Source organism: Epinephelus lanceolatus, chromosome 4 (assembly GCF_041903045.1).
Source record: "Epinephelus lanceolatus isolate andai-2023 chromosome 4, ASM4190304v1, whole genome shotgun sequence".
Classification (NCBI taxonomy): Eukaryota; Metazoa; Chordata; class Actinopteri; order Perciformes; family Serranidae; genus Epinephelus; species Epinephelus lanceolatus.
This window is the reverse complement of record NC_135737.1, coordinates 36901953-36973068: the sequence shown is the minus strand read 5'-3', so window position 1 is coordinate 36973068 and position 71116 is coordinate 36901953. Positions and strand designations below refer to the sequence as shown.

At 39.9% G+C, this 71116-nt stretch overlaps 5 protein-coding genes across 7 annotated transcripts in view; 3 read left to right on the top strand and 2 right to left on the bottom strand.

Moving 5' to 3' along the window:
- slc37a4a (solute carrier family 37 member 4a) overlaps positions 1–5141 on the top strand; it is a 6355-nt gene extending 1214 nt beyond the window's left edge. Inside the window, exons 2-9 of the mRNA XM_078167219.1 lie at positions 1–108; positions 389–621; positions 1310–1553; positions 1949–2107; positions 2204–2289; positions 3961–4074; positions 4180–4318; positions 4464–5141. The exon at positions 1–108 is cut by the window's left edge and continues 556 nt beyond it. Of these exons, the coding sequence (XP_078023345.1) occupies positions 1–108; positions 389–621; positions 1310–1553; positions 1949–2107; positions 2204–2289; positions 3961–4074; positions 4180–4318; positions 4464–4630 (1250 nt within the window). The 3' untranslated portion in view covers positions 4631–5141. The remainder of the gene's footprint in view (positions 109–388; positions 622–1309; positions 1554–1948; positions 2108–2203; positions 2290–3960; positions 4075–4179; positions 4319–4463) is intronic.
- A 100-nt stretch (positions 5142–5241) lies between these two features.
- On the bottom strand, positions 5242–8045 carry trappc4 (trafficking protein particle complex subunit 4). Its single transcript, XM_033631760.2, has 5 exons — positions 7809–8045; positions 7285–7459; positions 6009–6112; positions 5640–5766; positions 5242–5512 (listed from the first exon to the last, which is right to left on the bottom strand). Exons 1-5 carry the CDS (start codon positions 7981–7983, stop codon positions 5434–5436), a joined length of 660 nt encoding a protein of 219 aa, XP_033487651.1. The 5' UTR covers positions 7984–8045; the 3' UTR covers positions 5242–5433.
- Positions 8046–8219: 174 nt separating this feature from the next.
- rps25 (ribosomal protein S25) lies at positions 8220–10849 on the top strand. Its single transcript, XM_033630742.1, has 5 exons — positions 8220–8297; positions 8901–8990; positions 9118–9301; positions 10596–10694; positions 10784–10849. The coding sequence occupies exons 1-4, from the start codon at positions 8295–8297 to the stop codon at positions 10688–10690; spliced, it is 372 nt and encodes a 123-aa protein (XP_033486633.1). The 5' UTR covers positions 8220–8294; the 3' UTR covers positions 10691–10694; positions 10784–10849.
- Positions 10850–16691: 5842 nt separating this feature from the next.
- sgcg (sarcoglycan, gamma) lies at positions 16692–32507 on the top strand. Of its 2 annotated transcripts, none has more exons than XM_033631952.2 (8): positions 16692–16937; positions 22679–22876; positions 23448–23552; positions 25891–25978; positions 26853–26972; positions 28651–28723; positions 29826–29949; positions 30993–32507. In XM_033631952.2, exons 2-8 carry the CDS (start codon positions 22682–22684, stop codon positions 31158–31160), a joined length of 873 nt encoding a protein of 290 aa, XP_033487843.1. In that variant the 5' UTR covers positions 16692–16937; positions 22679–22681; the 3' UTR covers positions 31161–32507. The 2 variants fall into 2 exon arrangements, with proteins under 2 accessions (XP_033487843.1, XP_033487842.1); XM_033631951.2 differs by having other exon boundaries at positions 16695–16937; positions 22675–22876.
- sacs (sacsin molecular chaperone) lies at positions 31726–69393 on the bottom strand. 2 transcript variants are annotated; one of them, XM_033631948.2, is made up of 12 exons: positions 69178–69393; positions 66323–66384; positions 65980–66088; positions 64591–64741; positions 53404–53494; positions 53240–53325; positions 52627–52738; positions 51581–51727; positions 48988–50473; positions 48375–48466; positions 47385–47411; positions 31726–46771 (listed from the first exon to the last, which is right to left on the bottom strand). In XM_033631948.2, the coding sequence occupies exons 3-12, from the start codon at positions 66000–66002 to the stop codon at positions 35220–35222; spliced, it is 13767 nt and encodes a 4588-aa protein (XP_033487839.2). In that variant the 5' UTR covers positions 66003–66088; positions 66323–66384; positions 69178–69393; the 3' UTR covers positions 31726–35219. The 2 variants fall into 2 exon arrangements, with proteins under 2 accessions (XP_033487839.2, XP_033487841.2); XM_033631950.2 differs by lacking the exon at positions 47385–47411.
- Positions 69394–71116: the final 1723 nt, after the last annotated feature.

The following is a 71116-nucleotide window of genomic DNA, read 5'->3' as shown; positions in this document are numbered from 1 at the left end:
TTTTGGCCATGTTCGTAGGCTACACACTGTACTACTTTAACAGAAAGACTTTCTCCTTCGTGATGCCTTCGCTCATGCAAGAAATTGAGCTGGATAAGGATGACTTGGGTATGACACTCTTGATTTTTTGCACATTTTATTAAAGATAAATCACAATTAATGCTGTTACCGTACATAGGTAGCATTTTGCATACTTTTTTAAACTTGAAAATTGTTGAAATACAAAGCTTGACGAATTATTTAACCCTGAAAATGTCTGCATCATAAGCATAACTGACTAACTCCCATACATGCTATGACATATTATACATGTCAGGAATATTTAGGTTCAGAAAAACCTTCCTAGAAGTTTCATCTGCTCCTCTTCTCTTGCCTCCCCTTTGATCAGGCATGATCACCAGCAGTCAGTCTTTGGCCTACGCTATCAGTAAGTTCATCAGTGGCGTGCTTTCGGACCAGATCAGTGCCCGCTGGCTCTTCTCCATTGGCCTGTGCATGGTGGGAGGCATCAACGTGGTCTTCTCCTGGTCCTCCACTGTTGCTGCCTTCTCCGTCCTGTGGTTTTTCAATGGCCTGGGCCAGGGCCTTGGCTGGCCTCCCTGCGGTAGGGTGCTGCGCAAGGTACCTGAGCCACAAGCCAGTATATCACATCACATTCATCACATGTTATAAAGAACAAATAGGCACCATATTACACCTGATAGTTAACTGAACTGGGTTCAGGTTTAGGTAGAAAGACAGTCCGAATCAGATGCATGTAACACACAAAAATAAGAAGTTAAATGTGTTATTTATTGGGAATTTAATGCTTAAAATATCAGACAATCTTCATCAGCACTGGGTGTGGTAAAACAACCCCTCCACTCTCAACCTATTTTTTAGAAATGTAAATAAATCCTGATTGGATTTTGCAGAAAATGGAGTGTTCATTTAGGACCCAGCTGCTCATAGTAAGAATGTAATGAAATAATACTTTGCTTTACCTCAATATTGTTTCACTGTTCCTCAGTAGATGTTTGCAATGCATGCAAGCTTAAGAGATGTAACCGGTGTTATAATGTATGTACAGCATGAGTGAAATGTTCCTCCTGTCTCTGTTTGACGTCACTGATTTGTGGCCTGTCACATCATCCAGTACTCCAGTTGTCAAATGACATTGTCATTTCATTCAGTTATTACCTGCTGTCAATTCAGAACGCTGCACCGGTTCAATTATTCCGTTGCTCCTGTACATCAAAGGCCAGATAATGACACTTCCTGTCTGCTCTGTCATGATTTCGTGTTATTATTTCCTCTCCTCCGCCGTCAGTGGTTTGAGCCCTCTCAGTTCGGGACATGGTGGGCCGTTCTCTCCTGCAGCATGAATCTGGCTGGCAGCTTGGGCCCCATTATTGCTACAGTGCTGACCCAGAGTTACAGTTGGAGGACGATACTGTCGGTATCTGGGATGATTTGTGTGGTGGCCTCCTTTTGCTGTCTGCTGCTCATCAAGAATGAGCCCAAGGAGGTGGGGCTGCCCAATATAGACACAGGAGCCAAGAAGAGCAAAGGAGGTGAGGCTGACTTTTACTGAATGATTTGTAATGAATCCTCAGTTTGATGACACTCACAGGTTTTTAGCCACTGCGTATACACACAGTATATTTGTTTAAACATGTGCAACACTCAGTTCACATATAGTTGTGCATGCTCCAGACGTGTGTGTGTGTGTGTGTGTGTGTGTGTGTGAAGCATGTGTCTCTCGTGTTGTGACTAAAGGTCACCAACATGGTGGACTCCGTACCCAGTGTGTCCTTCACATGTCATTTGTGTGGGCTGTGTCTAGCTCTTACAAAGGCAATGTCAGATAGAAGATATGTTTTATGCATTAATCTGATTAGAAGTAGAGATCCTTCCCATCCCCACCTCACAATAATAACACTCTGTCTTGTGACTGCTTCCTTTTCAGGAGCCTCCACTGATGAGAGCACCCTGTCGGAATTCCTGCTGTCACCCTATCTGTGGCTGCTTTCTGTGTCCTATCTGGTGGTGTTCGGGGTGAAGACAGTCTGCACAGACTGGGGCCAGCTGTTCCTCATTCAGGACAAGGGCCAGTCTGCACTTATGGGTATGGAAGAGTTGGTGGACACCTCCGATTTCTGTTAAGAAATAAGTTGAGAGTTCGCTTATAATTTCTTTTGAATCACTATGTTCTTCTTCATAGGTAGCTCATACATGAGTGCCCTGGAGGTTGGAGGCCTGTTGGGCAGTCTCGCTGCAGGTTACTTCTCTGACAAGGCGGTGGCCAAAGTGAGTTTATATCTGAATACATTCTAATACATTTTGTCATATGGCTTTGTCAGCGTGGGTTTTCTCCAGGTGCTCCAGCTTCCTCCCACAGTCCAAAGACATGCAGGTTAATTGATAACTCTAAATTGTCCATAGGTGTGAATGTGAGTGTGAATGGTTGTCTGTCTCTATGTGTCAGCCCTGTGATAGTTTGGTGACCTGTCCAGGGTATACCCTGCCTCTCGCCCAATGTCAGCTGAGATAGGCTCCAGTCCCCCCGCCACCCTCAAGAGGATAAGTGGTTATGAACATGAATGAATGAATGGTTGCCACACGATCCTGAAAGATTTTCATAGCAGAGAAGTACTAAGGAGGTGCAACTTTATGATCATTAACCAGCACAATGATTAGCCCTGAATTGCCTCTGTCCTTCCTCTTCTTTTTTTGCATGCAAGTTAAAGGTGCACTCTGCAGGATTTTTCTAAAAAATTACATATAGACAGAAGACAGACAGAAGTAATCCCTCTCAGTCATCACTTGCAACCGTCTAGAAGTGTGGTGTGGTGTATTTTTCGCAGGTCCCATTTCCTGTATTTTCTTTCATTCTTCCCATTTTATGTATTCATGTTAATGTGTTTATGCGTGTGTACCCCCACGGTGCTCAGGTGAGGTTGGGGCTTCATGGAAAGGTAGTGACCATGTGCCAGACCATAAGCAGCAGCCATCTAAGAGAGACAGTGCAGAAAAACGCAAATACACTGAGGCAAAACGCCAAATGAGTGAATCTGGGGTTGGCTTTTGAATTCACTTTCGATGGCTAGTGTGTTTTCAAACCGTACCTGAGAATCCTGCATTGTATACCTTTTAAGCATCAGCTGCTCTTAGTTACTCCTGAGCCTATATAATACACCAGTGGTTTACAAACTTTTTGTGCCCAGGGCACACCAAAGGGAAAGCCAAAATCTCAAGGCACACCTGTATTTATATCTGTGCACAATAGCTTCTATAACATGTGTTATCACTCTTATCAGGACATAAGACAATAAAAATAAGGAAAAATAAGACAGGTAGCTTTCGTGGTACTGTGTACTTTCGGAAGTAGGTTGTCTTCCCTGATGCTTTGTTGTAAGTTGCGCCGTACAATAAAGCGATCCATTGTCCCACTCATGACTTTCTCCTTTTAACTGTTATCATCCCTCACACTGGCTGCCAATCAGGGCTTTTGATGTGTCACACACTTAGAATTCCTAAGTGCAAACGGCGACAAATAGGTTTCCCATGAAGGGTTTTTAAATGCCTTTTTATTAGGAAATTGGTGCACACAACATACCGATACAGTCAATTAAAAATGAAATCATAACTTTTTGTATAGGCCCAGTTGAATATTGCAGTAATAATGTGTGGTTATTATAAAGTTCCACGGCACACCTGGATTGGCATCACAGCACACCATTTGAGAAACACTGCAACAAACCACAAAGTCGTATTTGTGTTAGTAATTTGCACAGAAGGGAAACTGCCTCTGTGAAAAGAGTGACATGTTCACTGTCAGTACACAGAGGCGAAATATGTTAGGACCAACTCTGTGCACATTCTAAGTCTCAGATGTCTCACAACCCTTAAAATGATAATAATCTTTGCTTTTTGGCCTCCATTTCATGACTTACATGTATATTTCCTTACTTTGTACAGCAAGGCATGAAACTCTACGGCAACCCTCGGCATTTCATCCTGATCTGCATGATGGCTGGGATGTTTGTGTCCATGTACCTGTTCAGAGTCACAGTTTCTCCTGACAGCTCAAAGGTATCCGCTCCTACACTGACACCCCATTGGACAAAAAAATGACTTACTCATAGTTGCCTTAATGCATGCTCACCTCATGACTGTACTTCTCATTTGTACGTTCAGGTGTGGATACTCAGTTTGGGTGCTGCTTTTGGTTTCTCCTCTTATGGACCAATAGCTTTATTTGGAGTTATAGCCAACGAGAGCGCCCCATCCAACTACTGTGGGACGTCACATGCTATTGTTGCCCTGATGGCCAACAGTAAGTTGATTGGTTTTCATTTTTCGAACTGCTGCACCAATAGTGTCTAAGTGATACAGTTTACTTGGTTTAGTTTATACATCAGACAATTCACTTTCTATAATCTCTAATCCTTGAAGTACTTATAATTTTGTGTCCTCCTCAGTTGGCGGCTTCCTGTCTGGACTACCCTTCAGCACCATTGCCAAGCACTACGGCTGGGAAACAGCCTTCTGGGTAGCAGAGGTCATCTGTGGCATCACCACTATTGGATACTTCCTGCTGCGCAACATCCGCACCAAGATGGGTCACGTGTCCAAGAAGACCGACTAAAACATCATCACACCTCATCCTCCGCACCCAGAGGAAAACTGGGTACTCTGAGCCATCATCGTATTGTCAGATATTTCTTGATTTTTTTTTTTTTTTGTATACAAAAGTATTTTCTCTCTTCGACCAGACATAAACAGAAATGAAGCTCTCTTGAGTTGAGGGCTTTTTCTTCAGAAGCCTGTTGTGAAGGTGCTTTTCTACAAACCGTATTTAGTCTGTAAACATGGCATCAATGACTCAACAAGGGAACGTGAATGACTGCACATTATGTCATATAATGAAGTGTCGCAAAACACAATTACAGGAAAGTTATTTCAATCATAGGAGCACAAAACTGGAACCTGGTTAGGAAACTGGTACGTTATACAGTATCTGTGTTAAAAAAAACAACTCTGTAATATGACTCGTGATGGAATTACAACACTTGCACATTTTTTTTGTAGAAAGCTAAAATATGGGGTCTTCCTTCTGAGAACAGTCAAAGGCTTGAATAAATGCTACTTTGTTGTTATGTTTTTTCAGTCACTTTCATTGTTTATTCTCAGTGCCCCTTAGACTACAGTTGAATGCCTCATTAATTCAACGTATTTGCAGCAAAAACAAACATGATGTGAAACTTTTGCAGCATTTAATCTTCAAGTATTTACAAAACAAAATGTATTTACAATGTGTCAACTGATACCAACTTGGAAAAAGACACAGAATCCACTTGTATTTCCCGCAAACTTAACGCAACTTTAAAATAAGTCAGGGGATCTGTTGTGGTTAGAAATGATAGCACGCTCTTTCTACTCCTCTCTGGTTCAAGATCCAGCTCCGAAGTTGCCAGCTTTCTCTGCGATCTCCAGCGAGCTCTTCAAATTTTGGTCAAAGAGTTCACACCTGAAAATCCGACAAATAAAGTGGCATCAAAGGACACGTGGGTGTTAGACAGTGGACACTTGGTTTGTAATATGAAATGTACCAAGTGCCAAATACTAATTTTCATCATCCTGAATCCCTCTGTTACCTGATTGGCATTTCCAAAGAATAAAACGGGTTCTTGAGGGCAAAATCTGAATAGATCTCATAAATCTTCCTCAGTAGTGCATCAATACCAGACTGTCGAGGGTCCGCGAGCACGATGAACTTTATCCCTGAAAGAACAGAGATGGAACAAGCATTGAGAAAGACGTCACTTTTAAAATTGCTACTGTCACACTTATAGTAAATAGATGTGTCATGTTGACGGCTCATTTATAAGGATGTTGCTGAGTGGGTGGATTTTTAGGGGGACTGGATTTCTCTGCTTTTTTCTGTCAGTGGCTTTATGACTGACAACAAAATTACTGCATGGGCCTTTTGTTCACCTGCATTAACACTCACTTACACTACTGACCTGTGAGAGTCTGGAAGCAGTGGAGTTTGAACATGTCCGTCTCTAGCATCTCAATCCCTGAGCTGCCAACCTCAGGAGACAGCTGTGAACCTATAGCAAACAAGCTAGAGAAACACAAAGACAGGCAATTTAATGTTTGAGACAGGGATCAACCGATACTGACTGTTGCCAAAATTTACTTTAGTGAGCAGATTCCGACATGACTATCTATAAGACAATACACTGTAGCCTTTACTGTGAAATCAGAAGTAGTTTTAAACATGGAGCCAAGCAACCAAACCTTTTTCCTTAATTTCCTCAATTTAAATTTGCACAAGCTGAAGAAGGGTGTTGATGTATGAACGTCTCTACTTATAGATATCAATTGATGTGTAGTTGCAGCCTCTACTGTGCACTACAGCCTGATCCATACCGGATTTTTGGAGCTGATTTTGATACTGATATTAGGGAGTAAAAAAAATCCAATATTGATATATCAGCCGATATTACTTACACATTATATACATATACAAAAACACATATTTTCTTGCAACTAAACACTTATGACAAAGACATATAATGGAGGCAGGAAATTTTACATTTTGACAATAAACTTTACAGTTAAAAATGACCTCAGAGCAATGAAACAGTAAACTTCATGGGTGATTTAATGATTATAAATTATCCCAAGCATCTTTTTCTGCATTGCGTTATGTAGAAATTTTCATATCGAGGCATATTGGATAACATGTACGTCAACACCGATATATCTGTGATAGGGGATGTATCGGTCAGGCTCTATTATGCACATAGAAGAATGACTTTAATTTGGTCCAGTTAGCAGGGAAATAGCACTGGTCTTGTGCTGGTACTCAGCGCAGACAAATACCCTGAGTTTGGGTATCAGAACTGGAATCAGGGTAGAAAAAGATGCTTCATAATATATGGTAACCTTTACTGTGAAATCACAAGTAGTTTTAAAGCGCCAAGAGCAGGGGATGTGGTTTGGTGAAGAGATGCAGAAGCATGTACTTAAACTGAGTGAAGCCTTTTCCTTAATTTCCTTGATTTAAATTTGCAAAAGTTAGACAGATATGAATCGACAGAATATGACCTGATGTGTAGTTAGAGCCTGTCATTACTGTACACATAGAGAAATGATCGTAATCAGTTCCAGTGAGGGGGGTTGGATAGAGAAATACCCTGAGATTAGGTATCGGAATTGGCATCAGGATAGAAAAAGTCATGTCAGACACATCAGGCCCTGAGCTCTCTGTGAGACACTGATACGACTTACGAATGGAACATAGATGCCAGCATCAGCTTCTCATTGGAGCTCAGGCGTGCTCGTCCAAAGCGAATAGACACTGGGTAATTTGAGGGATCCTTTAAGTATTCAATGATGTCCTTTCCTTCTGCTGTGTTCTTGCCAAGCACATCCACTCCATTGATGGACAGCACTGCATGGCCCACTGCAGAATGACAACACAGGTCATTCAGTTACAGAAAACACAGTTTAAAGTTAGACTTTATTGTGAAATACTTACACCACAGAACATTCAAAGGCATTTTCACAGCTGTAACATCATAGTAAGGCCACTTTAACTGCAACATGTATTACCATGCAGAGACAGACTGCAGAGTAGGAACATTTTAGCCAATGTTTAACCAGAGGAAGCAATCCAAAATAAATGCTATCTAGTTAAACACTTGGCATAGATGACTGGTCCATTTATTAGTACATTTACTTGATTGGTTTAGATCCCACTTCCCTCCCTAGCTAGCTAGGTTAGCTAGTGAAATGAGCTAACGATATGTTACCTCTGATTCCGTCCCGCTGTCCAAACGACACGACGACCTTTTCATCGTGATGTTTGAGCACTAAATCTAAAGGATAGCTAAATGTTTTCTCGGCCTCCGCTCTCGGGACATAGTTGTCATATTGATAAATTAAACCTCCAGCCTTGTTCACCACATACACACTGAAAATCACCATCTTTGCGACGTCCTGCTCAGCTGACACAACTGTCACGTGACGTCACAGTGTCAAACGACTACAACAAATCTATACGAGCTCATATTTAGCTAGTTTGTATTTTCTTTATTAATTTAAATCTTCGTTTTAATCTCAAACCTGTCGGTATAGCTGTTGCGCAGCAAACTGTTGAGCCAATAACAATAAGAACAGTTAAACACGGAAGAACTCAATTTCCCATAATTCCCTTTTCCGTTTCCGCATATACAGGTTGACTAAGGGGCGCTTGCACGGGTGAACTTCCTTTCGCTCCGACATCTTGACGAGGAAACATGGTGAGGATAGTTATTACGCGTTTTGTCGAAACAAATAAGACATTTCCCATGTTTCTGTAACTCATGCCGAGTTCTAATTACTCGGATTATCTGGCGGTGGCTTTATATTGTCCAACGATGTGATAAAAGTGTGTGACCGAAGCAAGAAATTTTTAAAATTTTACTCAATTAGCGGCTGGCTAGTTAGCTAGCTAGCTTGCTAATTCCACCACGCTTTCATGCAACACACATAGCCTAGCTAAGTTGTCAGTCACAATTCTGCTAAAATGAGGGCTATATTTATACATGTACACATGCCGCTAACAGTGAACGGTTAATACAATGTCCTCTTATTTTGACAATGACAATAATCAACGTAAAATGTGAGCCTTGTAACGCTTTTTGAGGACGCACACTAGGCCATCCCATGCCGGCCTGCCGAGTTACTCTCAGGCTGCTGGCTCTGGTCATGACCAGGGTTGTCTTTTTTGCCATCATTTAACTGCACAAGCATCCTTTACTCAAACACCCAGATGTTGAAGCGTGTGCACACAGGATCCATCTGTACCCGCAGTTGAAATGTGAGACACTGGAGGGTTATAACGTGTTGTCATCTGTTTTTAGCCTCCCAAGCAAGACAAGAAGAAGGACACTGGGAAGTCCAAGAAGGACAAGGACCCAGTCAACAAGTCTGGAGGCAAAGCCAAGAAGAAGGTATGCAGTGGTTAATGATAATTGAGAGGGGCCCTACACATTAGATGTGGTTGCAGAATATATTTTTGATCTGGTGCCCTGTAGCGCTCTCCTGATCGAGACTTTATTCCTGTGTGGTTCTGAGCAGAAGTGGTCCAAGGGAAAAGTGAGGGATAAGCTCAACAACCTGGTCCTGTTCGACAAGGCAACCTACGACAAGTTGTACAAAGAAGTCCCCAACTACAAACTCATCACCCCTGCCGTCGTGTCTGAGAGGCTGAAGATCCGTGGTTCCCTGGCCAGGAACGCCCTCCAGGAGCTGCTTGCCAAAGGTGAATTTGTCTGCCCCATAACCCCAAATAGTGCAGACTGGATCAGATACTAAACCTGCATCCAAATCACAGTCATATTACGAGATCATCTTGATGGGCTGTATGAGAGGGCTTGCGTCAAGGCAGAGTGGTACTACACGCCTCTTCTGGCTGTGTATTTACTCAATTCTGGTAAAATTTGTATTGACGGTTCAGTTGTTAAAGTAGTTATTTTGGATACATTTAGATTAGATTTTTTTTTTTTAAATCGTATTTCATCAGTCCAGTGATAAGGTAATGTAATCAGGCAAACTACAAATTGCTTGGCACAAAGAATTTAATGGCAGTATTTTAGCACTTCAGCTGCTCAAGTCTGATTGTTTCCAGGGTGTCCTGACCAACTTTGTTTGTTGGTTTATCTGTATGTTTGTATTCGTCTGCATGTGTTTGCAATCAATATTTTACTGAGAAGTTGAAAGTTAAAACTTGGCTGACTGTTTCCTTCAACCGTTTAAGATATTCCCTCTGCTATAATACATCTTTTGCATTAGAGGCTGATGTGGAGATGTTTCTAACAATAAAATTTCTCACCATCTACAGTGTTGTGATGCAACATTAAACTTGTCCCATCAGTAATCCCCACAGTCATCAGCAGTTCTCGTCAGCTGTGTCTAACGTTTGACTGCTCACACACTCTGTATCCACGTCAAAGTGTTTTTTGTAGCAGTGCCATTTGTGACAGTGAGTGATTTGCATGGTTGATGCGAAATCCCTGACTCTTCTCTTCTAATTAACAGCAAACAGTTATCTAATGGTCTTATCTAATGGTGAACTTGGCTCAGTGTCTATGTGAAACCTGCCACTTGTAAAAAAAAAACAGTTTGCTGTCCATCATATTTTTTTCAAATTGCAAAATGCATTGAGGTAAGAACTTGTAATGAATCTGTTCACCCATCACTTTTCAGTTACATTGTCTTCTAGACACTCAAATCCGCACAGCTTAAAAGATGTATTACCATAAGAGTTCAACTGCATTCATCCATGTAAAGCGTAAACAAGTTTTCAGACTGTGCAGATTTGTTGTGATAAATTAATCTATTGTCTCACACACAGGGCAGCTTCATTTGCAGTTCGACTGTTTACACTTAAACAGCACAGAAGATGGATCTGTAATCTGTATCTCAGGCATTTAGAAGCTTTCACTGAGACACTGGAAATGACCTGATGTACACATTGTCTGAAGTGAGATGCAGTGCAGGGAAACTAAAATAAGCTAATATACTGACAGAAAACATGGTGCTGTTTTGTCTTCCAGGCATGATCAAGCTGGTGTCCAAACACAGAGCACAGCTGATTTACACACGTAACACCAAGGGCGGAGATGAGGAGGCAGCAGCAGAGAAATCATAATCAGGTACAGTAACAATAAACTATATCTGCTTGAGTTTGGTCTTTTTTGTTTTTAGCTGCATCCACTAACCTGCAGTGTTTTTTGTCTTACAGGTTCTCCTGAGTTTCCTCTGATGAGCTGTTTGTAATAAAAGGTGAATAAAAACTGTAAAGACAAAATCACAGTTGTTTGTCACAATTCATTCATAGTTCTGTAGGTAGAAAATGACAGCCCTGAGTGAGAGTGTAATTAGGGTTGCACTAATAAAGCATGCACTACACTGGTGGCACAGTTTTACAGTTCACACTGTCTTCTGCTTTAGAACGGATCGTTCTGTGTAAAGTTGTGAACATACTCTTCATATTCATTTGGATTTCTTGTGGGTGCTTGTCTCCTCTCACCTGAAAAGCTCTATGTTTGGTATAAATAAGGTAATACTACATGTTTTTGCACTGGACCAAAGTGCTGGCCTTCATGGAGCTGGTCCCTGGTCTGCTTAATGCTCCTTAAAGCAGTGGTTCCCAACTGGGGGGGTCGTGGGCCCATTCTGAATGGACCGAAAAGTGACCTGCAAATGTGTGAAGTTTGTCCAAAAAAACCACAGTTCAGTAAATTTCTGTTAGGGAGCTTTTATAATGAAGTGCCGTTTTCTGCTGTAAAGTGAATGACTGACAGCTACTTGACGGAGACCACAAACTAGCTCGACGACGTGGCCAAACACAAGTATGACACTGAATGTATAAGATTAAGACCTCAAACTGATGACAAAGGAGAAAGCTGGACCCATGGTCGGACCAGTTGGGACCCGCTACCTTAAAGGAATGCTTCACCCACAAAATTACCTTTTTGTAAATTCCAGTTTTATTGTTATTCTCTATATACAGCAGCATACAGTGAACGAAATGTTATTCACAAATCCAGGTGTAGTCAAGTAAAGAACGTACAGCAAACGGCATTCCACATGGCCAGAACAACATTAGAGTGCAATAAAGTAAATTGTGAATACTCCTAAAAAATAGGTTAGTGCAGAGGGAGAAATTTTACATAGTAATGAACCGATACAACAATAAAATGATTTAAATTAGGTATATTAAAAATGTACACGAAACACAGGATAATAAATGATGAAAAGCAGTGGACAGGTTAAAATTAATAAGTCATACTGTGTTACCTTGAATACATGAACAAAAGACAAACCGATTCATTGGCTGGGGGCCGTGTTTAACAGCACTATGAAATAAAAGCATCCATTTACAAACTCTCACAGCACGTGCAATATAATCCAAGTCTCATTTATCCAGACGTATCCTCTACTTCCCAAACTATGAAAACCTTAGTGTTGGAGTGTTGCTGTCCCTTGTTTTAAAGGGACAGCACAGATAAGTTTCACTTTTAATTTTACATATTAAGGTTTTAGTGAAATGCATGTTTTTGGAAGCACTGAGTGTGAGACTGGATAAATGAGACTTGAATTATACTGCACGAGCTGTGTGAGAGTTCATGAATGGATGTTTTGATATGGTTCTGCTGTTAGACGTGGTCCCCAATCAATAAATCAATGTGTTTGCAGTTTTCTGTGGAGGCATACAAAAAAACCAAGGCTTTCTTCACACATACAAAGTAATATGGCGTGACTAATTGATTCACAGAAGGTCATTCTGTTGGTGTAGTATTACTTCAAAGTGAGGATGAGTTGATGGCGACAACAGTTGTCCCAATGGGTGGTCATAATCCTTGTGCTATGTTCAAAAATGCTCCTGGAATTCTGATATTGCAGGCGAAGTTGCAAAACCGGCCATAAAACCAAGAGTGGAGGCTACTTGGACCTGACTGTAGTGTAACACAAAGCAGGTGCTCCTGATGTAGGTGCAGGCCAACGTCCACAAGAAGGGGAATAGGTTCGTCTAAAAATAAAACCACATTGCTTCATGAATGTACAAAAGTTAAAGGCTTTGTAAGTGTAGCTAAATTTGGTCCTAAATTACCCAGCAATGATGAAGGCTTTTTAACCTTTGTGCATCAAAGGATGTGCTTTCACTCTTTTTTTTTATGTAGTTTGGAATCCATCTCTTTACTTGTGTACACTGAAAATGAAATATTCTAACTGATGGGTGCACGTTCTTTCACATTTTGTAGGTTCATTCAAAGCTCTCCAGTCGTGAGTGTGGTATCGACTCGGGCCTGTGCAGCTCAACACATTCATACCTTATTTAGTGTGTGTGTGTGTGTTGTGTTCAATCATTACCAGTGTCCTTGGTAATGAAAGTCCCCGGTTGTCCATGTACACAGCGTACCGAGTTGTCATCCAATAAATTCAAAGGGACACCTTGACTCGACTGATCTCGTTTTCAGTGTAAAATGGATCATTTCGTACTTGGTGCAAGAGATTTATCATTTATGTCTTCCATTTGTCTGTTAAAAGCCACAGGCAGCGAAAGCTTATGAGATATTGATAAGAAATGGCACGAAATGAAGCTATCCCCATTGTCAGATGTTTGCTCAGGGCACCAAAGACACAGGAGTCTCGTGATGGATGCTGTCAGACGTTCCCTTTGTCACCAGCTCAGCGCTACCTCGAGCAGCAGTGGCAAAACAAACTGCAGGATGCATGCCACTGACAGATGCACCACCCATCAGCTCCTCCAGCATCTGCCTGTGAGAACACAAAGACATTACCGCCTCTGTTTTAATGTGGGTGTCTTAAGATGTACCTCACTAGTGGCTTTATAACAGGCCAACTATCACACCTAATTTAATTCTTTGTACTTCTGTTTATTTTCTGGGGTCTGCTGCTGCTTCTGGGTCGTGGTATCTGTTGCATACTGAAGCAAAGAATGGACCTGTTAGTGGTGTTTGATTTATTAGACAATATCAAGTAAGCCTTGCACATAAATATTTTTTGCAAAATCAAATTTCAGTCATGTATTAGAACAGAGAGAATACTGCTTTCTTTCTCTCTGTAACTTTTTATGCTGTGTGTATCCATCAAAGGTGCCTGTGTGACTCCGAAAACACATCTTAACATGGACCTCACGTTCCCATAATTCTGGGTAATGCAATTAGTGTTTGTAATTATGTTTGACTCCTCTAAATATAATGTAGTAACAGTAATTAGTTAGCAATTTCCCTTCGCATCACTGGAAATTATTAGAGTACCAGCTCTGAGAAATCTTATATTTATTTTTGTATATTGATTGCACGCTTGTTGTTTTCATTTATTGCGACCGACTTGTCCTCTGCACAGGTTGAAGGTGGATGGACCTACGCTGGGTGTTTCGGGAGGTCACTAGACCCCACGTAAAATAGTGGTCACATTAGCCGCCAGTTTAATTGCTCCACACTCAGCTCTGAAAAAGGGAGTGAGAGTAATAAATAAATATTGAGCGGAGCAATCACAGCTGTAAACAGTATATTGTATTGGTCACAGTTGCTGGGAGAGGTAGTGAATATTCATACTGTAGGTCAGAGGTGTAATGTGTGGTGTGTACTTACCTTTAAGGTGTAATTTGTTCCGCTCTCACAGGTGCAACAAAGCTAACAGGAGAGTCAGGGGGATGTCAGTCAAGCTCAGTGAGTGCACGCCTACACGATCCTGAAGTCTAATCAGGATTCAAATCATTGTGTGGGTCACCATGTGTGAGTAAATAGTAAGACTAATGATGGCTGAATTCCATTTAACTGCTTCAGTTTCAAGGTCCTGGTGTGTGGCCTTGAATGGAGCAAAGCCATTGTTATTAGTTACACCTGCACTTTTCCTACCATGACAAGTCAAAGCAGATCTTCTTTCACAGCGGACATTTTGACGACTTCTAGCAGGAAAAGCTCATGTGCATTGACAGCTGTGTTCCATTATGGAGCCATCGGTGATGAGAGTTGTTTCACCTGCTCTTTTCCTGTTATTACAAATCAAAATGTCTGCTGTAGAAATGACTGGGGCACATTGCATCTAAAAATGGTGTAGACCGCTTTGCTGTAGTTTTGTTGTTTGACGTCTCCTTCAAATGGTGTAAACTGGGTTTGAAGTATGTTTCCCCTTGTTTGGGGAACGCACTACAGTTTCAATTTAAATAAATGTTTGACATTCTGTCAGGGTTGATCCGTTTACTGTAAAAAAACAAACAATGGATGAGCTACCGTAACGTCACCCACTGGTTTTTGGACTCCCATTTTGAAGTCGAGTTCAGCCTGATGATGTGAGCTCAACTTTCTGTTTCACTCTTGGTATCAGTCTGGACACTGTTCCGCCCCGCCTTATATATCCAGAGCTTAAAATCCAGTCGGGGCCAATCAGGGATTCACACCATGGTTGATGATGAACGCAGTTAATCAGGGACTGCGTTGTAGTTGATGTAAAATGCAGGCCACTGCTTGCAGAATAGTAATGGTGACTCCTGAAGCAACAAGTGCTAACACTAACATTAGTAGAGTTAACGCAGCAATAAGTGAGTTTCTCAGATGAAAAGACGTTTTAGCCGCTCTTCTACATGGATTTAGCAAAAAGTTGATTTATTAACTGGCTCCGTTGGTGATGATGAAGCTGTTTTCCAGTGTATTGTTTGATCATGACTGGCTGAAGGAGTTTATCTGTCAAGGCGAGAACTCCCATCCACTGAAAGTGTTTGGGGTGGCACAGAGTCCAGAATGATACAGAGAGCGAACGGATGTCATCATGATGATTTTGTTTTATTGGAGCCAGAATTGTCCATATTTGGACAAGAGGGTGGTGCTGTAGAGGAGTGAGGGGTAGATCTGAGTCACAAGACTGTGGTGACACCTCGCAGACAGCTTGTCACTCAGATAGCCCCGCCCTTAAATATGTGTAACTTTAACAAAATGTTAAGGGGTGAGTTATCGTACAGTTGTCATGAAATTAGCTTTGGGGGGTTTTGTTCCAGGCTGTTAACATGTTTGTTTCTGCTGTTAATGTGGACATTTTAACATGGAGGTCTGTGGGGATTGATCTGCCTCTGGAGCCTGCCTCATTCAAAGAACTGCAGTTTTTGGCACTTCCATGTTGGCTTCATTTTTCATCCCTGGAGGTTGCCACTTGTCAAGAGTGCACTGCCTTTAAATGTTACGTATTGACAAGAATGATAAAAAGGTAATTTTACACATCTCTATGATGACAAATGTAGAGGAGCCAGGAGTACATGTTATGTTACGCCCCTCCCACTGTCTTGGATGCTCTCCTGGCCAACCTCAGCAGTCACTTGGCTGACACTGGAGGATCCTCAGCTGATTAGACTCATCTGGTCCCTCCCAGCTATAAATGTGCTCGCTGTGTCTCTTCCTTCCTTCAGCTGACAGCCATCCTGCATCCTGCTATTTTGGTTCTGCACCTTCAACACCTGCACAGCACACATGCTGTATATCCTTGCAGTGCTTTTGTTGCTGATCTACCCACTCTATTGTTTGTTTGTGTGTAACATTAGTTTAAAGTAAATCTCCCTCATCACTTTCCCATAGCCAGTTTGTGATTAACAGCATGGACATTGTATATTTTACTTATATTGAATGATGACCTAGAGTTATTGATATTTGCTCACTAAAAATACACAGAGAAAGTTCTGAAAATGAGCTGTGTTTTGTGATTGTAATAATTCAACACCATGACTCCAACAATTTCCATTTCAACAACTGCAACCTTCACCCCCCCTTCCTGTCTATTAATACGCTGTGTTTGCTGCCTGTCTCTTCTGCCACTCTGACTTACTAACTGCCCTCTTCAAGGTCCGCCCATCCTGCTGCCTGTCACCCGGCGCAGCTATCTGAAAGACCAGCTTAACTTTATGTTGAGAGCCATGACTGAAGTCTCAAATTAGACTGGACTGCACCGAGCTCTGGGCTGGGCAGTGAAAGTGACTCACTGGTATGCATGACAAACAACAGCCTCTGCTCATTATGGATGGTTTCTCTGTGTGTGTGTGAGAGAGATTGAACCTCACCACTGATAGTTAATTCTCCTCCCTCCTCCTCCTCCTCTTCCTCCTCTCTGTGTCTCTCTCATACACGCTGATGATATTCAAATGTCTGCAGGAAGGCTAAAAAGGCAGAGGGAGTCAGAGTGGGTATACAGGGGAGTGGGAGCGCCGTCTCGTGGTGATTAGCCGGGGCACTTCCAGAGCTGGATTTATGGCACGCAGCTGTTGAGTGGCTGACAGACGTGTGAGGGGCTCAAGCACTGCTGCTTCTCAAGCTGCTCGTACCAGCTCGAGCTCTGCTTACTGTTGCGTAGGAAAGAGGACTGCTGTGCCTGAACACACAACGGTGAGTAGCCTGCCTTTTCCTTTCATAAATACTCTGTGGCATTTTGCTTCTTTCATAACTTTGTCTTGAGATCATGTTTTCATAATAGCAACCTTTGACCTACTGCACAATATCTTTAAATGTGTTTTGTGTCTTCTGTTGTACTGTGATCACTTTGTAGTCCTCCACAGAAGTAGTTTGGGGTTTGGAAAAAGTGTTTTAGGTTGCCAGCTGTCTGCAGTTTTACCATACATGGCCAGCAATATTGGAATACAAAAATAACTTCAGTGAAAGAGCACCTAATGTTTTCTGTGAGAGCAATACTCCAGTGTCTTATCATTCCATTAGTTATACCCATAGTGTGTGTGTATGTGTGTGTGTGTGTGTGTGTCCTGTGCTTTTTTAAATTTAGTTCACAATGCCATGTCCTATTTTTAGAAGTTAAGGCATCACAGCAGAGTGGAGCCATGACGCCGGCTACTCACTAGACACAGACAGAAACTTCAGCCCTGCGCTCAGCTTTCGATCCGTCCTCACAGCAAGCTCCTCTGAGTATTCCTCTGCGAACGTCCTCCAGCTACACAATTTGAGCTTTTCCCTAACTCACTGAAACTTTTGGCATTCGGTCAGGTCAAGCCTCGGCTCAGAGGGAAGCCTGGATTCTCAATTACAGCCAGATCCCTGTGGATTTTAGGCAAGCAGTTCGCCTGTCCGGCTCGGCCCTTGCTCTCATCCAGAGGTCAGAGACGGAGCCAGGCAGGGAGCATCACTTGTTTAAGGTTAATTGAGAGGGTGCCCCTTTAAAAATTGCCCTGCTAACAGAACTGAACTGAGTGCTCTTCATCTTTGGGAGCTAGGGATTGTTTTAGAGGTCTACAGCACCTTTGAAACTTGTCTCTCTTGTGGTATAGGATCCATACCTGCTTTAAAGTTTTAGACTGACTCATTTTAAACAACCAGTTTTCAATCACCAGGAGGCTTAAAAAAAGCACAGACCCAATAAAAACTATTTTCTCTCCAAGGTCAGACTCTATTTCCGATCATAAAGCCTCATATATCGAGCATTCCTGGCACTTGAGCAGCGAGACTGTTCGGGGTGTGTTTATTTGGGTTGCTATGGAGGGAGCAGTCTGTGGCTGAAGGGCTGGTGGTAAAACAAACCGGAGCTGGAGGACGCCTCTTTGAGATCCAGCCTCAAAGCTGCCTCCTCCTCCCACTGCTGCTCAAGTACAGAGGCCTCTTAATGCTTTCATTTAAAGTAATTAGACTGGGTTAGATCAAATTCATTACCGACGTAATGAACAAACCCAGAGCTCTTCCACCCTCACCGCTCATTTGCTCAGAGTGGGCTGATCAACATGTTAACACGCAAATGATCTGTGGTTGTTAATAGGTATAGGGATATTGGAATCGGTCAATTTAACAGACACTGATTAATCTTAGTCCTCTTTTGAGCCTTGGTGGAGAACCCCAACTGAATCCATGTTGATTAAACTAGCTAAGCAATGCCATGTTGCAGCACACACCCTCACTGTAAGTTTCTTTGCTGTGTTGCTGAGATTCATTTCGTCATCATGACTCACTCTCACAAGTACCATTTCATCATATAAAAATACGGTGAGATGCAGGGTAAAATGAGCATTTCACATCACCTACTACTTATCAACCCTTGATCTCCTCTCCCATGTGGAAATGGCAAAAAGTCATTTTTTCCTCTTTTCAGGCAAGATTCATTTGTTTGGTTGTGGAATAAGGGCTATTCATCACAGCTGGGCTCGCAGGCCATGTGACAGGTCCTGTGGAGAGGCAGGTTCGGTCATAGAAATACTCTCAGCCTTTTATGCCAACACGTCTCCTCCCAGTGTTTACTGCAAACAGCAAGAAACGAGCTGCGGAGACTATGGGCCTTTATTATCGGCTCCCTTACACCTCCTGGACCTCAGTGAGTTCAGACCCCAGCAGCGAGCGAGTTTGCTTTTATTCATCGCCCCTTGCTGCGAAGGCGGAATGATATTTACTCCATTATTTATAGAGTTTGCTCATACAGTAGGGGCTGTATGCAGAGTCTGTGTGCTCGTATCACACGGGAGTCACAGCAAGATGATGTGCCCGGCTGAACATCTGTCAATGTCAAAGAAGAATGACTTTTTGGTTTGTTAAGCAGCTCCTTTAACATGATGGAGAACGTCTTTACTGTGGCAGTAAGACGCAACATCTGTCCCATATGTAAATCAGCCTGGCTACTGAGTCTGAGTCCCTGGCAGGTTCAGAAAACACTGCTGAGACAACCTAAATACATCTTTGTTCAGATAACTTTTCCTATAAAGTTTAGATGTGGCAGCTCTAAAGAATTGATGAAGATGTGGAGCAGGTTGTTGCTTGGAGAAAGCTGCAGTCTGTCTTTGTTTCTGCCTGCTCTGGGTGTTTTATTGACTCGTAATAATCTACAACCGACAGCATTTCCTCCAGGCCTTGTCCTCAGTGAAAACAGATTTTTCTGCAGCCTGCGTTGGTTATTAATGCAGATTATTCAACAGAGAGTGACACTGCTCCCCTCTCTGTGGCCCTGTGTGAGGCTGCGTGGTCCTTGGCTCCACTGTGCTCAAACACACACTCCCCGTGTCGTTGTGAAATATCTCCCTGAGGTTCCCTGTTGACACATTGTCAGGTGGTCCAAATGTGCTGACTGGGGGGCTCGCTCGCAGGTTCTGCAGCCCTGCAGTTGGAGCTCTGCTTGCTCTCACATGAGCTGAATACAGAAAACCACTATTGGCGTCATAACTTGTAGGACTTGCTGTGGTAAACGCTAACATTCATCTCGGTGATTTTTGTCACTGATAGCCTGCTGCTGTGGAGCCAGAATGTTCCGCCTCTGCTCTGTAATAAGTGGCATTTTCCTTTGCCGTTTGACTTTTTGAAAAAATGCTGGAAATTCCATCAAGTTTTCCGTTGGCGCAAAGAGCCAGATATCCACTGGTTCTGTGCACAAGCTCTGAGCTCATGAATGATATACTGTGCACTGTGTGAACAAGGGATTGTTAAGAGGAGCAATCAAACAGCTTGTATGCATACAATTAAATATACAAAGGCTTGAAGTGAATATGGTGAATTCAGATTTTAAAGGAAGTGTAAAAGCTGCATGTCAGAGATGGAAATCAACCTCATCATCTGATACAGACAGCAAAGACCAAACCAATAGAAAACATCTGTTGCTTTCCCTCTTTTATGTATATAATGTAGATACTAGATTTATGAAACAGTGTACTGGAAGCTGAGTAGGCTAAGTGAAAAGGTGGATCTCCTCTTGAACTGGCAACACGGTGCAATAAGTATGAATATGTTAGTAGTCACTGTGACTGCAGACTTTATAATCATACTTAAAGCTTCTATGATGAAATATTCCCATATTAAAAAAGAGTGAAAGAGGCTTCTTGAGAACAGAACAGAAAATTAAAACCCATCACTGCTGTTACCCTCAACTCTGCAGAGATTTATAGCAACTTCTAGCTAATTTTGGTTTTCCAGCCTGTAAAGTTACTGTTCTGTTTCCCTCTAACCACCTTAATTGAGTAATTTTGACCTCAGCAGACACCTGTTTTTGGCAAGAAAGCTATCAACACAAACTGAACACCACCTGCTCACACAAAGGAAAATTTTGCTGCTCACAATAGTCTTTTCTTTGTCTTTTAGATATAAATCTACTTCTTATTTGGAGATTACTAAATTCTGATCTGTTTCTCTTAAACCCCGTTTAAGGAGCAATAAGGAGCTAAAGAACACATTAGCAGTTCTTTTGCTGTGCTCATAGGTTTCTCAGAAGTTTCTCAACTCTGAGAACAGATAAAATACAGAGTTGGGACGCAAATTTGATCAGAGACAAATTCCTGAAATTTCTTTCTTTTCTTTCTTTTAGATCTTACTGTTATCTAAAGAGCTGACTATTTTATACTAATAAAGATTACTGCAGTGAGAGAGGAAAAGGAGCAATTTAAGATCTGAAATTAGGATTGGGCTGAGGCAAGAGGAAGGCTATTTCTCAGGAGCTGAATTAAAGAAGTATGAAAAAATGGATAAAGAAGAGATTAGCTCTACTGTATGGTAAGGTGTGGCTCGACTCACTCGTAACCTTGGTTTTTTGTGGTTTTCTATTGACAAAGGTTGTGGATAGTACCTGGCACTTTTTTGGCATCACCCCAGTTGAGGTTCCAAGAACGCTTAGCCAATATATTGATAGTGGAGTTAAAGACTGCAGACCACTGGTTGGTCAGAGAAAAATGTCCCTTGTGAAACAGTTAATATGTGATATCACTGGTGAACCTTTCCCTTTTAAAAAGCCAAGCCATCAATTGAGACTGCAGTTTTTTATTCACTTGACTCAGAGTTTTTAAACAAGAGATTTTTTTTAAAAAAGGCATCCCGAAAAACCCTGTGGTTAATTGATGAAGTACAGACATTCCTCTGTTTGGATGCTGATAAAAAGATCCAGCAAGAGTACACATTGTGTTTGTGTTGAGGTGAAGCTGATGTCACAGCAGTTTCACGCAGCATCGCTATGATGATTAGCTAAGAATCCCACCTACATTGAGAGCATACTATCTGCAGTGGAAAACAAAATCAAGAGAACCATCTGATACCAAAAGCGAATCGAGCCAAACCACTAGCAATTCTGCAACAGTGCAGCATTTAGCAGCTTAAAAGCCCAGGACTGGTTGCACAAAACACCTTATGTTTTCTCCTCAAGTATGACACTTGAGGCTTAATTTCTCCTTTGTTGAGGGACTTGCAAAGAATCCCTTGAAAGGTTTCTTTTGTCAAGGAAAAACATAAACTCATTTATTGCGTTAAAAATGATTTTACTGTTCCCATGAAGATTGTTTGTTTGTTTGGACTCACACTTGTGATGCCTGTTATTGTCTCACAAAGTTGGCTCATAGTTAGACAGTAAAAAAATGGGTAGTAGAAATGATAGTGGGAGACAAGAAAACCATATTGGTCAGAGGAGGAAGAGATTACACCTCTGGAGGAATACAATCATAGAAGCACAAACTACAAAGTAAGAAAATTGTTAAATCAGAAGCATATCCAACAGGTTTTCCTGGTCACAGAAGATTCTTCTCGGAGTGCTCTAGTTTTTTTCATTCATCACCATAAACTCCATCATGTTGCACTTGAAATAGAGTCAGAGATACCTAATGGTTTTTTTGTTTGTTTGTTTGTTTTTTTTTACCTTGCTATGGTTGCTAAGGTCTTTTGTGCAATGGTCTAGATTCCTTAAGTAAAAGACCAAGACAAAGGGAAATCCTTAAATACATTTTAAGGAAACCTTAACGAGAAGACTTCAGGGTGTTTTGTGCAACCGATTTTATTTTGAGGAAACCTCAACTAGGACTTTACAGAAAATCTTAACTTAAGGTATTTCCCTCAGGTGATGGTGTAGACCAAAATCGGATCTAAAAAAAGAGAACATTTATGTTCTGTAACTGCCTGATGTGTAAATAAGCAACGTTTTGCACATGAACTAAAAAATGTGATGTCAGTATGTTGTCTCGCTGGCCCCCAAGTGGCCAAAAATTGTTATTGCAGATTTAAATACAGTGTTGGTTTTGTCAAAATAATTCTCTCTGTGACTCTGTAGCATGTTATGTCCATATTCACTGAACAGCACAAAGGAGCAGTATGTCTTTATGTGTTTTTTTCTATTTCTTCTTAAACATCTGTTTCTGTTGCCCATGCACCTGCCTTCCCGCGATGTGCCCAGCCAGCAGATGGTGCGGGAGCAGTATGTCACCACCACCCAGGGCAGCAGCTCGCCCAGGCCGGTGCCCGAACAAGTCTACAAGATCGGCATCTATGGCTGGAGGAAGCGCTGCCTCTACCTGTTTGTCCTGCTGCTCATCATCATCCTGGTGGTCAACTTCGCCCTCACCATCTGGATCCTCAGGGTGATGTGGTTCAACACGGTACGCATGACTCACCTTGGCAGTCTGTATTTTCAGCTGGAATAGGTTCTCCCCCTCTCCATATAAATCTTTAGTATAATTTATCTGTGTCACATCCTAAATTCAAACCAACCTGGTGACCCTGCTTATTATTATCAGCAGTGAAAACAGTGGTATTGTCTATCGTTAACGGATACTTGGCTGTCTAAGCAGGATAGTTTGTGTTTCTTATTTCATGGAGTCATGTCAGCTTTCTGTCTCAAGTCCAGATGGCAACCATGGATTTATGCAGAAGCAGAAAAAAGGATGCCACAAACCTACACACACACTCATGGACACACACACTGCTGCAAAGTGCCTGCACAGCTAAATCAGCTGGTTGGTTTAGTCCTACAGGGAACATAACTGAGTTTCACTCTTGGAAACATAATGAAGTGACTGGAAGACACAATCTTAACTCCCAGCCTACCATATTTTGGATTCTTACTTTGTATACTTTTATTCAGCTTTACTTGCAGATTGTAATTTTGGTGTTAAACCTTCCTTGCTGCATCTTTATCTGAACATATGTGTGTCTTCATTTTGGTTGTAGGAAGGAATGGGACTCCTACAAGTAAACTCAGATGGGGTCAAGCTAGACGAGGGGGAGTCTGAGTTTCTTTTCCCCATCTACGCTGAGGAGATCCACTCCAGAGAAGTAAGATAATCAAGAACACACACTTTTCTCGCTCGTCTTCCCAGCTGTCTCTCCACTCTGCTATCCCTCTTTTCCTCCCTGTCTGGCTTTCCTCCCTCTTTGTATCGTCTTCCAAGATAATTCTCAAACTTCTGTTTGCTCAGCTAAGTGGCCCAACAGCCTGGCCATTATTGCATCTCACTGTTTACAAAACTTAAAACTTGATTGTGAGTTGGATCTGTGAGGACTACACGTCCTGTCATCATCTAAATCTAATTTCTTGCGGACACTCGAGCAGTCTTTATCCAGCTGTAGTGAATGTACTGCATATTTCTGACTGTACTTTTTTTTGGGGAGATGTGTCAGAACAAACTGGATTTGGCAGTCCCGCACCGTGCACGTGGTGGTTCTGCGAGCTCCCCATTAACCTCAGGGATATTTGTGGTGGAAAGTAGTTTATGGCCCGCCTGCTAGCAGCAGATGGGAACACTTTGCTGCAGTTGTTTACATGTTATGGCTTTTCTTGCTCATAGCAGCAATTTTTTAGCATTCTTTCTTCTTTATGGGCCTCATTAAAAAGGTAATGTATTCCTCATTTATGGACGGACACTTTCTCTAATGTAATCTATGGACGTCTAATGAGATTCAGGATTTAGTGAGCCACCACCTCACCTTCCACATGAAAGTTAGTTTCTTAGATCATTGCTGTTAAGGGGGCTTCCTGACAGCTGCAGAGGAGCAGTGGTGATTTATTGTTAAGGTCGCCTCATTTAAACATTTTATAAAAGCTTTTTATAATCGTGTTCCACTCACCTGGTGTCTTATCTTCTGCTAATATTTGTGTAAAACTCTGTACCATTTTCCACAAAGCTGGCCACCAACGTCATTAGACGCTTAATTTAGGTTGACGTCAGGTTACCAAAATTCCTTGTCAGGACAACGCCTGATGCCACTGTCAATTTGACGTAGTATGCTGACGACAGATGACACTGATTGTCAAGCAACGAAAATCCAACATCTCATGCCAACATCACTTTGAACTAGCATAACAACATTTAGGTATGGAGAACAAAACCCAACGTCTGCAAAATGTCATAATGTTAGCATCCACACAACGTGAAATTCTTATGTCGTTAGACATTTAAAATATCGTCAACACAATTTTCATTTCAACCAAATTTATAGGTTGAAAAGTCTCTCTGGTTGTTGTATAACCTCCTTCAGCACGATGATCTCAAATGTTAAGTCATTAATAAAGGATCTTTACAATAATGTAAGTCTCCATCCATCCATCTATTTTCAACCACTTATCCGGGGCCGGGTCGTGGGGACAGCCGGCCAAGCAAAGCACCCCCGACGTCCCTCTCCCCTGCAACGCTTTCCAGCTCCTCCTGGGGGACTCCAAGGCGTTCCAAGGCCAGATGATATATGCAATCCCTCCAGCTGTCCTGGGTCTGCCTCGGGGCCTCCTACCAGTAAAACGTACCCAGAATACCTTCAACGGGAGGCGCCGAGGAGGCATCCTGATCAGATGCCTGAACCACCAAAACTGGCCCCTTTCAACATATAGGAGCAGCGGCTCTACTCCGAGCTCCCTTTGGGTGTCCGAGCTCCTTCCCCTATCTCTAAGGCTGAGCCCAGACACCCCACGGAGGAAACTTATTTTGACTACTTGTATCCGCAATATCATTCTTTTGGTCACTACCCAGAGCTCATGACCATAGGTGAGGGTTGGGACGTAGATGGACCAGTAAATTGAAAGCTTTTCCCTCCAGCTCAGTTCCCTCTTCACCACAATGGTCCGGCACAGCGCCCACATCACTGCAGACCGCTGACCGTCTCATGCTCCATTCTACCCTCACTTGGTGAACAAGACCTGAGATACTTTAACTCCTCTGCTTGGGGCAGCAACTCACTCCCAAATCAAAGGCGGCAATCCAAAACAAAAAAGACAAAGCAAGAGTCTCCAGCCATGTTAGTGGCTTTGTGAGGCTGTACTTAAGCACAATGGTGCTAAATGATAATGTCAGCGTGCAAACATGCTCACAAGAACAATGGTAATATGGTGGTGTTTAGAGGGTTTAATGTTTACCATGTTCACCATCTCAGTTGAGCTAACACTTTCTAATTAGCACAAAAAAGTACAGCTACACAATAGAACTAAGGCTGTTGGGAATGTCAGTTCCACAGGCATTTGGTCATAAACTAACATGACCTAATTTCAACCAAGTTGTGAAAATATTAAATATTCTTTTACATAAAAAACTGATTTCTATTCTCTAATCTCTATGTTACAAATGTGTATCAGTTGGACATACGCAGCATGTTAAAATTGCCTTTCCCCCTCCCTTTTTTCCAGGACTCTTCACTTCTAGTGCACTCATCGGAAAATGTTTCCCTTAATGCCCGCAATGAAAACGGTGATGTCACGGGGCGGATATCTGTGGGTAAGGGCCCTGAAAGAGGACACATGTACACACAGAGAGACACATAGAGCACTCATGCATAACAAAGTATCCCATTGATGTATGAGGGCGATAGTAAAGTCATTCATGCACTTGTCCTGCAGCAATTTCTCATCTAACATTAACAGTGACAAGAAGCCATCCTTCCATTTATATTCTCTTCGATTTCCATTTAAAATCCATTAAATGCAACATTCCTCTGTCTACCATTGCTTCTAGGTCGTTCTATATTACGCAGAGGGCCCGGGGCCTGTGGAGGATCATATTTGTGTGTCTTTTATGGCTCACCAACGGCTGCATTGGAGTGTTTTGTCATAATTAAAAGGCCAACAAATGACCCAGCTAATTGCCGTGTTCCACAGTGCCATTATGTGTCCTTGATCATTAAGCCGTAAAAAGCATAACCTGCATCCTCTCGGCCCTCTGTGAATAAAAGTAAAATGCTTGTTAGAGGAGATGACATGCCGGTTCACAGTTGTAAGTGATAAAGTGGGTTAAATATCTCGCTTGCTGATCTACCTGCTTTAGATTTGCCTCTCACAGAGCTGTGAGGATTAATGTAGAGAGGGCTAAAGTCGAAAGACCTCAGATACATTATCTGCCAGTTTGAGCAGTATGGTCACTGATTTACCTTGTGAATTTACACATTTTTAATCTACACATTTCTTTTATTTTGCCACTTCCTGTGAGGAAATTTGAAATTGTCACACAACAAAGCATGCCTCATTATATTCTCGCAGCACTGCAGATTTGAAAAGTAAAACAGGAAGACAAAGATTTGATTTTGACTCTTTTATCTCCATGTAACATTGCCAAACCCCTTCAGGTATTCTTGCTGTTGTTTTTGTTGTTGCAGGCCCAAAAGAGGCTCAGGGACACGCTCGGAATCTGCTCATTAACTCCCACAATGACAACATGCTGTTCACTGCAGATGGCGACCAGGCTGTGATTGGACCAGACAAACTACGAGTCACAGGTATTCCAACGGCTGCCACCTGCTGTTTCCATGGAAATACTGCACACCTCGTGGCGATTATTATTTTTTTTCAGATTTGGAAAAAAAAAGATAATATTGACAACAGATGTGAACTCAACAGGAGTAATTTGGTTTGATGGCAGGTATCTGTGCAACAATCCAGCAGCCAAGGACAAAGACAAATGAAGTCATTTCTGTAATCATTCATGAATACAGTCGAGTGTGTGGATATCTCTAAATTGCACCAATTTAGAAACTCAGTTATCTATTCCAATCAAGCGTCTTTTCATTTACAGTTTTGAGCCGACAAAAGAATATCACACCTCAGTACTACACAGTATGTCATATCATACAACCAAGCGATGAAAGAAACAGTATAACAGGCTATCAGGCTAAGCCACCCACGTTGTATGTTCTGTCCTGCTTTCCCTCACTGTCTCTCAGTGTCCAGTGTGTGTATTGATTGTGTTGTGGGTCACTGACCACACTCTGACGGCTGATTAATGACGAAGGGAGTGTCAGCTGATAGCCTCATTATGCCCGAGGTCATTGTGCTCCACAGAGAGCAGCCTGCTCTTACTTTTCAAAAACAAGCTTCATAAAATGAAGCAACGCACAGTGAAAACATGACAGAGTACAGCCACACAGGCAGCTCTGTGAGACTGTACGGACAGCTCTTTGAGCTAAATGTTAAAGTCCTCATGTTAACATGCACCCGATAAGGAGTCTAACATCCTGGCGTGAATCAGGTTTAGGCTACTGTTCTTACAAAGTCAAGATAGGATCCTTAAATGGCTGAACTTCAAGGAGCCTGCGTGATCAAATCCCACTTAAGGACTGTTCCAGTGTCAAGGATCCTTCGAATTCTGCTGGAACTGAGTCCTTCCTTGAGAGAATTTTCAAGGATGCATGTGTGTATCCTCAGTGGGCATGTAGTACCCACAATTCCTCATGCACAGTTTGCCTTAAATGAAGGTGGAGCCTCTTCAATGACACACCTGGGCACTCGCTAGCCTGTTCTAATGTGTATTCACCGAATGCCAAGAAGGAGTCTCTCCTAACCTCTGTAGGAACCTGACCAAGGAAGAATCCTTGACTTTGAGATGCACCATTTGTCTTTAGCATGTTAGCATTAGCACAAAACACAAAGTGGTTATTTCACTAAAGGCTCAAAAATGTGGCATACTGGTGGTGCTAGAGGTGAAACCAGGGAGATGAGATAAGATAATCGTTTCTTACCAGAGTCGGTATTCATCCTCTGAGGACCATGAATGTCTACTTAACTTGATACCGTTTATGTAATAGTTATAAGATATTTCAGTCTGGATCAAAGTGGTGTGCTAATCAACAGACCAACATCTCTGGAGCCACGCTATTAGCATGGGTAAACATTTAAATGTTTTGCTCAAACGCAGCAGATGTCTAACAGCTCATTAGATGCTCATTTCAAGTAGTTGCATATTATTTTAATCCCTTATTTTGGTCTATTTTGACTGCAAGATAGCAGGAAATTTGGAAATCACAGAAACTGTGCAGGCTATTCCAGTGATGAACATATCATCAGAGCTTTTAAGAGTGTATTAAAAAATATTGCACATGATTATATCAGATCAGACTACATGTGTGTGTTCTGTTACGCACCTTGAGTCCACCTCTGAAGTGTCTCTTTCTTCATCAGGACCTGAAGGAGCATTGTTCCAGCATTCAGTGGAGGTGCCACTGCTGAAATCTGAACTGCTGAAAGACCTGAGGTGAATATGTCAGCCATCTTGTATGGGTCATATTGTTGGATAATCAGTGGTGCAGTTGATGAGGTGGGTCTACTATAGACAGGTAGGTTACCAAGGAGGATACTTTCCTATATACTCCACTGGCTTTTTGTCAGATCGGTGGGTATAATAATAATCATAATAGTCATAATCTTTATTTACAAAGGCTTTTCAAAATAGAGTTACAAAGTGCTTTACATGTCAATAAACGGACAAGACACAAAAACAAGAACTTCTAAAAGAACTGATAAAAACACTTTGGTATATAAAAACTGAAGAAATAAAAGACAGTTTAAATTCACTTAAAACTCAAAAATCGGGAAAAGGCTCTCCGATAGAAGTATGTTTTAAGAAGGGCTTTAAAAGAGATCACCGACACGGCCACCCTGATTTCCTCGGGCAAACCGTTCCAGAACCTTGGGGCCCTGACAACAAACACTGTGTCCTGGTGTGTACCGCACTAGGATGTTGGAGATATAACTGAGAGAGAGGCCATGACGAGCCTTAAAAGCGATGAGTAAAATCTTCAAATATTTTCTAAAACATACTGGGAGCTGGTGTACAGAGGCTAAAACTGGAGTGATGTGATCACGTCACCTGGCAACTGAATTCTGTATTCTGGCGTCAAATAATAGATTTTTGATTCAGGCAAAAAAAAGAGGCTGTTGCAGTGATCCAGACGCAAAGAGGTTAAGGTGTGTAAAATTGTCCCTGTCTTTAAAAGTTAAAATGGATTTGTTTTAAAAAATATGTCTTAAGATCATGAAAGCATGATTGCACTAGCTTTGTGACGAGCTGCTCAAGACTTAAATGACTGTCAAACCAGACCAGATATTTGAACACTACAAGTCACGTGGAAGTATTAGAAAGATATTCAGAATGTTCAGTTGATCGGGTCAAGTATGTTTGACATCCACGTAAGAAATACAAAGTGTCAAGGTCACTCTTAAGTCTGTAATTTTACCTCCCTTAACATCACCCTGTCACCACTGAGGTGCAGACTGTGTAGAGTGAAACTGCAGAGGATTCGATTATATAATGTGGATGAAAGCTGCGCTTGTTATGATGAGTTGCTCTCCTTCAGGTTGGAGTCTCCTACCCGCTCCCTCAGTATGGACGCGCCAAAAGGAGTTCATCTCAAAGCGCTGGCTGGCAACATCGAGGCTGCTTCCAACATGGATGTTATCCTGCAGTCGAGTATAGGGCTGGTAAGAACAACTGTGTTCACTTCCTGAAGTCTTCTACGCAACAACTTCTGTTTATTCTTTTGATTAAGGGTATATAGACAGTATGCTTTTGGAACAACATGCTGCTTCACGCTTGTGTAATCTCTGACAGTCACACCTGGGAGCTTTTCATCCAAGCGAGCCTCACTCAAGTGCAGTTTGACAGTAGCTTTGCTTTTTCCATTTGTTGGAGTTGTTCAGCCAGAATACCTCCAGATCGCCCTGAGAGAGCTCATTAGACCAGTTCTGCTTTTACATTTCTACTTTGGTGCGTTGTAAAATGTAACATATATCCATTGTGTGGCTGTAAAGGTAAGAACACTGGTATTATATTATACTGTACTGTACTGTATCTGTGGACGTCCAGCAGAGTTAAACACAAGGAGCTCTTCATGGAGCCAAGAAAAGCCCCGAGATCCTCATCTGGCAACTGTAACGGGTTCATTAACTTACAAAACATTTATCTGGGCTCTGTAGGTCTGTTGTGGTGTAGCGGTTTGCAGTTTCCATGTTATTGTTTAGAGTGAGCTTTGGTGATTGATTGTGGCTGAATCTAGGACTGGATAAATTGTTGTGGTGTGGCTAAATGGCAGAGTGAAGCACTGTTTTGACCTTTTTTAATGCATTCTCAGTAAAGTTGCACATTTATATGACGCCATAGTTGCAGGGTATAACACACCCTCGTGTCTTTTCTTGCTCTGGGGAAGAAAACTGGGTGTTAATCTGCACTGAACTTGTCACGGATAATAGTGAAAGTTATGTGACTGCTCACATTTTCTGGTTTTCTGCCACAGGAATGTGGACTCAGTGTCACATCCTCTTTATTGTATCTTCCTTAGGGATCAGTGCAGGGTTTATGAACTCACTGAACATCCCTCTACCTCCCAGCATACTGTGTATCATGTGTTTATATGCACTCGCCTTAAGTGGAAAGAATTACGTACAGTGATATTTTCTTGTTGATTTAGTGCATCTCTGTTGTTCTCCTTGTAACGTCCTTGCTCTCTACGCTGTCTGCCGTGCAGCTGGTACTGGATGCTGAGACTGTGCGCATGCCGAGCCTGCCCCTGAGCGAAGGAGGGGTTTCTGGAAACGCTCAGGGTCTTTACGAGGTCTGCGTCTGTCCCAGCGGCAAGCTCTTCCTGTCCAAGGCTGGGGTCACCTCCACTTGCAGTGAGAATCAGGAGTGCTAGAAAGACTCTGACAAGGTAATCGATTTCCCATCTCTCAGTAGATGCATCTACTGGGAGGCAACAAGCACAACTGTTTATATCTGGCCTGAGTGTTTTTTTTTTTTTTTTTAAATCTTTATACCACAGTGGGTCTGTGATGATCTCAGAGCTAAGATCCCACTTGCACATCAAGGCCTGTAAAAATACAAATGCCTGCTGGCGTACATGTTGGAGATGTCATGAAATGCATCCTTTTAGTTGCATTTATGACCTTCTAACCATTCAGCTGAAAGAAATTGCTACTCAGTTCCAAATTTATCTGCATCAGAGCTTTGTGGAGGATTTTCTCTTTACACACACACACAGTGTTATGGCTGGGCTATGAGGAGCTGGTAACAGCTTACATCCTATGCAATATATGTGGTGCAATAAATAGAAAAACATGACACATATCAAGGGCTTGGAATAATCAAATATCTCTAAAATGCAGACTGAATGTTACTTAAAATATTTATTTTGGTTTACATACGTCCATCTGGCTCCAAGCTCTTGGTATGTAGGAGTTTTTGTCTTAGTGTTTAGCATGTTTTTATTTAATTGGGAGGGGGGAGGGAGGATGAAAAATGCTGGTTAATATTTAGTTATCATTGTCACGTCAGAGATTTAGAGGTGGATTTATCTTTTTTTTTTTCAAGCTCAGATGCAACTAGGCAGCAGACTTGTTTCTTATTTTGCTTTATAGGTTTGAGATGAATATACCACCATGTTATGGTACCATAAAGTGTTACTATTGTAATTATGTGTTTGGTTTTTTGTTTTCTTTTTACGTTTAAAAGATTATGTATGATTTGCCTGTATTAATTCTAAACCTCGCATAAGCATGCAGTTAGGCATTAGCTACAAGACAGGATTTTTTTGCAAGTAAGCTGGTCTGTGTTTACAGCCGAGGGTCTGTGACTAACAGAACATTACATCTGACCACTGCGACATGGAAGCAACAACAACCCATCTATAATACTGTAGATTAGGATTCTGAGTGAGAAAAATAGTGGGATTGTTGTTTCAGTTTTACTTTGCATTTTGGGTCAAATATACTTTTGTTTTTACAGAGAATGCATGACAGGTCATCAACATGTGCATCTGTAAGATTTTCATTCACTACGTCAAAGGGCAATATTTTGTATATTTCAGTTTAGCATCAGACTGTTTATAGCATAAGTAATATCTCATGGCGTTGCGTTATCATTGCCAGTATTGACTGAAGTAGATATTTTGCAGTTCTCACACATGTTCTGGCATATTTTGATAAGGTGTGTAATGTGTATTTATTAATTTTGTATGTTGAATAAACTTTGTGCTATTCTTTTATATGTGTCAGAGCTATTCATTTGCATGTACTTGTTCCTCTGAAGACTGGTGTCAGGTTTTTCTAATCAAATCTTAGGAACAAAAAGGCTACAGCTTTAAATTCAGTATATCATTTTTCAATGTCCACTGTTTCTTGTATTCTGTGGTGCACTGAAGATGTACTACAGAGATGGATACAGGTCTGATCATTTCCTAACCATGTTTATTGGCTCTCTGGTGCACTCTAGTGGAAAAGCTCTGCAGTACCATCAGGATGCACAAAGTAGATGAGCATCAGCACAAACCCAGAGGACTCGCAGTTGCAGGCTAAGAGAGCAAATTTTCTTATCTTATTCAGTGGGTCCTACTGGGTTTTTGTTGCAGCACAGATTTATGGCCTTTGTTTCAGTGTCAGATCTGGCTCTGAATTCAACTTTTTCCAAATCCAATGGTTGCTTACAATTGTTCAGACTTAACCCTTTGAAACCTAAGCAAACTGGCTTGATTTCTTTTAAAAACATGGGAAGAAGGCAACAAGCAACGAAAAAAAAAGACTCAAAAAAATAGCAAGAAATTGGTTTAAAAAGAGAAAATTAAAAACAAGAAAATTAGGATAAAAAAAGAAAGAAAATGAGAGACAGAAAGTTAAAAACAAACAAACAAACAAGGAAATAACCTGGAAAGAGTGCATAAAAATTATAACAATTCTGTAACACAATTTTAAAATGTAATAATAATAATTATAGATAGAGTTTTTCCCCAGATCTTTTCTTTTCCCTTATTGTTTTTCTTAAATAATTTTCTTAACCTATTTTTTCTTTTTGCAATTTGTGGGATATTTCTCACCAAATAGCTCATTGCCTATTTTCCCATGTTTCTGAAAGAAATCGCACCAACTTGCTCAGTGTTCAAAGGTTTAACTACTTCCAAAAGGTGTCTGAAAGCAGCATGAGAAAAGTGATGTTGCTCCAGGTTTCAAAAGATTAAAACAAAACAAATATAATGTCAGAAAATCTGATTTTTGTACATGTGCATTTGACTCTAAAAACAAATTTACAAGTGAACTTTATCTCTAAAATAAAATATTAGCCACTCTGGCCAGCTGAGTCAATCAAATAACAATATTATCATCAAGTACATTATATCTGAATTCATATTTCTTCACCTGCAAGAACAAATAGGTTGTTATATTTGCAAACTTAAGACACGTGAAATAAAACATTTAAAAGGGATGCAAAAAAAAAAAAAAAAAAAAAATTAATATACAGATTAGTAACGTTATTAGTAACAGAAATTGACATCGTTTATTTAAGGGGAATTTATTAGGCCTTCCTATGGCACAATGTACATCAACATGTATGATACACAAGATTCTCCACAGTTAATTCGAGGAGACAATCTCAGCTGAGTCACCTCTCGCTTGAGGTGTAATAAGACAACAGATACCAAGAAGCACATTTTAAATTATGTTTGAAAATGACATTTACATTATGTGGTCGATGTGTGTACAGTCCTTCAAATTAAAGGTAAAATAAAGCCAAAGTTACGGTAAAAACACGCGAGCACCACAGTTTGGTGCTGATCTATGTCCTTAAACTGGAAAAGTTAAAATTATCAAAAATGTATGAACGTGGTTTCATGCTGGCAAAAGTTAACTTGTTAAGATGTTGTGCCCTAATGAAAGTATATACTGTATATGGCTCTTTATTTTATCACACTGGCCTACTGAGTGTCCTCAAACAAACCATCATTGTAAAAAGAAACAACTCTTGGATGACTTGTTTAAGCAAAAGCTGAGCTACAGTTATCGCTGCCCTATCCAAAACTACAGTCATCAAAGCAGACTTGCTGTAGGGCCCCCAGAATACACATGGTTCATTTGAACAGGTAATGATGCAGAACTGTCAGCAAATGTTACTGTATGGAGCACAGCAAACATTTAACATAACAAAACAAAACATATCCCCAATGAAAAAACAACAAACAAAACTGCATTTAAAGTAACAATGAGTTTTCCATTCACAGTTGGATTCTCCCGAGTTGTTGACACAAGCGCTCTACAGTGCAAGTACATGAGGAGTTTCAAAAAAGTGCTTTGTCCTTAAACAAGTGACTGGCTATGTTACAGAAAAATTTACAACCTGTAGAGAAATGATATGAAATCAACCATAAAAATACAAAAAAGAAAATTTACAAACATGATTGTAATTTCCTTGACTTGCATGACAGTATTTGCAGTATTTGACATACAGAGTTTCTCTATTTCTTCATCATAAGCGCATCCTCTCAGTACAGTCAACTGGTTTTCTGTAGCAAGAAAATATATATTTATACATTTTTTTTATTTATAAAAGATAAAGTAAAAAAAGCAGCATTTTTTTTTTTTAAATCTAACTCAGAGCGAATACAGTCAATGTGGGGACTTTGGTAAACAAAACGTATTGCTTAGGCATTTGTATGTACAGCATATGCAGTTGTTTTTTCACATATTACAGCAGATGTATATTGAGACAGCCTACAGGGTTATGGGAGCCATACATTTATTTACTGTGCATGGGCCACAGCACCACCATAGCAGGTAGAAACTGCATATGTACCAGAAGCTGCCAGCTGGATACTTCAATTTTATTCAAAGTGATACACACGATCTGTATTGCAGACAGCCATGTGTGTCCTCTACTCCACAGAGGATCTATGCATACTGTAGTTTCATTGTCATCTTTAACAACAGTATTATATTTTTTGCTGCACAAAGGTTTCAAGCTTAATGATAATCCGTGCGGTACATTCCATTACTCTCATTGCCACCTCCGATGTGTATCTGTCGTTGGGAATCTGTGGAAATGGCAGGAGATCAGGATAGCGAGTTCTCAGGCTGTCCACGCCATATCCTTCCAGGATCTGGACATCATTTGAAAGGCCTTTTAACTGGGAGTTGTATTCCTCCACTTTTTGAGCCAGAGCAGTTGGTTTCACATCTTTGTCCGACTTTCCTCTGACTGCATAGTCAGCAGCGATCAGTGCAAGCTTTGTGGCCAGGTAGCATTTGAAACAAACCCACTCATTGGCATTTTTGTGGAGATCATTCCGAGCAGCAGAGTAGTTTGCTCTTGCTTGCCTCAGCCATCTGCGAGCTTCCACAGGGTTTCCAACTGTCTTAAAAGTAGGGGGCACAAAGAAACGGTGAGAATGTGACGAACCTGCATAGCTTGTAAAATGTTCCCTGAACTGTTGCCTTTCTGACTTGTGACTTGTTGCTTCTTGGTTCCACGATGAATAAAACCTTTGAAATGAGAACTTGTCTGACTGGAAACGGGATGATGATGTGGAGAAGGATCTCCTGGAAGCTCTGTCTGTATTTTGCTGATCAGCCAAAGTCTGTTTCTCCATCCTGTTGATCTCGTTTTGTAAGTGTTTGAAGACTTCCGTGGCAATGTCCAGATTTTCTGCGTTTTTGTCTGGATGCCACTTGAGATACAGTCGGCGGATTATCTTCTTTCTTTCTGTCTCAGAAAGCTTCCAAGCTTGTTCAACAACTGAGGTAACTTCTTTCAGAATCTCAGGCAACGCATGAAGTTTGATCTTTTTTGGAGACTGTTTTTGAGGGGGAGGTCTGAGGTTTTCCTTGCCAGAAAAAACAGGAGGGATCAACTGTGGACCAGAGGATCGCCTGTTTGGGCTTGTAGGTGGTGATGGGGCACTGGTGTCTCTTGCATGGGCACTTTCATCTTGTCTTGAGAATTTGTATAAGTCGAGGGAACTGACTATTTTATACTCACTATAACCAATGTCAATCTGGAAGCATTTCCCGAGGAAACTTGTGTTATCGTCCTCTTCTCTCTCTACTTCTTGAACAATGATGGCATATGTATAGGTAGGCTGGTAGGACCCGTATATATCTCCACCCTCAGAGTCTACAAGGTAACCCACATACTCTCCGGGGTAAAATACATTCATGGGATCCATGAGGAGTGTGTGATGTATCTCAGCTGGTATGGGGGTTCCAGGGAGTGGTAGCTCAAGTTTTGAAGGCTCTGTTGAGTCATACTTAACCCCAAGGTTGTCCAGCTTTTCTGTGATTCTGTAGATGTCATTACAGCCCAGCATGGCAATCAGATAGGATGTGTCTGAAATCAAATTGTCTGTAGCAGACTTCAATGTCATAGCCAGTGCCAAGAGAAAATTAATGTCTTTGCTGTCTGAATGCTGGATGTAGAGGTGAATCACAGCCGTCCCATATCTCTTGAGGAAGGCAAGTGTTTCACTGCGGCTGTGTGGAATGGGGCTACATCCTTTTACTCTTAATGTTGTCTGGAGTTTCTCAAAGCAAGAGACTTTCAGTCCTTCACAGAGTGCTTTGCAGAGACGTATGGCTTTTTCCTCATTCACAAGGTATGCGTTGTCATTCTCATGTTTCATTATTCTGATCAGTCCTGTGATGAACTGCTCTGATGACAGCAACAGCTGAAGGCGACCCTGAAGAGAGCAAAGAGCTCCAAACTGGCACATTCTTGGAGAATCCTCGTCGAGCTGCTCTTCAAGAATGCCACTCAAAAGTCTAGGCCTTAGTTTCTGTGGAAGTAGCATGATCAGTTTTGTGTGGAAGGCATGATCTTTGCCCAGATAGCACTGGCTCATGTCCACAAGCATCTGGACTCCAACGTTACCCTGAATTCTGCTCTTGTAGTGTGGGGCATCATCAAACACCAGGCTATTGGATTTTGCTAATCTACCATCATGACTTGGCAGATAAAATATCAAATCTCTGAGACTCTCAAGATCTTTGCGAATTTCCACTGGATCATTATGGAGGGACTTGAACAATCCCGAAACAACTCTTTTCACAGTTCTCATTTCATTTGGGTCAAGCTGCTTGCCCTCTGAACTTCTGTAAATTCGCCACAGCACTTCAACATACTGTTTGGTTGACACAACGTCTTCCGTACCAAGAAGTTTAAACAGCTGATGAAAAGTGCCAAGTTCCAGAGGCAGTTTGTACAAGTAGGGTTTAAAGTCAGATTCATTGTCCAAATTAATGACGACCTCTTCAGGTTTCAGCAATTTCCAGCCATCTTCAACCATGACAAAAGCCACCCCACGTAGCTGGTAACGGAAATCTCTTTTATCTGCATTGAGAAACTCGTAGGTGGACCTTAAAACTTTGTTCCTTGTTTTCACCACTTCATCATCTGGATTGGATATGTTGCAGATGTTCTTGCAGTTGCTTATGACTTTATCCAATGGTGGGTCCAAGTTGACACCTAACATGTTCAGTACCTGGTCAAGTTGTTCCTGTCCAATGAGAGTGTTCCCCTCCTGGTCTTTTATGCTTGATGGTGTAGCTTTCTCAGGTAGAATTGGACAAGCTGTCCAAAGCAAGTGAATGATATCTGTTTGTTTGAATTTTGGATTTACCTGGGACCCACTGAAGCGAATCAGAGGAAGTGTGCCACTCATCTCTTGGTACTGTGAATGGAGCTTGACGAGTTCTTTGGGGGCTCTCTCAGGACACAGGAATGGTATCATTGAGAGCTCTTTGAGAAAAGTACCCTGGAACAGGTCTGCCCTCTCTTTGAAAATGTGGTTCAAGAGAACATCAACAATGATTTGCACTTTTTCTTTGGTCCAGCTCTCTGTTTGGGCTTTGATGCTGACCTCTTTTGCAAACTGAAGAACTTGCTGCTGTGACACTTCGTGCTTGAGACCAATGTTTCTCAGAAAGGTTATCCATGAGGTGAGCAACAATGTCCCATTTTTGGGTTTTGACACTTGCTCAACTTTCTTAAAAAAGTCACTTGGTATGAATGACTTTGCAGGTAGCATGACTTCAAACACCTTCACTGTTTCATCATAAAAAAACTTGGTTGGCCTGAGTCTGTTTGAGTAGTCATAGATGAACATCAGTCCCTCCAATTTCTCATAGAGCTGATCCTTGATCTCGCATGATTCTTCCATTGACAAAAGTCTCTCCTTCAAGTAGACAATGTGTCGAACTTTGGCATCGTAGGAAAGACTCTCAAACTTTGGCAGGAGATGTTGAAGGTAGATTTCAAAGTCATCAATTGGCATGCAGCCAAGAAAGGTGTACAGTTCTTTCAGCTGCGGGTTGTCAGCCAGAAAGGCAGAGGTGGTTGTGTGCGCCCATTTGTCTATGTCCGCAGTGGGAATGCTTTTTGCAAGGACATAGTTTGTCGCATAGTTTGCAATGCTGATGTATTTCCCACTAACTGATTTGAAACATGGGAGGAGTTTTATGCTCTGTGCATTCTGCTGTGTGAGGTTGGCTAAGTTGCAGTTGAAATACAACAAAAGAGCCTCAAAGTCCTTGTCAGTGAGGTTTGCTGCTTTGAATGCAGATGTCTGGATCATGTACTCTACAGCTTTCAGAACACTTGATGGATTTTCAATGTTTGCTGTGTGTTGTGAAAGAAAAGGCATTATGGGACTCTCTTTGACACAGATTTTGTTCACTGCAAGCTGAATGCACCCTGCTTTCATTAGGGTGTGATAGACTTTGTCGTTTTGGCCCTGTGGAAATATGGCTATGTTCATCAAGCTCAGAGGTAGGAGCACATCATGCTCAGGGACAACTATCTTTTCTCTTGCCATGAATTTGATTCCAGGTAGCAAAGCCCAGTCTCTCAAAATGTCAAGCACTGTGTCGAAACTGGGTTTGATGTCCATCTGATCCTCCTTCACAGCGACATTCTCAGTAATGAAGTTCCACACATTCTTCAGCCACGATTCACTTGCAAAGGTGTCCCTCCACTTGACAGGGATCCTTGTTCGATACTCTCTTGGAAGAACAGACCCCAGTAGGTCACCAAAGCAGCTGATGTCAAAGTTCTTTGCAGCTCCTGCCTTCAACAGGATGTTGCTGTACCTCATGTACAGTGTATTCATGAACATTTCTTTCCTTGATGAGATTAGTTCATGATGTGTTGTCAGGAATTTTGGTCTCTTGGAATCAAACACCTGAAGCATAGTGTCCATTGTTATCAACAGAGGCAAGCCCTCAATTGTCACTTCATCCGCTTCTATATCTTTGAAGCAGTAATCAACAAGAAGCTTCAAGTTATGGACTAACTTGTAGTTTGACTGTTGGAGACGGCAGGGGAGTTTTCCAACATGGCAAGATGTGTCTGGTGATGAGAAAGTGTGAAGAAAGTTGCGGACATCCTCTGGTGTCACATAACTGACTGGTATCCCTGCATCTTCCAAACAGAAGTAGAGATTTGCTGTCTCATCGCAGTTGTGGACCAGGTTGAAACCAATATCCAGAAGCAAGGTTTTCAGCCTGTAGATATTTTCAGCGACAGACTTCCTTGAAGTGATGTTGTACTCTGTATTTTTCAAATGCTGAAGTTCATCTTGAAGCAGGTTATCAAAAAAGGCTCTGCCTTTGTCTGCAGTGGATGTATTCACCCACGAAATGTAAATGACAGAATGCATGTCAGAATTGTCCATGTGGGCTGCTCTGACTACAGGTAGCAGACGCTTCGCGTCACCATGGATACAGTTGTACACTGCTTTGACCAGGCAGTACCAATCTGGCTGTATATCAAGTCTGTTGACTGGGAAGAAGAACAGATATTTCCGCAATGTGTCTTTAACAACATGGAGCGGCGTTCCTTGTAGTACAGTCATGGTGGGATCAGGACCTGGGAAGTATCGACGTTTGAGCTGAATCAGCAGTTCCACACAGGCAGGGGCTATCAGGGATGTCATCAAATTGTTATTCCAGTCACTTCTTACCCCAACTCCGTTGTCATCTCTCCATAGGTTTCTTCTAGCAGAGTCTAAGGCAAAATGCCCATTGACATGAAAAGGTAACCCAGTCTCCAGTGAAAGGGGCAGAAAGCAGAAGGCTCTGTGGGGTTTTTTGTAGTTGTGGCTTATACATGCAGCTACCCCTCCGCGTGGAAACAGAGTTATGTCCTCATTTTTGTGAGCTGAGATCACACTTTTTGAAACATTTTCAATGTTAGGGAAGCCAGATCTGTTGCAGATCATCCATGTGGTCAGATTTCCATCATTGTCCTCTATGTCCATTGTGTAGGTTATCTGTTGGACTGGGATAGCAGTGAGCTGCTTCTTTTTGGTCACACTATCAATGACAGATGCATGAAACTGTTTGCGCTTTAGCCGATCACCATCTGTTATTTTTGCTGTCACAGAGTAGAGCACCTTTAGGTCTCCAGATGCATTATCAATTTCACAGATTGATATTTTCTCCATGTGGTTGAGGAACATCAGGAGCTCTGCACCGTCAGTTTTAAGCTTATCCAGAAGGTTCTGCACCATTCTGTCTGATGCAGGGACAGAACTTATCTCTGATGTCCTTGCCATCTCCTTTGAGCGGATGGGGAATCTGAACATTGTGCTGCGTTCTAACTTAAAATGGACTCCCAAGTAGAGACTTAGAACATCTGAAAACTGAGATCTGAAGTCAGAGTCCAAGTCTCTGAACATTCTTCCAGGACTCACAGATGTAGCTCCAGGTGCATACTGTGCATGTGGATCAAAGATGCACAGAATGTCATTGTTTGAGATGAAGGATGGGCAGTCAGTGATGTGATAGACAGAGTTAAATCCTATACCATACTGACCAGTTTTGCCTGGATTGGCCTCTTTTGTTCCTCTTCCAAGGTTCTGTATACCTCTGACATCATCCTCTGTGAAGGGCTGGTTGTTATATACACAGAGGGCAGGACCTTGCATTGGGATCCATTTATCATCAAATATTCTGTCTGAGGGATGTGTCCTTGAATCAAAAACAAAGTAAATTTCAGTGGCTTTGGCATCATCTGCATTTTGTAGCAGCTCTTTTAGCATTTCTTTTTCTGATGGATAAGCATTGAGAATGCTTTTAATTCTGCTTGTGAGTTTTTCTTTCTGTCCAAACTCACTCCCAAGTGTAGTGAAGCAGACATTTGAGGCATACCTCTCCAGGGCTTTGTGACGTTTTGGGACTGCTCCTAATTTCACAGCAACCTCTCTTGGAATATCCCCATGACAGTATTTCACTGTAGAGTCTCTGACTTTGATCCAAGGGCAATCATTGTAGCATAGCGATTTTGATGGCTGCAATGTCAGATTGGAATCAGGTAACAGAATCCCACTGTAATTTGCTTGGCAGAATTCTTGGTTTTTGTCTCGTATCAAGCTCCATATTCCCTCACTAATAATTCTGCGACACAACTGGAAGTTCTCTTCGGTGAGTACCCTTCTCCCACACTCTTGCTTCACAGTTTCAAGAACTGTCGAGAAATCCTCGACTGTGAAGCTGGGCTGCGCCCCAATATTTTCAAAGAGCTCACGGCAGCTGTTTCTGTATTTGTTAGGGAGCTGATAAAGATGTGGAGCAGCATCAAAATTCAGGTGGAATGCCACTTTGGAGGGATTGACATATGTGTTCTCCACCAGGATGGAATTGAACTCCTTCAACTCCTCAGTTATTTGTACTTTTGCATTTTCATTCTGTAGCATTTCCTCATGAAGAAACTTGTAACAGGCATTTGTTATATTTTCCTGATATAGTGTGACACCGTCAAATGATTCAGACAGTTTCTTAAGTTGACTGATGACCAGTTCAACTGAGGGCTTCCTTATGAGACCAAGACATTCTTTCACAGCCAATGACATTGCACCGCAACCTTTGAAAGAAGGAGAATTCTCATTCAGGATTGGCTTCATCAGACACACAGTTTCTTGGTGTTCAGTTGTGAAGAGTTCCCTGGCAGAGAACATTGTTGAGGGGGAAAAGTTGTTCCCATGCCATGGCAGTGAGAAGCCTGCCGGTCTTGTCAGGAATGGAAGGAACTTGGTGTCATGTAGCTTTTCTAAGAGCTCAGCTGCTCCTGGATCGCTCATCTTCAGTTTCTCATCAATAAGACTGAGTAGTATACTGCTACGAAAGCATGCAGCTGTGTGATCATTTTCATTAAGATCAATAACAGATTGAGCACGTTCAATCAGGTCCTCCCATGACAGGTCATCTTTGACCATGCCTAACTGCACTAGCTTCACTAAACACACAGGGTTTAGGTAGTCTTTATAAGTCCCCTCAGGAAATCTTCCATCATCAGTGTTGTAGAGTTTAGCAACTCTTCCCTCTGGGTGAATGAGTCTGGAAGGTAAAACCAGTTCCTTATTTGGGCCAGAGCATGGGATACAAGGAGTAACCCTGAGGATTGATGCGAAATCTTCAAGTTTCTCATTCAAGACATAGTGCATCAGAGGATCTCGAAGCTCTTTTTCGATTTCCTGGATGTGAGGAAAAAAGACATCTGAAAAGAACTGCTTCTCTGTCAGGGTGTTTTCCATCAGCTTTCCTTTACATCCAGCATCATCAAATCCCTCTTTTACCCAGTCGGGTAGCTCAACAGCACAGAGGTTTTGTGAGCCACTCTTCTTGAGGTATTTCAAGAATATCTTGAAAGCAGCAGGACCAATGTCTGACCTACAGAGTAAGGCATCATCAAGGAATCTGACGTATTTGATTGACACCCAGGTTTTCCCATCTGAGAAAACCTTTGCTTGCTCACTGTCGCCACCTTTGGCTATTTCTTGGTAGACACCCTGGCTGACCAGTGTGAAGTCATCATGCACCTGACTTGGATCTGGCCATGCTGCATAATAGCTGTAGTCTAGCAGTTCTCCACTTTCAGCCATTGAACGTAGCATTGTGAGTGCTGCTAAATAGGCCTGGACAATGACATGTCTCATGAACACAGAATTCCACTGTCCTTTGGTGTCTGTCTTCCAGATCTCTTTGCGGTTAGAAGTCACAGCAAAGCAGCCATTAATGTGGACTGGTAGGCCTGTTTTGATTCTGAGAGGTAGGTAACAAAACACCTCACCAATTGGTGTGGTATTTGTCTTTACTGTCCATTTGCGATTCTCTTCTTCTGAGAGTAGAACAGCCACTCCTCCACAAGGCACTAGTCCAAGTCTTTTTCCACTATCACTGAGGGAAAACTTGAGTGCCTCAGATGAATCCATGCATGAGCAAATCAGCCAGTTGGTGACTTCGACTGCCTTTGGGGGCATTTCATCTGTGAGTCTTCTTGTCTGTACACCTTTAGCAGCCATCTCAAAGTACTGGTTAGGATCTTCCTCTGAACCTCTGAACAGTGGCGAATGGAGATCAACGATGCGTTTGAACACGTTATGAAACTCCTCCACCACAACACGTATGATGCAGCCAGACTTGGGAACATCAGCAGGTACCCTGTTGGTGCTTGCTACTTTCTTCATAACTTTTGCTGCAGATTTTAGGATACTCAGCGGTCCATACGAGGATTTGGACGACCACACACTTTTGTTGATGGTGACGACATCTTGTGCTCCTGCTGGATTTGGTTCCTCATATTTCAGGTATTTCAAGACCATACTTCCAACATGCTGTGTAAACAGAATGAACCTATGGCCACAAATGCTGAACTCATCAACCAGGGAATAGATGTCAGTGGTGTTGTAGTACAGACTACTGATTTCACTTACTGAGGCTTCCTGCTCTGTTCTGAATGGGAGTCTGAACAGTGTACCGTTGTACTTGTATGGGGAGTCCTGAGCTAGAGGAAGCTGGCAATTGAAGACATTAATGAAAGGTTTGAACTGGTTGGGAAATTTTCTCAGCCTTTTCTGTTGTTTGCTCCAGTTGATTTTGATCCCTGGATTAGATCTGTCTCTGATGTGCTTGCTGATGTGATTGATGTTTGGATCAAACATGATCATGAACTCTCTGCTCATTATGATGGGGATATCAGTGATGTGATAAACTGAGTTGAAGCCCAAGCCAAACTTGCCAACTTTGTCTGCTTCACATCTTTTCACTGATCCACCTAACCTTGTGATGTTCAGAAAGTCAACATCTGAGAATACAGAGCTGTTAAAAGACCACAAAGAGGGCCCATGGCAAACAATCATTCCAGGGTCAAGGAGATTCTCTCGAATGTCCATGTTTTTTCTCATGTCAATGAGGAAACTGCACTCTGTTGCACTTGCATCATCAGCATTCTGGAGGAGCTCTTTAAAAATGTCTGCTACAGATGGATATTCCTCCAAGATGTTCTTTATTCTCACTGTCAGAGGTTCTCGTTGGCCTGACTGTTCAAAGCCAAGGTTCTCTGGGTTGATCAACCTGGTGCTCAAACATGGCACCTTCAGCCACTCTGCAGTTTTCATGGGTATGTCATCATGGACTAATATGATCGGCTCTGTTGCATCCTCAAGTAAGTCATTCAAATCGTCAACCTTGATGTCACAGTAGGTGCATTCATGAATGGGCTTCATCACTAATTTGCTTGGATCCTTGTAACAAAGAATCGGCACATGCATGTTAGTATCCACCTGTATCTGGTTGTTGTATAGCCATCTCAGGATGTTGACTAAAAGTATGATATCGTGTTTGCTTTCCTCCTTTGTAAGCTCTCCTTCACATCTTTGTTGGATGGTGCTGATAACTTCAAGCACATGGCTTGACAAAACCTCTTCAACTGAACCACAAAACTTGAAAAGCTTATGAAACTTTCGAATTGTCTTTGGCAGGGAGTACAGGTAAGGCTGCAAGTCTAGATCAGGGAGTGGTTTTAGGACTGTCTGGCCAGGTGATGAGAATGTCTTCCCCGTCCATACCCAATCAAAAGGTAGTGATTTCATTGCTTCTCTAGCATCCTCAAGATGAGCCTGCATGAAACCATATATCTCAAACAAGATCTGCTGGAATTGATACCAGTCCTCTGTGGTGAATGCTTGAGATTTATGCCAGTCATTCACTGCTTTCAGGTGCTGTAGTACTTGATCCACTTGTGGCTCTACAGTTAGTTTCAGTGCTTTCTTCATACCTGCAGATGTGTGTTCAACCAGTGCTACTGAAGATCCCACAAGCACTGCATGGGATATGTCACACATCTCTGACAAAGAGCAGATATTGAGAGTATCTCCAACCCACGCAAGGGATTTAGGGTATGTTAGAGGTCTTTCTTTGCAGACAGGTACCCATTTCAGTTTTAGCAATGACATCTGAGCATCAGCTGATTTTACCAGCTTGGTTTGTCTGTTAAGTATCTGCAGGAGTGTTTTTGCCTTTTTCATTATAGAGTCCCACACAGGCTCCTTGCTGCCTTGTAACTCCTCTATCTTCTTTGCCACTTTGAGAGCATCTTTTTCACTGAGCTGTACTTCATTTCTCAGTCCCAGTTGTCTGAGTGAATGAAGTATATCAGGGGAAGATGTGAATGTACTTGTGGGAAACCTGGTTTTCTCTTCCATGTAGAAAAGATTCTGTAGAATCTCCAGTTCAGGGTCAAAAAGATCTGAGGCTTTTACAGACTTTCCACAAGGCAACTGAATAAATTTCAGAGCAGAAAGCCATCCAATCACAGATGAGTTTTCATTTTTTAGAAATGCCAGATGTTTAAGTGCCCAAAGCATGACGAGGTTTATCTCACTTGTTGTATAGAAACCCTTTTCAATATCCTGAAGAATCATCTTTAGACACTCTGTTGTTTTCACTTGCTCTACATTCAGCATCTTGATGAGGCGGATTGACTCTTCATCACAGCAACCCACAAGATTTACGGATAATTTCACATCTGGTGGATACTTGGCTCTATGGTGTAGAGCTCTAGCTCCTCTCAGTGATGTAAATACTGGTGTACCTTCAGAGCAGGTCCCCACTTTCTCAAAGATGGAAAGCTCAAGCAGGGTATGCTTTTCTCTCTCTGTGATGTCAGACAGTCCTGCAAGAAAGCTTCTGAGCGCAATCTTCTCTTTGACTGAGAAAGAAGAGACTTGATTGGATAATCGCTGTGTTGGCAATCTATCCATAATTTGCAGAAGCATACCAGGAGAGGAAGGATGGATGTAATTCTTTAGCAGAGGATGCTGCAAACATGAATCCAGCTTTTTTACCACCACTCCTCCGAGCTTTTCCATGATGTCAAGAAGGTTTTCGGAAAGCGGCGCCTCTTCCTCATCCACAAGAATTATGGGGGATGGAGTTTTGAGACGCAGAAGCTTAACTGAGTCCATGTTTTCCTCAAGTGGCACAAGTGGGATTAAAGGCATGTCTTCAAAAGTATTCAGGTCATCAGCAAAATGTATATAGAGATGCTTCCAAATCATCTTAAGCCAGGAAACTGTAGGATGTTTCAGCTCCTTGTTTCCAGGCTCCCATTCAACCATGAAATCTCTAGCTGGCCAGGCTGTCGATAAGATCTCCTTGATGAGTCGAGCTGATCGTTCAGGGTTCAGAACTTGTAACTGAGTGCAGGGTCTTCCTGTTCAAATAGCAAGAGAAAATTCAGTTAGCCTCAGTTATTATTACAGAAATAAATGTTAACTATCAGTGCCGACGAAGTTAGGTTTGTTGCTATTATTGCATGATGCAGCAGAGAGCAACACAGCACACAGAATTACTTTTGAATTAATTTTGTTAAAAAAGATTAAATATGATTAATTTGTATATTCATACTCAGCATTCAAGACTTACAAAATTACTGCAGCACATACTGCTGATGTGACCAAACTTGCACAAACCATTTTCTGTACACACACACACACAGTTTGTTGAATTCATACTAAAATCCTGTCAATCTTGAAACCACTCTTATCATTTCAGTGCAGGGGAAACCATTTCTAAAAGACACAAGTACACAGAAAGACACTGCAAGTCATAAAGTGCAACATGACCCACTGCAGGAAACCTGTGTAAAGTAAGTTGGAATGATGATAACTAAATGTGTGGTGTCTTATGAGACAGAATGGGAGTTGCTATTTTACTTCTCATATCTGTGGGAGTCTTTTGACTGCAGTCACCATGGTGTTCATTTATAGTCATGCATTAGTTTTGGTTAGTAAAAAGCTTGAATATTTGACACACGAAATACCTACCTGAGCACCCCCAAACATATTGTTGCACTGTAATTCAAGTGACACAATTTTAGAGATCTGGAGTGAACTTACTTTGTTTCTATCTTACCTGTATTAAAAAAACAAAACAAAACAAAAAAAAAAAACGTTTCAGATCCAAACACACCAACCAGGCCTTTCACTCAGTAGATGCTTTGACTCATCACAGTCGGTAAAAAAACTGGTGTAACTCATAACATTAATGATGGCTTTCAGTGTATAATGGTGAACTGTTTCAGCCTGTCTCAACCTAATGCACAATTTGGAGAAAGAGTTGTTGCAGAGAGTGAAAGAGAGACATAGGTGGAGAGTGGGAAGTTAGTGGATGTCAGAGGATCTAACTCCAAAGTGGTTCTCTAATACCATCAACAGGGGTGGGGCCAGAATGGGCAGCAGAGTAATAATTTCTGTAGACACAAAAATGTACAAAATGTAGTGGCTATACCACACTAATTACAAAAAAGAACACCAACATCCAAATAAAAATGAAAAGGAGTCCACATAGCTCTAGTTAAATTACAATATTCTCTTTGTCTTTCATTTTAGGCTTAGAGGACAAATCTGTTACACAGCACATTTCCTCTGCCTGGCTCACTGCCGCCTTGTCATAATCATGGTTGAGTACGGCTGTGAGTGCACTCATGATCTGATCTCGTGGGTTGAGTGGAATGTGTGGCACAAAAACAACTCTTCCATGAATCAGCATGCTCACTCTCTCTTTCCTTTCTGTCTCTCACTCCTAAATTATCTATCAGCAGTGTACCAGATTTAATGGCCTGCCGGCGCTGCAGGGGAGTAAGGTGACCCAGTGTTACCACAACATGGCTGAACCCACACAACCCACAGCCATCACAGGGACTAAATCTGCGAATTAACAATATAAAAGTCTCCCTGTTACTGTTTGGATGAAATTATTTACATACATGTATTTTTGTATGAGAGATTATATGCAAAATAAAATTATTAAATTACCTCTGCTTTTGGCTGCTTTCTTCAAACTGTCCATTACTGAAGGTTTAATGCTCTCCAATACAAACCGACTCTCAAGTCCTGGATACAAAGACCTTAGGACAAAGCAAAAGACAAAAAGGTACGATTTTTAATGAACTCAATCTACATACACACTTTGTTTTAAAGTTGAATAATTTCTGTGTACAAAGCTTGACTGATCTTGTTATTTGACTCCAAATAAAAGGCAAACACATTCCTCTGAATACTGAAAAGAAGGCACAGTGAGGGCCAAATTAAGGACAGCAAAATATGCGTTTTGCCTGTCATTCAATTCGTGTTTTCAATTTGCATTTAATTATTGTCTGATTTCAAAGGCAAAAGCAAAGCCACTAGCTAATCACGCAATCAGCCGCAACCTCTCTTTCATATTCCTGCACAAATTAGCATCTGCTTGTCAGAGGTGGACATTTTTCACCTTGGAAATGTCTTTGTAATTTGCAGTGACCTTACCAAAGCCATGCAAAATAAACCACACTTAAGTCTGTCCTTGTATACTGTTTACTAACTCTGAAGAACTGAGGTATTTCAGGTAAGATTTGGTAGCAACTTGGTAGTGAAAACACACTATCTCTACCTGGGGTATTCTTCAGATGCGATGTAAGTGGCATCCTTTTCACTGACAGAGGATGAAAATGCTGTAAACGTCTCATCTTGCAGTGGCAGGAGCTCCAGTCCTATGAGGTCACTGTAATTGGCGTCACTGAGCGCAAACTCCAGCAGCAGCAGCTTCTCCTGTGAGGGACCTTTGTGTTTGTACTTCCTGATGACCTGCCGCAACAAAGATGGAGTCACTTTATTTATTTCGGTGGACTCAGTTGTGTAAGCAGCCAAGGCAAAGTCCACAGCAGCGGGCACTTTTGCCACGTGCGTTCCTGAGCTTTGGAGGTAGTTGATCACCGTCTCTGAAATGTCCTCGTCTGTGTTCAGCTCTGAGAACACAGCCTGGTCCACCCGGATCCAGCTCTCACTGAGGGAATAGATGATTTGCTCCTGCAGCAAGTCATGAAACAGCGGGTGGAGGATGGGTTTCCAGCGGGACTTGACCTGCTTAGGGTCTGGCCAGGCCCCATAGGTCCCTGCAGGGGACAGTGGAAAGTCTTGGTCCTTTTTTGTCTGTACCCTTTTGATAGCCTCAATAATGAGCATGAAGTAAGCCCTCGGGATGACAGTGATTATAAGCAGCTCATTCCACAAGGCTGCTGGATCCCTCCACTGGTCCACCTCCCGCCACTTGATACTCCTACGGTTGTCTGTGAGGCCGAAGAAGCCGCTGACATGAACGGGAAGCCCTGTCTCACTCTCCTCGCCGGGGGGAAGAGGAAGGAAGCAAAAAGCTCGTCCTGAGAAGCCTGATGTTGCACCTTTGTCTTCTTTATTGATCACAGTAAGAGGCAGAGCGATGCCAATGGAAGGCATGAACTTCAAATCATCTGCCAGAGAGTCCAACTCAGGGCACATCCCTCTGCCCCCGACTCCATTACACACCAGCCACGTCATCCTCTGAGTCTCTTTAGCTGTTTCATCCTGAGTCTCAATGTTGACCTGGTAAGTGACGCACGTGATGGTAGAACTGGGAACCCCATTGCTGTAGCTGTCGATAGCCTGACCCAACGTCTTCAGTGCATTCGGCCTTTCCAACTTATCATCAGTATTCTCTGTTGCTGTAACCTGAAACAACATGCGCTCTGTGCCATCAGACTCACGCACATGCAAGGAGATCTTCTGAACGCTCTTGAGGAAGAGGAGCACTGTGTCTGCATCTGCTTTGAAAGATTCAAACAGCTCCAAAACCTTTTCTTTGTTGTAAATGTTGCCGCTGAGCTGGGAGGGTTTCAGGCGGAGCGGGAAGCGGAACAATGTGCCAGGAAAGCTGCCATCCTTGATGGTGTTCTCCGAGCTCCCAAACATCCCGGTGTAGGGCGCAAACTGGTCAGCCAGTTCTGTGATCTCCTTTATGTCTGTCTTCAAGTTCCAACACTGTCCAGACTCATTCACTCCGAACAGGGTCTGATGAGGGTCCAGCATGGCAATCTGGTCTCCACTGAATATACTGGGAGCATCTAAACATAGAGAAACAGAGAACATGTATAAAACTTTAACAGGTTTTATTTCTATAGCGTAAAACACAAGTGCTTTAGTTTACAGTTTTAACAAGTATCAGTCATTTCGAGTCAGTGTGTGTTATATATTACTGTAAACTAAATATCTTCAGGTTTCGGATTCTTGAAAATTGTGATTAATAATTAATATTTTGTCATAATTTATACACCAAAAAATTGATTTAAAAAACATAAGTTGCAGCCCTACTTTAATCTACATTAAATATATAAATGTAAAATAAATACACATCCCAATTTAATAGCTAGTGTTGCACTGCCTGGAAACCTTAACAGTTCTTTTATTTATTTTTCATCATTTATGTCAAAGCAAAACCTTAAAGGGCCACCTACGCCTTTATTTCCAGTTGATTAGATTACTGCAATGCTCTGTCTGTAGGAACAAGCTGTTCCGCAACCTCAGCTTATTCAGAATGCTGCTGCTATAGGTCCTGACAATAACTACGAAATATGACCTCATTACTCCAGATCTAAAATCCTTACGCTGGCTCCCTGTCACTCAGAGAATTGATCTTGCTGCTCATGTATGAATCACTCTGTGGCTCAGTGCCCAAATATATGTCTGACATGCTTGTGACATATGAACCTTCTGGGACCCTGAGGACATCTGGGGCCGGCCCCAACTGACCTTTTGACTTTTAAGTCAAAACTAAAAAACAATTCCTTTTTACACTGCCTACTCCACCCTGTAATGACTGAAATTTAAATTTTAAATCATTTTACAATAATCTTTTTATCTTTGCACTTCTTCTCTACACTTTTGCTATTATTAATGGTGATTTTTTAATTTATTTTTTTTAAAATTGTAAATCATTTAGTAATTAATTTTACCCTTTTTGTCTTGAAAAAAATATTTTGGATGTACTGCACAAATTAATCATTTACACTGAATCTTAATGGGAATTTTGGGGGGAAAAAATATGTATAGGCAAACATTGGAAGAGTTATACAGAAAACACTTAAATACTGATTCCACACAAGAAATAGGTTGTAGTGTACGTAAGCATTTGATACCAGAAATCATAATTAGCATTTCAAAACAGTACTTACCTGTAATATGGTACACAGAATTGAAACCGATCCCAAATCTTCCAACTTTCAAAGGATCCTCTCTCTTCCTGCTTCTCGCAATTTCCTGAATCCCATTCCAGTCCTCCACCGTGAACACAGCATCATTGTAGACATACAGTGCCGTACCTGCGATACAGTGAGTTAAAACAAGGTCAGAGTTTCCCAACTGACATATAGGTGACTGTATGAGTTAAAATGAGGTTATTTAAGTGCCTGTTTTGCCTCTGCAAACAAAATCTGAATAACATGGGTCGATGTGGAGCTTACATTTGTCATGTGATGTATCATGTTTGTTTGCTGCTATATAATTAGGTAAGATTGAATTTGAAAATAAACATGCAAAAAAAACTTTAAAAAAGCAAAAACAGGTAAAGACAACCTAAAATTATAAATACAATAAAGGTACAGTGGAAAAATATTTCATATTAAAGGTATACTATTCTGGATTGTCAGTGAGCGTTTGTAAAATGCTCGAAGTGAAAGTGAAAGTAAAGGACAGCCCCAGATTCACTCTCGTTTGGCGTTTTGCCTCCCTATATATGTGTTTTTCACAGCTGTGTCTCTTGGACTGCCTGCTGCTAACAGTCTGGCACCTGGTCACTACCCTTTTATAAAGCCATGACCTCATCTGAGTGCTGAACACCCCAAACACAAAGAAGAAAAATGAGAAAATACAGGCAGAGGGGAGAGTCTCTGCAGAAAAATACACCATCATGCCCTTCTAGTGGGTCTTAAGTGATGATTGAGAGGGATTATGAGTCTATATATTGTACAGGCATTGTTTTTAATAGGAAAAACCTGCATAGTATACCTTTAACAACCTCTGTAACAAATGTATTTGTGCTTTCCCTGTTCACAGGAAGGTCAGAGCAGAGGATCAGCCACAGAGCAGCTGATTAACGATACTTAAGCAGGACAGACTCTTGCCAACACAAGGGCTTGAACATATGCCCTCTAATTAAAGGATAGTCTCTCTGGTGACTGGGCTATCCTGTCGTGCTTAATGGTCAACTGTAACTACTAACCTTGATGCTGAGCCATGTCAGGTGACCACAGCGACTCCACTCCATACTCTGTCTCATCATACATGAACTTGACTTCTGTGGCTCCAGCATCCTCCGCATTTTGAATCAACTCCTTTGAAAGAAAACACAACAAATGCATACATTTATGAAGGCAGGGCCTTTATAGGGGTTTTAAGAAATGCAATGTGCACCCTGACATCATCTGATTTGGTGGTGGATGCTTTTATCCAAAAAGCCTTTACAGTGAAATGAGCACATTATTAGAGTGGATGGCTCCAGTGGGACTGCATCTCTCTACCCTGGCAACGTTTTATATTACCATGTATGGTAATAGAGCTGATGCCAGCAAGAAAAGCCAAAATAAAACTATGCCCTTTGTTTTTGTGCAAGCTTGACATCTTTCCTCACTGCAAACCCCATGACATCGGTGTTACTGACTATAGCCTCTGCCCTGGGGGAAATCTGGACCGTAACAGCATGTTAAGACAACAACTAACAGAGAGGCAGTTGTACCAAGAATAAAAACCACACTGTTTTTCCTTGTATGAAGGGATTGTATCAAGCCAACATCCACAAAATGATGCTAAATTCAATTAACGCCAATGGCACTTACTTTCAGAATCTGTCCACCTTCAGGGTACCTTCTTAGAATATCTTTCAGAAATTCAACTAGCGGTGGCGTAGTCTGTCCAAACCTCCCTGTATAAGCAAAAACGAGTAAGCCTCACTGTTGTAAGAATTGGTTATTGTGCAGAGATGTGGTGTTTTAAATCTTACCTCCCCCTTTAAGGCCTCTTCCCTCCAGCGTGACAGATACGTCCGGGCTTCCAGAGGGCACCAAGGTCCCGATCTGCACGCTGTCGTCCAGCTGGGAAGGAAGGATGTGAAGACAATGCATAATTAAACATATAACAAAGATGTGTTTTATTGTCTGTTCTGTCTATTATAAGGTACTGACTTGACACAAACAAAATTAAGAGCTCTTCAATTAGTTAAAGTGCTTGCAAAAGATACAATGAATGATGAAAAAATACTTTGGTCATAAACTTAATGCACTTGTGAAACTGTTTTAAAGCCAATTGGAATGCGCTTCTTTTTTACAACAACTTTTAACAGACTTCCAGTTGTCCTCCCGTCAAAATTAATGTATCATCAGTGTGATGGACAGTCATTTCCTGGTGTATCTTTCAGGATCAATGCAGCGGGGAGCCAGAGCTGGCACCAGGCCTAACACTGCTGCTCCTGCCATTTGAGGTTTTTCAAGGTGACACTGTGACCCACTGCACTCAGCAGTCTTTGCACATCAACGTGCTGTCTGGCAAACTGAGCTCTGCATAAGCAAATCTCTCAGTCATCATCCTCGTCATGGTCACTCCACCGTGCAATAATCGTTTGTACAGTTCAGGATGACGGATTTTAAGTCTTTAATGTCATATTAATATTTAATATGGGAAACAAAGAGCTGACAAGCGACAGTAGACAAGTTGTGTAGTCACATACGTAGACTAAGAATCAGCACCGTAATTCAATGCTTATGTCTTGAGTATTCAACATTTATCTAGAGGACTGAGTGCTTCGGTTGTACATTTTCTCCCCTAACAAAGATGCATATACACTAACGTAACGCATGGTTGTGTTTTACTTCATTTGGCTACTGGACTGGATGTTTTATTTTATCTGAGAGCACCCTATGACAGGCATTTATGCTGGAGAATGCTTTTAAAACTCACAGAAAATAAGATAAACTTGCCTTTCAGTTCCTCCTAAAAGGCATATCACTCCTCAGCTAAGTACAGTGTCTGGCACAATGCCCCCTCCATCAGACTGCTGCACATTTTAATTGCATCAGGGAGAACAGGGAGGCAACTTGAAATCTAAACTTACATCTACAGGAGCAATGGAAAACTCTTAAATGTTTTCTTCTGGGAAACAATTCCCATCAGGAAATACTCACACTCAAAACAGAAATCAACCTTTAAATATTCCTTTTATTTAAACTCATGTCTGAACTGCAGGACCTGACCTTGTGGTGAGTGTGGTATTAGTTTGTGGGTGTGGCTTGCAGCTGATTTCTGCGTATGAGATCAGGGGGGTTGAAGAGCACTGACCACCACCTGGTGCTTTCCATCAGCTGAACCCCAAGAGAGGGGGGTCAGCTGCAGTTATGTAAGGACACACACTGACACTACAACCACCCCAAACTAAGAGCCACACTGTACAGTTATATAGTAGTGATCCAGAACAAGTTGTTTATAGTAATTGTAAGTGTAATTTATGAAACTATGTAAAAAGTATTTACTTACAATTTTATAATGTATCTATGACATACCATTTTATGATAATAATTCTTACATGTTGAGAATTACTTTGGAGATATATAGAAGCTCTCATTTTGAATTATTTTGTTTCATATGCTGAGAAATCAGCAAGCAAACTACTGTATTATGTTCAAGACAGTGTGATGATGAGGTGCTGAGTCATGTTGCCCACAGTATGAGTCAGATCATTTGACTGCTGTCATCTTTCAGGAATACTGCAAATAGATAGATAGATAGATAGATGGATGGATGGATGGATGGATGGATAGGTAGATAGATAGATAGATAGATAGATAGATAGATAGATAGATAGATAGATAGATAGATAGATATGACCATCAGCATGTTTAAAACTGTTAAAAGATCAATAACATAATGAAAAAACTTATGAGTTGTAGTATGTAAATCGTAGTATAGTATATCATCGAAAAACATCGAAAAAAAGTCAGTACAAAATGTCAAAAATCATATAGAAACGTCATACTATACTACGACTTTTTTGATGATTTTTAACAACATACTATACTACGACTTTTTTCATGATTTTTAACGACATACTATACTATGACTTTTTTCATGATTTTTGACGACATATTATACTATGACTTTTTTCATGGTTTTTGACAACATACTATACGATGACTTTTTTTCATCATTTTTGGCGACATACTATACTATGACTTTTTTCATCATTTTTGACGACATACTATATACTATGACGTTTTTCATGGTTTTTGACAACATACTATACTATGACTTTTTTCATGGTTTTGACAACATACCATACTATGACTTCTTTTCACCATTTTTGACGACATACTATACTATGACTTTTTTCATGATTTTTGACGACATACTATACTATGACTTTTTTTCATGGTTTTTGACGACATACTATACTATGACTTTTTTAATGATTTTTGACGACATACTATACTATGACCTTTTTTCATGGTTTTTGACAACATACTATACTATGGCCTTTTTTAATGATTTTTGATGACATACTATACTATGACTTTTTTTCATGGTTTTTGACAACACACTATACTATGACTTTTTTAATGATTTTTGATGACATACTATACTATGACTTTTTTTAATGATTTTTGACGACATACTATACTATGACTTTTTTAATGATTTTTAACGACATACTATGCTACGACTGTTTTTCATGGTTTTTGACGACATACTATACTATGACTTTTTTTCATCATTTTTGACGACAAATTATACTATGACTGTTTTTCATCATTTTTGACGACATACTATACAACGACTTTTTTCATGATTTTTAACAACATACTATACTATGACTGTTTTTCATGGTTTTTGACGACATACTATACTATTACTGTTTTTTCATCAAGCTTGACGACATACTATCCTATGACTTTTTTTCATCGTTTTTGACGACATACTATACTATGACTTTTTTCATGATTTTTAACAACATACTATACTATGATTTTTTTCATCATTTTTGATGACATACTAAACTATGACTTTTTTCATCATTTTTAACAACATACTATACTATGACTTTTTTCATGATTTTTAACAACATACTATACTATGACTTTTTTCATCATCGTTGACGACATACTATACTATGACTTTTTTCATCATCGTTGACGACATACTATACTATGACTTTTTTCATCATCGTTGACGGCATACTATACTATGACTTTTATCATGGTTTTTGACAACATACTATACAATGACTTTTTTTCATCATTTTTGGCGACATACTATACTATGACTTTTCTCATCATTTTTGACGACATACTATATACTATGACGTTTTTCATGGTTTTTGACAACATACTATACTATGACTTTTTTCATGGTTTTGACAACATAGATACTATGACTTTTTTTCATCATTTTTGACGACATACCATACTATGACTTTTTTAATGATTTTTGACGACATACTATACTATGACTTTTTTAATGATTTTTAACGACATACTATGCTACGACTGTTTTTCATGATTTTTAACAACATACTATACTATGACTTTTTTCATAATCGTTGACGACATACTATACTATGACTTTTTTCATGGTTTTTAACAACATACTATACTATGACTTTTTTCATCATCGTTGACGACATACTATACTATGACTTTTTCATGGTTTTTGACAACATATTATACAATGACTTTTTTTCATTATTTTTGGCAACATACTATACTATGACTTTTTTCATCATTTTTGGCGACATACTATACTATGACTTTTTTCATCATTTTTGACAACATACTATATACTATGACGTTTTTCATGGTTTTTGACAACATACTATACTATGACTTTTTTCATGGTTTTGACAACATACCATACTATGACTTTTTTTCATCATTTTTGACGACATACCATACTATGACTTTTTTAATGATTTTTGACGACATACTATACTATGACTTTTTTAATGATTTTTAACGACATACTATGCTACGACTGTTTTTCATGGTTTTTGACGACATACTATACTATGACTTTTTTTCATCATTTTTGACAACATACTATACTATGACTGTTTTTCATGATTTTTGACGACATACTATACAACGACTTTTTTCATGATTTTTAACAACATACTATACTATGACTGTTTTTTCATCAAGCTTGACGACATACTATCCTATGACTTTTTTTCATCGTTTTTGACGACATACTATACTATGACTTTTCCATGATTTTTAACAACATACTATACTATGACTTTTTTCATCATTTTTAACAACATACTATACTATGACTTTTTTCATCATCGTTGACGACATACTATACTATGACTTTTTTCATCATTTTTGAGGACATACTATACTATGACTTTTTTCATCATTTTTGACAACATACTATACTATGACTTTTTTTCATCATTTTTGGCGACATACTATAGTATGGCTTTTTTTCCATCAATCATGACGACATACTATGCTATGGCTTTTTTCAGGATTCTTGACGACATACTATACCATGACTTTTTTTCATGATTTTTAACAACATACTATACTATGACTTTTTTCATCATCGTTGACGACATACTATACTATGACTTTTTTTCATCATTTTTGAGGACATACTATACTATGACTTTTTTTCATCATTTTTGATGACATACTAAACTATGACTTTTTTCATGATTTTTAACAACATACTATACTATGACTTTTTTTCATCATTTTTGAGGACATACTATACTATGACTTTTTTTCATCATTTTTGATGACATACTAAACTATGACTTTTTTCATGATTTTTAACAACATACTATACTATGACTTTTTTCATGATTTTAAACAACATACTATACTATGACTTTTTTTCATCATTTTTGACGACATACTAAACTATGACTTTTTTCATGATTTTTAACAACATACTATGACTTTTTTTCATCATTTTTGAGGACATACTATACTATGACTTTTTTCCATCATTTTTGACGACATACTATACTATGACTTTTTTCATGATTTTTGACGACATACTATACTATGACTTTTTTTCATCATTTTTGGCGACATACTATAGTATGACTTTTTTTCCATCAGTCGTGACGACATACTATGCTTTGACTTTTTTCATGATTTTTGACGACATATTATACTATGACTTTTTTTCATCATTTTTGACGGCATACTAAACTATGACTTTTTTCATGATTTTTAACAACATACTATACTATGACTTTTTTTCATCATTTTTGAGGACATACTATACAATGACTTTTTTCCATCATTTTTGACGACATACTATACTATGACTTTTTTCATGATTTTTGACGACATACTATACTATGACTTTTTTTCATCATTTTTGGCGACATACTATAGTATGACTTTTTTTTCATCAAGCTTGACGACATACGATACTATGACTTTTTTCATGATTTTTGACGACATACTATACTATGACTTTTTTCATGATTAATGACGACATACTATACTATGACTTTTCTCATGATTAATGACGACATACTATACTATAACTTTTTTTCATCGTTTTTGACGACATACTATACTATAACTTTTTTTCATCGTTTTTGACGACATACTTTACTATGACTTTTTTCATGATTTTTAACAATATACTATACTATGACTTTTTTTCATGGTTTTTGACGACATACTATACTATGACTTTTTTTCATAATTTTTGACGACATACTATACTATGACTTTTTTTCATCATTTTTGGCGACATACTATAGTATGCCTTTTTTTTCATCAATCTTGACGACATACTATATTACGACTTTTTTCATGATTTTTAACAACATACTATACAATGACTTTTTTTCATCATTTTTGACAACATACTACACTATGACTTTTTTTCATCATTTTTGACGACATACTATACTATGACTTTTTTTATGATTTTTGATGACATACTATACTAAGGCTTTTTTTTTCATCAATCTAGACGACATACTATACTACGGCTTTTCTCATGATTTTTGACGACATACTATACTATGACGTTTTTCATTGTTTTTGACAGCATATTATACTATGGCTTTTTTTCATGACTTTTGACGACATACTATACTATGACGTTTTTCATGATTTTTGACGACATACTATACTATGACTTTTTTCATGATTTTTAACAACATACTATACTATGACGTTTTTCATGGTTTTTGACAACATATAATACTATGGCTTTTTTTCATGACTTTTGAGGACATACTATACTATGACTTTTTTCATGATTTTTGACGACATACAATACTATGACTTTTTTCATGATTTTTAACAACACAGGTTAGCCATCATTGTAGGCAGAATCTTTGTGCCCTCCTCCACCCCGTTCAGCTCCAGCCATCGTATCCAGAGTCCAGGACAAGCTCAACAAAGACTCATTCCTTTACTCATCCAGATCATCAGCACGTCTCCATCTTCCTCTCATCTCACCTTCAACACCTCTACCACCACCACCGTCTAGACCCCGGGAAGGGTGTTCCCTATTCAGATATGGATTCATCATCCTCCTTAAATCATACCATCTCTACAGGGTCTAATCGGTAAAGACTTTTCACAGCTGCAGTCCTATGTGCACATATTAATAAATATTCTTTTTACTATAAAAATGTGTCTCTCCTGATTGAAATAGTATCTATGTTGTCAAAAGTCATGATAAAAAGTCAAGGTATAGTATGTCGTCAAAAATCATTAAATAAAGTCATAGTATAGTTTGTCATCAAAAATCATGAAATAAAGTCATAATATATAGTATGTCGTCAAAAGTCATGAAAAAAGTCATAGTATAGTATGTCGCCAAACATCATGAAATAAAGTCATAGTATAGTATGTCGTCAGGATTGATGAAAAAAAGTCATAGTATAGTATTTTGTCAAAAATCATGAAAAAAAAGCCACAATATGGTATGTCATCAAAAATCATGAAAAAGGCATAGTATAGTATGTCGTCAAGATTGATGAAAAAAAGCCATAGTAAAGTATGTTGTGAAAAAATCATGAAAAAAAGTCATAGTATAGTATGTCGTCAAAATTCATGAGAAAACAGTCATAGTATAGTATGTCGTCAGAAATCATGGAAAAAAGTCATAGTATAGTATGTCATTAAAAATCATGAAAAAGGTCAGTGTAGTATGTCGTCAAAAATCATGAAAAAAGTCATAGTATAGTATGTCGTCAAGAATGATGAAAAACAGTCATAGTATAGTATGTCGTCAAAAATCCTGAAAAAAAATCATAGTATAGTATAGTATAGTATATTGTCAAAAATCATGAGAAAAGCCATGGTATAGTATGTCGTCAAAAACATGAAAAAAGCCATAGTATAGTATGTTGTCAAAAACATGAAAAAAAGTCATAGTATAGTATGTTGTCAAAAACATGAAAAAAAGTCATAGTATAGTATGTCGTCAAAAACATGAAAAAAAGCCATAGTATAGTATGTTGTCAAAAACATGAAAAAAAGTCATAGTATAGTATGTCGTCAAAAACATGGAAAAAAGCCATAGTATAGTATATTGTCAAAAATCATGAGAAAAGTCATGGTATAGTATGTCGTCAAAAATCATAAGAAAAGCCGTAGCATAGTATGTCGTCAAAAATCATGAGAAAAGTCATAGTATAGTATATTGTCAAAAATCATGAGAAAAGTCATGGTATGGTATGTCGTCAAAAATCATGACAAAAGCCATAGTATAGTATGTCGTCAAAAATCATGAAAAAAGTCATAGTATAGTATATTGTCAAAAATCATGAGAAAAGTCATGGTATGGTATGTCGTCAAAAATCATGACAAAAGCCATAGTATAGTATGTCGTCAAAAACATGAAAAAAGTCATAGTATAGTATGTCGTCAAAAGTCATGAGAAAAGTCATAGTACAGTATGTTGTCAACAACTATGAAAAGAGTCATAGTACAGTATGTCGTAAAGAATGATGAAAAAAAGCCATACTATTGTATGTTGTCAAAAATCATGAAATAATGTTATAGTATAGTACGTCGTCAAAAGTCATGAAAAAAAATCATAGTATAGTATGTCATCAAAAATCATGAGAAAACAGTCATAGTATAGTATGTCGTAAAGATTGGTGAAAAGAAGCAATAGTATAGTATGTCGTCAAAAGTCATGAAAAAAAGTCATAGTATAGTATGTCGTCAAAAATCACAAAAAAAGTCATACTATAGTATGTCATCCAAAATCATAAAAAAAGTCATAGTATAGCATGTCATCAAAAATCATGAAAAAAGTCATAGCATAGTATGTCGTCAAAAATCATGAAAAAAAGTCATAGTATAGTATGTCGTCAAAAACATGAAAAAAAGTCATAGTATAGTATGTCGTCAAAAACGTGAAAAAAAGCCATAGTATAGTATGTTGTCAAAAACATGAAAAAAAGCCATAGTATAGTATGCCGTCAAGAATGATGAAAAAAGTCATAGTATAGTATGCCGTCAAGAATGATGAAAAACAGTCATAGTATAGTATGTCGTCAAAAATCCTGAAAAAAAATCATAGTATAGTATAGTATATTGTCAAAAATCATGAGAAAAGCCATGGTATAGTATGTCGTCAAAAACATGAAAAAAGCCATAGTATAGTATGTTGTCAAAAACATGAAAAAAGGTCATAGTATAGTATGTTGTCAAAAACATGAAAAAAAGTCATAGTATAGTATGTCGTCAAAAACATGAAAAAAAGCCATAGTATAGTATGTCGTCAAAAACATGAAAAAAAGTCATAGTATAGTATGTCGTCAAAAACATGGAAAAAAGCCATAGTATAGTATATTGTCAAAAATCATGAGAAAAGTCATGGTATAGTATGTCGTCAAAAATCATGAGAAAAGCCGTAGCATAGTATGTCGTCAAAAATCATGAGAAAAGTCATAGTATAGTATATTGTCAAAAATCATGAGAAAAGTCATGGTATGGTATGTCGTCAAAAATCATGACAAAAGCCATAGTATAGTATGTCGTCAAAAACATGAAAAAAGTCATAGTATAGTATGTCGTCAAAAGTCATGAGAAAAGTCATAGGACAGTATGTCATCAAGAATGATGAAAAAAGTCATAGTATAGTATGTCGTCAAAAATCCTGAAAAAAGTCATAGTACAGTATAATGTCAAAAACCATGAGAAAAGCCATTGTATAGTATGTCGTCAAAAACATGAAAAAAGTCATAGTATAGCATGTCGTCAAAAATCATGAGAAAAGTCATAGTATAGCATGTCGTCAAAAATCATGACAAAAGTCATAGTATAGTATGTCATCAAAAATCATGAGAAAAGCCACAGTACAGTATGTCGTCAAGATTGATGAAAAAAACTCATAGTATAGTATGTCGTCAAAAATCATTAAAAAAGTCATAGTATAGTATGTCATCAAGAATGATGAAAAAAGTCATAGTATAGTATGTCGTCAAAAATCCTGAAAAAAGTCATAGTATAGTATGTTGTCAAAAATCATGACAAAAAGCCATAGTATACAGTAGTATGTCGTCAAAAATCATGACAAAAGTCATAGTATAGTATGTCGTCAAAAATCATGAGAAAAGTTATAGTACAGTATGTCGTCAAGATTGATGAAAAAAAAGTCATAGTATAGTATGTCGTCAAAAATCATGAAAAAACAGTCAAGTCATAGTATAGTATGTCGTCAAAAATCATGAGAAAAGTCATGGTATAGTATGTTGTGAAAAATCATGAAAAAAGTCATAGTTTAGCATGTCGTCAAAAATCATGAGAAAAGTCATAGTACAGTATGTCGTCAAGATTGATGAAAAAAAGTCATCGTATAGTATGTTGTCAAAACCCATGAAAAACAGTCATAGTATAGTATGTTGTCAAGATTAATGAAAAAAAAAGTCATAGTATAGTATGTTGTCAAGCTTGATGAAAAAACAGTAATAGTATAGTATGTCGTCAAAAATCATGAGAAAAGTCATGGTATAGTATGTCGTCAAATAAAAAAATTTACTGGGTCATCACGATTGTTTGTAAGCTGGTATTTGTTAGGCTTTAGTTTAAAATGGTATAAAAAGTACTTATTAGTACATATATTCACATATATATATGTATACATATATATATATATATTCCAACATGTTGGGAATTACTTTGGAGATGAGAACTTTTGTTTAAATTATTTTGTTTCATATGCTGAGAAAGCAGCAAGCAAACTACTGTATTATGTTCAAGACAGTGTGACGATGAGGTGCCGAGTCATGTTCCCCACAGTATGAGTCAGATCATTTGACTGCAGTCATCTTTCAGGAAGACTGCATTACTCTGTGGGCATCCAACACAAGCCCACAGTAAAGGTAAAGATAGATAGATAGATAGATAGATAGATAGATAGATAGATAGATAGATAGATATGACCATCAGCACATTTTAAAAACAGTCATAAGATCAATAACAAAACAAAAAGGGTTTAATTAATTGTTCACAGCAACAACAAATTAAACGTATGAGGGAAACTTGGCTCAGAGCTTCACAACAATGAGGCACTGTTAATAGTTTAGGTCAGTATCACATCATTTGTCCTGCAGTTATGGGACAGGGTCATTAAAATAGATCTGTGTTCTGCTGCTGGCAATTAGCTACCATGAGAGAAGAAGACCTCAGTTATTCCTTGTTCCTCTGTGTAGTATTTTTAGTAAAATGTGACAAAACCACAGAACAGCAAGCAGGCAAAAAGGCCAAAGAGAAAAAAACAAATAATGTGACATTTTCAATAAGCAAACTGAACATGGGCGAAATTAGAAACTCATGTCATGAGTATTGCATTTACTCAACAGTGACTGGGATGGGATCCCAACTTAACTGCACACTGAATCATGGCCAATTTCAAAAACAAGATTTCTGTGTTTGTCTTTGGTTTGGACAAAAAGGCAACGCTACTTTCCGATGTTTTCCTTTAATCTATCAACATGCACTCTGTTTTTCCAGTTCATTACAAAACAATTACCAAGCAGCCCCAAAAATCATAAACATCAAAACACACAAACTCACACAGTGTATAAACACACTGACAGACATCTTCCTTTATTATCATCTAATAACCATTTTGCTAATCTGGATCTGTTTTGTGTATTAGTGGTATATTGACTGTGCTGTTACAGGGAAAACAAACATACCACTCTCCCATTGTGAGTCAGCCTTTGCTCTTCGACGGGCAGGTCCGTCTCCTCGTAGAGCAGCTGTTTGACATCTTCAACAGATGTGGAGGGAGAGACCTGGTAGGTCCTCAGGCCAATGTACTCATGACGAACTGTCACCCGTGGCAACCTAAGAAAAAAACCATAGGGGCACAAATTTAATTTAACGTTTAGATAAAATTATGATTAAATTGGGTGGGATGTGGGTGTAGCTTTGAAGTTGCAGCAGTAACAAACTCATTGAGAGAAACATTGCCCTTATAAGCTGTCTGAAGACTTCTTGTTTTGAATGTTTGCTTTTATTTGATAGTGAGAGACGAGGAACAGACAGGAAACATATAGAGAAAGAGGGGTGTGAAATGCAACAAGGGATGTTGCAGTTATATAGTATGTGTCTTAACCACTGGGCTACAAGGATGGTCTAATGTTTGAACACTTTGGTTTAAAATCCTGTAGATGTGAATGTAAAATATTACATTAAAGGTTTTTCAGAATTGATATAGTGCACTTAAATGAAACTTGACTTTTTCGATGTTCGGAGGACTCCGTTTTGCATGTATTGACATGACTAAATAGTTCCTGAAAAAGGGAGGTCAAAGATCAAATTTAATCTCAACTCTAGAGGACACTGGAGTTTTGCTTACAGTCGTTATTGATCAAGGGTTTAGGTTAGGAAGAAACATGAGAATGGAAACCCCACCAGTCCATCTGTTAATGGTCCATTAGGGCCATGCAGATATCTGTATTATTATCTAGATTTTGATTTTGAGAACAGTAACTTGTATACCTTCACATCCAGCCTGCAGCCTTACTGCACTTTAGTGCTGCAGGGTGATATTAAACCTTTAAAAATATTGATTCATCCCCTCCTCAAGAGAGTTGTGCTGTTTCTCATCTGTCAAATCTGCCTCCATGACCATTACTCTGGCTGCCACCCACTCTATGATAGACTGTGCTGCTATTTAAGGGGACAACATGGGTGTTTTACTTATGCAAGGCATACGTATAAATTAGCCTGTCAACACGTTAAACAGCACTAAAGCAAAGTATTCTTGCTTATTCAGCAGCAGGACACTGGACCCCTGCAGCCAAGTCCACAGTGGTGCAATCACTGGGGCTGGAGTGGGTGTGGCAGCCAAGCATAGGGTGGGTGAAAAGCAGCCCTAAATAAACAATACTGGACCTGTGGTGCCTTATAAACATAGATAGAGACTGACACAATGCAGTGGTGAGTCTGGAAAATGTTGTTATTCCTATCATCTCTGTGTCAGTCCACTTATGAGAAACCTGAGCAGTGTGGAGGGCCCATCAGCTGCTAATACTCAAGATGCTGTAATGTTTCCAGGAATATACTGCAGTTAAACTTACCACGGGTCTGGACAGTTGGCCATCTCGTTGCTGCTATGTGTCCCAGCACATACACATGCATTGGACTATCTTCTGCACTGAGCGCAGGAATACTCCGCCCGGAAAACGGCTGTCGCAAAACAAGAAAACCCGTTATTCTCCTCAAAACACCTGCTTGTTCTGTATAACTGCGATATTAATATTAACCAACAGTCCTATGGTGATGTACAGGATACAAGAAGACACATAAAATCAATATGTTGTTGTGACTGCGGCTAAGAGGCTTTCTTTTCATCGTGTGCCGGGTGATGTGTTTAGCCTCTTTAGGGAGCGTTATCCCGCTATCCAAACAAACCCCACTCACTTGAATCGGTCCGGTGTGCGGTCCTCTCAGAAAGCTCGTGCATTTCACAGCAGGCTGTGTTCCTAGAAACAATAACAACAATAGCAAGTGACATGCTTGTCTCCCTCCAACAACATACTGACTCCTTCAAAGGCGATGTTCTAATAATAATGAATTACACTGCGCGAGAGAGCAAAAACCGCGGAGACGAAGCGAGAGGCTTCACTCCCTGTCACTTCCGGGTTGCTTTAAATCTCGACAATCAGACTCAGCCCGCTCTCAAATATCGCCTTTTGGCTGAAAGTCTGCAAATGTGTATTATGGAGACATATTATTGTCTTATAAAGGGTTTATTTCGTATTGTATGCGCATCTGCTACCTTTATAACACTAATACACGCAGATGAGAAACACTCTTTTCTTTGCGCATGCGTAGTAGCCTACTCATGGTGTCTATTTATAATGGTTCTTGTAAGCATTAACTGTTGCATACTTTAACTCTTCTACTAACTGTTTTTGATACAGCAAATCTACACTAGTGCACACGTTTTACGTCTACTTAAATCAAAATCAAACGTCTGCAGAGATTATAAAGAGTCAAAGAGCTCTCACTCTGTCCTATTCTACCAGCCCAGTGTTCCGGAAGTAAATCTATTGATAAAGTGACTGACTGGCAGTTGAAGCACTTCCAAGACTTGGGTGGGCTTGAAATCATCCTGTCAAACAATGAGCATCTGTGTTGAAAGGGTCAGGTTGATTAATAGAATTTAAAGCTGTGTTAATTGATTATTTTGGACCACTTGAGGGCAGAAGAACTCCAAGATGCATTAAAATATTGTTGAATGATATAATAATCACTAACTAAAGTTGGTATGGCTAACATGTTAGTAACAATTGCCTATTTAGACAACCAGCAGACATGGATCTGCTCTCCACCAACTCTTTACATAAGCTTAATTGTAATTTATAGGCAGCACTCCTGGAAATTTAATAGCTTAATTTCTAGGACTAGGAGAAAAGGTGAATGTGCCTTTTAAGTAGTGGCTCCAACACTATGAAACTCTCCTCCATTAGGTTTACAGTCTGTGGTCTCCTTAGAAAGTTTTAAAAAAACAAAAAACAACTGAAGACACACCTCTTCAAATTACTCTGTGTTTTACATTATTATTTTTATTAATAGAGTAGTTGCTGGACTTCAGAAATGATGAAATGTATGCCTCTAGAGAAGATCAATTATGTCCTGAAAAACAGATATGATGCCTTTTTACCTTTATCAATTGTGGACTCACTGTAATCTGAACTGGTAAGCTAATAGTAACGTCCCAATACAATGGGTGAGATAGCTTAATGACAAGAAAGTCACCTTTTTTTGCATGAGATGTGTCTTCATATTGATTTTTTTTGTTTTGTTCTTTTGTTGTTGTTGTTGTTTTTGAGGAAGGAATAGGTTGTGATCTTAATGCTAAATTGAAAAAAATTAAAATTAAATATTCCAAAAAATTAATTGAATAATTTCTGGGAAGCACAATTTTACACATTTTACAATCAAGCAGTTACAAGATAGAAATAGCATAATGCAAAGCAGGAGGAAAATGAATGGTGAAATTAAATGTAACAGGAATAACCTTGTAAATCAAGTTATAATTCCTAATAAGAAAAATAATTCCTTAATAAATTTATCTATTGTTTATCTAATGTTATTATTTTTCATCATTTTAATTTCAATAAAAAATAAAATAAAATTTGTTTATTCATTCATTTTACCATTTCATTTAAATGAAAATTTAAAAGTATTATTTGATTAGACTAGATTTATTAATTTTGACTGATCACACTCAATCCCGGTGGCACACTCCAGACTCATATTGTTTCAGTCACACCTGATACACTGTTAATAGGCCAATTTTAAAGGATCGGTCTGCACATATTGCAATTAATAACAACCCCACCAGTGCTGTTGATAACATTATATGGTTCAAAAGACACCTGTCAGGTAGTCCAGCCTACATCTTTCTTCTCTGTGTGGATCACACTGCAGGTTGACAGTGACAGCAGGGACTCTAAAACATAGTCCCACCACCAGCCTGCAGCTGTATTACTTTGATTACCCTGAACTCTTTATACCGCTGAACTCTGGGACTTGTAGTCGGAACACCCAAAGCATTAGACGCCAGCACACTGCAGTCAAAGATGCGCACATCAACTTTGTTGACGATAATGAGAGGCTGGCATATGCAGGCCTGTCCCACAGAGCTGATCAGCTGCATTCATTAAAGCCCCAGCATCTATCAGATTAAAACCCGTTTCACTGCATAGACAATGTGGGCCTATGAGGAACTCCCACTGTGCATTTATTTTTAATTAGGTTGGTTTGAATGCTGACTACAGCGATGTTCCGACATTTATATTTAAAGCAAATACCATAGCCTACAACATTTCTATAATGTTTTGAAAACATTCAGTGTGGTGCAATGCTTTTGATAAAACCAGCACAAAACGTAGAAAATGACATCATCACCTCAAAGTCAAGGACTTCCATCACCCCAAAATATAAACTGCTCTCAGGTGCATCATGTTAGGTTTCCACGGACTAAATCTAGCCTAAATACCGTCCTTTGCAGAAAAAAACTATGGCAGGACACACTAAAATAAGACCCAGATGGCATATCCAGAAATATGTCAAACTACAATGTCAGCTGCCCGAGGCTACGTCAGTGATTTCCCCTCTTGTCTCATCTATTTTCAGCTGAGGAAAGTATTCACTGTTTTATAACCTTAAAATAGCCTACACTTACTGCTATAACTCATTTCCTAATGCCCTATCACCCCAATAGCCTACATCTTACTGCCGCATTGAAGAGAGAGAGGGTTACTCACAGTAGGATATCTGCAGGTTGGCGGCAGCATCAGTGCAGCATCTCTGTCCTGTCCTCTGCACCACAGCGGAGGGCATAAGTTCCTTTAAATGATCGCATAAATAACATCGTGCATAACTCGGACACTTCAGAGGTGGTAGTTGGAATAGAGTGCGTCTCCAGATGAGATGTCTATGAATGGTGAACACGACTGGACAGTTTCACACTGCAGGTTTTAACGCACAGGTCTCTTAAAGTGACAGCTGCGGTATGAAGCCCCGATGGGACACAGCGCACCAGCAAATATGGGATGGGCGAATAGACCCAAACAGACTAGACCGGACAAGACGAGGCAAGACCAGACTAAACAATACAAGAATAGAATAGAATATAGGCTAACTAAACTTGCTAAGGAACAATAGGCTACAGTCACAGAGTAAGCATAATATGCCTATTAATATACTTTACAAAAGAGTAGACTGGACAGTCCATGAATAGATAGAACAGAATAGAATAGATTAGAATAGACTGCCTACTGGTCCTGGGGACAAGCGACCAATCAACCACTTAAAGGACCAGTCCGGTATTTTAAACAGTCTTTAACAAAGAGATCGACATTGTCAGACACTTAGAGACAATCTGAGCATGTCAGTGGCAAAATCAAGCACAGTTAGATCATGGAAATAGATGGTGCTTAGTTGCCTGCAGGGATTACATTGCAGCTGGTTTGGCCGTTGATCACTGCAGCAGTCTCGCTGTGGATCAATTTCAAAAATTGTTGTTCTTATTATTCACTTAAGCCCCGTTTCCACCTACAGTCTATGGTTTCCACTGAGCAGTACGATATGGTTCAGTTCAGTACATTTTCTTTCTGTTTCCACTGTGAAAAGTTGTGGATGGTACCAATGGAACCGTCCGTACCGTCCTAATTTTTGTCCCCCCTTGGTTGGGGTACCTAGCACACAGATCTGGTACTAAAAGGTGGAGCTGTGAACACTGCAGTCTGTTGATTGGTCAGTAGAAGATGGTCACTCTGCTCAGGGCTGTTGTGACTGGTTTTTAGACTTATGTAACCACTGTTCACACTGTGGAGAGTTTTATTTTCTAGGACTAGGAGAAAAGGTGAATGTGCCTTTTAAGTAGTGGCTCCAACACTATGAAACTCTCCTCCATTAGGTTTACGGTCTGTGGTCTCCTTAAAAAAACAAAAAACAACTGAAGACACACCTCTTCAAATTGCTCTGTGTTTTACATTATTATTTTTATTAATAGAGTAGTTGCTGGACTTCAGAAATGAAGGCCTTTTATGTGTCTTACTATAACATAAAGGGTGTTTTGCTGCCTCTTGTAGCAGCTGGAGTCTGAGAAAAAATAATTCACGGTGACTTTTAAGGTGGAACGTTTACTTGTAATGTTACTCAATGCATGAGTTGATGGCATGAATCCATCAACACACCTTAAATTTCACTGTGACAACTTTGACCATTACTTTAGTTTTTATACATGAGAGCAGTGAGTGACAACAACCCCGCCCACATTTAAGAGTACTGTTTGTGGTGGAAACGCTAGGGTCCATGTCTGAAGGGTTACTGTTGGTTCCAAAGGTACCATACCGAAAGTGTTTGGTGGAAATGGGGCTTTGGGTACAACATGGGGGAACAGGGGCCAGGTGATATTTAACCAAAGTTGCCCCTTTAAGCCATCACAGCACTCAGGACACTTACAAACAGAAAATTAGACCTATCCAAATTATGATGAAAGAAAAAGAGAAATACATAGATTATTGGAGAGAACTAATATAATCCCAGAAAACAAGTACAGACCGAGTGAGCACAGCCTGGCAGTGGGAGTAGGCAGACTCCGGAAGACCTGGCTGCCCAGAGAGGACAGGTTGCATTCTTACCATGACCAGAGAACAGTGGAGACAGAGCTGCACTTCCTAACTCCATGCGGCCAATATG

Coding starts and splice junctions, on each gene's coding strand:
- trappc4 (XM_033631760.2), bottom strand. CDS start 7,983: ATGGTGATTTTCAGTGTGTATGTGGTGAACAAGGCTGGAGGTTTAATT. Junction 7,460..7,808: donor ACAGCGGGACGGAATCAGAG/GTAACATATCGT, acceptor GTCATTCTGCAG/TGGGCCATGCAGTGCTGTCC. Junction 5,513..5,639: donor TCTTTGGAAATGCCAATCAG/GTAACAGAGGGA, acceptor TCGGATTTTCAG/GTGTGAACTCTTTGACCAAA.
- rps25 (XM_033630742.1), top strand. Junction 8,991..9,117: donor GAGGCAAAGCCAAGAAGAAG/GTATGCAGTGGT, acceptor GGTTCTGAGCAG/AAGTGGTCCAAGGGAAAAGT. Junction 9,302..10,595: donor CCAGGAGCTGCTTGCCAAAG/GTGAATTTGTCT, acceptor TTTGTCTTCCAG/GCATGATCAAGCTGGTGTCC.
- sgcg (XM_033631952.2), top strand. CDS start 22,682: ATGGTGCGGGAGCAGTATGTCACCACCACCCAGGGCAGCAGCTCGCCC. Junction 22,877..23,447: donor GGGTGATGTGGTTCAACACG/GTACGCATGACT, acceptor TTTTGGTTGTAG/GAAGGAATGGGACTCCTACA. Junction 29,950..30,992: donor TGCAGTCGAGTATAGGGCTG/GTAAGAACAACT, acceptor TCTGCCGTGCAG/CTGGTACTGGATGCTGAGAC.
- sacs (XM_033631948.2), bottom strand. CDS start 66,002: ATGGCCAACTGTCCAGACCCGTG. Junction 53,495..64,590: donor TGACTCACAATGGGAGAGTG/GTATGTTTGTTT, acceptor CTTCCTTCCCAG/CTGGACGACAGCGTGCAGAT. Junction 53,326..53,403: donor AAGAGGCCTTAAAGGGGGAG/GTAAGATTTAAA, acceptor TTGCTTATACAG/GGAGGTTTGGACAGACTACG.